The sequence below is a fragment of the Coregonus lavaretus genome, assembly GCF_964263955.1.
Source record: "Coregonus lavaretus genome assembly, chromosome: 37".
In the NCBI taxonomy this organism is placed as follows: Eukaryota; Metazoa; Chordata; class Actinopteri; order Salmoniformes; family Salmonidae; genus Coregonus; species Coregonus lavaretus.
This window is the reverse complement of record NC_140024.1, coordinates 19,490,070-19,551,017: the sequence shown is the minus strand read 5'-3', so window position 1 is coordinate 19,551,017 and position 60,948 is coordinate 19,490,070. Positions and strand designations below refer to the sequence as shown.

Here is a 60,948-nt window from a genome sequence, read left to right as displayed (position 1 = left end):
TTGACATTCGTTTTTCTGGATTTTTTCTATGTTATTCTGTCTCTCACTGTTCAAATAAACCTACCATTAAAATTATAGACTGATCATGTCTTTGTCAGTGGGCAAACGTACAAAATCAGCAGGGGATCAAATACTTTTTTCCCTCACTGTATCTGTTCTGTTAGACCTTCTATTTCCTTTGTTAGTGTGTACTCTTTTGACTTAGGGAGCATATTGTTACTATATAATCAGAAGGTATTTATCTACAGTTATACAGTGGGGAGAACAAGTATTTTATATATTTATAATTTTATTTTAGTATATTATATACCACTGCAGGTTGGTGGCACCTTAATTGGGGAGGACAGGCTCATGGATTAAGTGGAATGGTATCAAATACATCAAACACATGGTTTCCATGGTTTGTGGCATCCTACGACGGTGCCATGTTGAAAGTCACTGAGCTCTTCAGTAAGGCCATTCTACTGCCAATGTTTGTTTATGGAGGTTGTATGGCTGTGTGCTCGATTTTATACACCCGTTACTGACGGGTGTATAAAATCGAGCACACAGCCATGCAACCTCCATAAACAAACATTGGCAGTAGAATGGCCTTACTGAAGAGCTCAGTGACTTTCAACATGGCACCGTCGTAGGATGCCACCTTTCCAACAAGTCAGTTCATAAAATTTCTGCCCTGCTAGAGCTGCCCCGGTCAACTGTAAGTGCTGTTTTGGTGTAAAACTCGCCGCCATTGGACTCTGGAGCAGTGGAATCGCGTTCTCTGAAGTGGCTGAAATAACCGAATCCACTAATTTGAAGGGGTGTCCACATACTTTTGTATATTAAGTGTATGTTAATGAGCCAGTAACAACAATACCATGCACCCACTAGTGGACAAAAGGTTTTTGGACTCCAAAGCTATGGTACGGTACTGTATTCTGTGGGGTGGAATTACAGTAGCATTAGAAATACAGCAGTTCTTTCCCTGCCCACAACATTTTCCCACAATGCACCATAATTTACAGTATGCTGCAGTTGATAATACCCCAAAATGACCTTATAATTTACAGTTTTCCATTACAGTGTACAGTACAGGGAGTGGTTGAGGAGTTTGGCCAAAGAAGTCATGAATATTTACAGTTGCTAGGTAGATAATTGTATGAACAGGGAAGTGACATTGCAGTGGAAGATAGTCTTGCTTTCTGCAAATGTAAAGGTTTTTCACTTGGATCCCATCACCTCAGTGTTAATGGATGTTACATAGGTGTGCTTTCAGGGGAGAAATCACCAGTGACGTTTCTATTATTGTGACATCTCTAGAGATGCCATGCTCTCAGGCTGCCTTTTATCCAGTGTCGGCCTCACTTAGCAGGGCAGGAGAGCTGTCCCTCACAGAGAGGTATAGTGCTAACACCTTTCTGTTTTAAAAGCTAAATGGGGAGTATGAAAGGGGAGGGGGGGGGTTAAAAAGCAGGAGAGCTGAGTGAACAAGAGGCGGGGTCCGCTAGGTTTGACTAATTGTGTTTTAAAGTGGGTCTTGGAGCACACAATGGGGAATGGGATGGTTTTTAGCTCCCCTGTGAAGCGCCAGAGGATGAGAAAGTTGTCAGATTTGTAGGTCAGGCTGCAGGGGTTGGTGTTAGGCAGACTCAGAGCAGCAGAAGTGATGGTGTCTTACTAGTCTTTGCCACAACTCTGTCAGCATTACAACAATGGGAGGAGTCATATCCCCCCTTCTAATAGTGTCACTTTTAGCTGTTGTATTTTAAGACCATTACAACATGATCCTCCTCTCTACTACTGTATATGGATTGTCTTTCCAGCCATGAAGTTAGTTTTGTTTCCTTGCAGTGTGCCATTCCTTCTCTTCTGCAATACTGTGATTAGATCTTAATTGATTTCATAGTTTTAGAGGGAATCGCAGGAGTGTTTCCTACTCCCATCTGGTGCTCATCAGAGCCTGACCCGGTTTTGGTGTGCTACGTGAGCATGTGTGGCTCCAGAGGGACCTGTCCCCTCCTTGTGCTGATACAGGGATGTAGAAGGAGGTCACCAGCAGCCCACCACAACCCAGCCCACCACAGCCCAGCTCACCACAGCCCATCCCATCCCAGCCTGCTCCACTCCCGTTTGCAGTGCTTACAATTCCCTCCAACATTGTAGGTCATTCGGCCTCTCCTTCCATTTTGGGAAGGGCTTCCGGGGATATTTTGCCCTAGAAAAAAAATAATTATTGTATCTCCCTAATTCCCAATTATTATGCACAGGCTTATTTAAGAAAAAGGATTATGTTTTTTTGTGTGTGTGTTAGATGGGATGGATTTGAATTTGACACTCCTCTCCTTCTGTTCTGTGAGGAGTCCTGCACACGGATGAACCTGACGAGGAGAGGAGAGCTCAGCACGCAGGCTGTCATGTAAGCCATATTCTCTGGGGCCACCTCTCGGTGCACGCCGCTTCCTGCCGCAGGTAAAAGCGTCAGTGTGAGTGCTGCTGTGCTCTGTGTAAGTGTCAGGCTGTGCTGTCCTCTCCCTCCCACAGCGAGAGCAGCTCTGCTGGTTACCAGCTCCACCGTTCACTAGAGGACACATTATCCCAGCGCTGACATGGAGAAGGTAAGGCGTTCATTCTATTAACATTCCTATGACACGGCTGACACAGATTAGCTCAACTCTCTTTTTTCCCCACAAGCAGATTTTCTTTTCTACTATTGTTTGTGCCTCTGTGTGTAGAGGCAATTGCAGAAATAGAACGACTGTATATGCATAGACTTATTATTTGCTGTCTTAGCCCGAGGGTTTTCAGACTCTCTCAACTCTTTGATGTGCTTCAGTGTATTTCTAACAAAGTGAATATGAATATTTTTCCAAATAACTCTGAGGGGTTCATGTTAACTGTTAGCTGTAATGTGGTGAGGGTGAAAAGATACACAATGTGTTCTAAAAGAAGAAAGGATAATACTGTGCAATTGGCATGACTTCAGTAGGACCTGTTTTGTTATATTGTTGCAGCTGTATTTTGATATGTGATTTCAGTACATTTGATTTGAAAGTGCACTTCATTCTGTGCTACTAGTTGACTTTAAGCTCCATTAAAAGGGAAATGAATCAGCTGGTTGAGCAGCTTGTGTCTGTGAGTCTCAACATGGCTTCATTTTGAGGAACTTGATCGAATGCATCTGACATTCTCTGGGAATAGCTCAGAATGTGTGAGCATCGACACAAATAACAGCTCTGAGGAGTGTGATGTAGCCCAAAGTACAGAGGGAGGTAACACAAATATTTCTGACATATGTCACCCCATCTTTATATCAGACGACCTTGCTGTTTTGTGTGTGTGCGTGCTTGGTGTGTGTGTGTGTGCGTGCTTGGCGCGTGTCAATACATGACAGGTCTTCTCTGTGTGTGGCAGCGTTGCTCAGAGTGCCCAGAGCCCAGGCTAGCCCAGAGCCTGTGTACATTCTGCAACAAGTGGCTGTGCTACCAGTGCACAGACATGCACCAGCACCAGAGAGCCACCCCTCAGTGCTCAGACCTGCACCAACACCAGAAGCCCACTACCCAATGTGCCGACCTGCACCAGAGGGACCAGATGGCCCCCAGCTCCTTGCCTCCACCCGAACCAGGCAAGCATCCCTCTCTCCCAGATAGGTTCCCCGATCCCTCACTGCCTCTCCAGTCTCCACATCCGGGTGTCTCTGGCAGGTTGTGTGAGGATGGGCTTCATTTCCCCGGGGTCATCATCAGACCTGTTTGGTTTCTTTGTTTCAACTTTTTCCCATGTTTGTTTGTTAATCATGTCTCAGTAGGAAGGATTGTGATGAATTATGCATGTAGCCTGTAATGGTTGGCAGTATAGTAATGGTTCCTGCAGATCCTTATATTGTATTACAATTCCTTTTATCATGTGGCCCACATTCAGAGAATGAACACTCAGAGAATTATACTATTTTTGTAGCAACAGTGTGGTATTATTTGTGGATGCAGAAAATTACGTTTCTAGGTCTCTGCTCTTGGATGCTAAAAGGTGAAATCATACTGTAACTCTGTGATCACGTCTCACCTCTATTGTCATCTCTAAGTGTTGCTGTGTTAGTGTGTTAGTGTTTTGGTTTTGTGTTTTCGTGAGAACAACAGTTTGAAAGTGTTGTGGGTGAGAAAGCGCTGCTCTGCAGGCAGGATGTGGTCACTCAGCTCTGAGCACTGGGGCTGTGCTACGCAGTGTACAATAGGCCTTGTGGAGAGCATTGTGCAAAAGGCACTGCTCATTGGACTGGTGTGTCCAGCAGAGTGCAGTAGGGTTGCGTTCAGCAGATAGCTATGTTCAGCTGAGACTTTAGTAAGGCTCTGTGGGCCTGTGTGCAGCAGTTTGCAGTATGAACTGTGATGTGCTTGTTATGTTATAGGGTTGTGTTGAGCGCTTTACTGTTCTGTTGAGTCAGTGTTTAATTGACTGTACTAACTAGGGCCATGCTTAGCAGTGTGTGTGTGTGTGTGTGTGTGTGTGTGTGTGTGTGTGTGTGTGTGTGTGTGTGTGTGTGTGTGTGTGTGTGCAGCAGCAGTACTGTGTATTGTTGGGGGCTGTGTTTACTCATTATGACCCTGTGGTCTATCTATCACGTTGTGATCTGTTTCCTGCCCCTTGTGGTGTGTGTGTGCGTTTGTGTGTGTGTGTGTGCATTTGTGCCTGCGTGTGTGTCTGTGACTGTGGGATAACATTCTGCATCACCCCAGAGTATAGACATAGGACCAACTTGAATGTGTACAGTAGATAGCCATCTAGACATCCACCCAGTCTTCTCAGTCAACCCCTCATAGCAATGCTTAGGCCTACTCCGAGTGTAATGCACACTGTTTCATGACACAATAATTACCCAAGAGGGAAAATCAACACCAGCATCAGGATAAAATAGTCATTATTGTTCTTAAAAGTCAATTAAAGGCTTCAGTCAATTTGGGTCCAGTTTTGAAGTAAATAAACATATGCCACATGGTGATTACTTGGACTCCGTCCCAAATGATACCCTATTCCTACATAGTGCACTACTTTTGGCCAGAGCCCTATAGGGAACAGGTGCTATTTGGGACACAACCTTAGTGTGAGGAAGTGATAACCTTGGGCAGGAAGTCTCATATGTGCTGCATAAGAATCTCATTTACAGCTATTTATACAGATCATTTGCATAAGAGTAGGAACTCTCATTATATTGCAAATCAAATGACTAATGCTGCATTTATTTTTAAAACATGGCCGTTTATGCATGCACACATGAAAGTAATTTGTTCTCCAGCAGCATTTGTTACTGTCTACATCCTGCGGTGTGAAGGTTTTGTTTGATTCTTCAAAAGCCAACGAACAAAGTTATTAATCTAGATTGGCACTGGTCTTTCATTTCTCCGATCAAATACTTTCTCTCTCTGCCCTATTTTCCATCTGTTTACCCATTCTTCAAGCCCAGAAATATTTACTAGATTTAAAGGATGCCATATTTCCCCAACCTAAAATAGTTTTGGAATGATGATGATACTGAATGACTCATCAAATACATGTTACTTGAGGCCAATATCAGATTCAATGTATTTTTCAACTCTAAAATAGAGTAGAGTGAGATTGCAGATAATTTTTTAACTAAATGAAACAAAACTAAACAGGAAACATTCAGCGAAATAGTAGTTTATCTTGTAGCTTGATATAAAAATAGAATAAAACGTTGATATACATAAACTGTGCTCTGCCAGACAGTAATGTTATACAGTTGCCTTTTAGTAGGCCACTTTTGTTTGCATGAGATATCTTTGTGAATTTCTTTGCTTGTACAGCACCAATTCCTCCCAACACCTTTTACTGTACGTGTGAATTGCTTGTTTAGTCCTTCTCTGTGGTAATGCTATGTTTCTCTCCCCCCTCCCCCTCTCTGCCCGCTAGGCCCTGGGTCGTGTGGCCGCCCCCTCCTCATGTGCCACTCTCACAGACAGGAGCCCTTGGAGCTCTTCTGCGAGTCTTGTGACCTCATGTGCTGCAGCAGCTGTCACCTGTCCGCCCACAAGAACCACAGGTCAGTCCATAGACACGGCACAAGGGCATTACAGTGAGGGGCTAACAGCAGGTTAAAAACCTCCTGCATTGTGTCTGGTGCATAACTTCAGCCTGCCTAATTCTAATTCAGTTCATATGATACGTTGCCCTGTAGCCTGTGATTTTGCAGTGCATTAGTGGTCCCAAAAGCCCCTAACGTCATGCAGTAACTAGCCCTCAAGGAGATGCTTTAAATGAAACGGTGTAAAGTGGGGAGGATAAGGGGGTTTCTATTGTATTATTTGACCCACTGTGATGGCTGTTTGTCCTCAGGTTGGTGCACATTGGTAAGGCCCTGCAGGACCAACAGTGGCAGTTTGAGAGCCTGGTGGCTCAGCTGGAGGAGAGGAGGTCTGCAGTGGAGAGCACAGCCAAACAGATAGAGGACAGGTAAGCTCCGCTTGTACAATACAGACAGATGTGGAGAATGATCAAGTGTATACGCTGATCTCATAAAGCAAGTGTAAAGCCAACAGCTGGTGGTCTCAGAAACTTGGCTAGAATTTACCAGAGCAATGTTGATGACATGTATATGTCCTCTCAAAGATCATATACAAAACACTCTCCAACTCTGAATGAAATACCCATCTAACATTTGTAAAGCATCCAAGTGCAATAAAGCACTCATACACCACAATCCCTCAACTGTTTTGGTTTCTCTGTCAGTAATCAGAATGTCATTTTCTCTGTGCTCCTCTCAGGCTGCACGGTGTAAAGATCACGCAGAGGAAGGCTGAGAACCAGATTAAAATGGCAAAGATGATTATGATGAATGAGCTGAACAAACGGGCCAACCTATTAATAGAGCAACTGGAGGTAATGACTTTCCCCCTTTCTCTCTCTCTCTCTCTCTCTCTCTCTCTCTCTCTCTCTCTCTCTCTCTCTCTCTCTCTCTCTCTCTCTCTCTCGCTCTCTCTCTCTCTCTCTCTCTCTCTCTCTCTCTCTCTCTCTCTCCCTCTCTCTCCCTCCCTCCCTCCCTCCCTCCCTCCCTCCCCTCAGTCTCAATGTTTCCGGGGGCATTCATCTCCAGTGTCTAGCTGACCATGAATGTACATGTTCCCAATCAGGAGCGCGCCCAACATTATCTAATCAGCCCTGACCGCTCGCGATGGAGAGGCAATAATGATCTGTCAAAAAAGCAGGGATCTTAAGAATGAAATCCGGCGAAAAACTAGCCATTGATTAGCCCCTCTCTCTCCATCTGTACTACGCGCTCTCCATGCCAGCAATTACACATGAGCATGTTTCTGTCTGCCTCTGTGTGTGTGTGTGTATTTGTGTGTGTAGAAGATCTCTGAGGACTTCCAGCGGCGTCTGGAGGACCAGCTGCAGGGGGCGATAGAGATGTGCAGCCAGCTGGACCACGTGCAGAACTTCATCAGCTGGGCAACGGCCCACCACCTCAAGAACCCACTGCTCTTCAGCAGGGAGCTGGTAGGTCTGAAGGGACAGAGGGGTGGGCGTGCAGGTCAAACACAAGGCCATTCTTTTTCCGCTTGTAAAATGCAAGGCCATTTTTTTGGAGTTGATTATGGAAAAAAGGTCATTTTGGCTTATAGGACACCTCTCCTCCTTTAGATTTCTCTCCAGATGCAGCGCCTGCTTGAACCCCCGCTCCACTCAGACGCCTGGCTCCCGGTGAAGATCAAGTTCAACTGGGATGCCAGCTACTGGACTAAGCAGATCTCAACTTTGGGTAAACTAAGGCTTAAATGACTTGGCTGCAATAGCTTGGCTGCAGTGACTGGTTGTAAACTGGTTGTATGTATTTACTGAAAGTGTTGCATTTAATGCCGTCCTACTGGAGACCAGTCCTTGTTCCTAAACTACAAGTATCTCTGTTGTTCTAGGTCAGCTCACTGCCGAGGGGGGAAATCGCTCCTACTCTGAGGGCGTGGCCTTCCCCAGCATCCTGAGGCCCCAGCCTATCACCTGCTTGTCCCTGCCATCTGTGTGCCATGGAGGGCGGGAGCAGGGCTGTGCCTTCCAGGCCTGCTATCAGCCCCAGATGTGCTGCCTCCACTGCATACCCCCACAGCCAGCTGTGCAGCTGGACAAGACCCAGCGGGAACCCAACCCCTACTCTGCCAGGTGTGCCCAGTCCACCCTCAGCTCTCCTTCCCTGGCCCTGCACCAGAGTCAGCTGCTGAGGTGCAGGGGCCCTGACAGTCCTCCAGGTCCACCAGCCGTGGTGCCGTCCTCCATGCAGCGTCCCCAGCAGCCAGCACATCTCCCGGCTGCTGACCCAGGCCTGCTCAGCTCCAGCTTCAACAGTGGAGGTCTTGGACTCCAGCCCCCAGCCACAGCCCTCTACCAGCCTCAGATTCAGCCGCTTCCTGACACTCTTGCACAGCCAGCAACAGACGGGGCCAGGGAAGGCCAGGGCCAACAGGCCAGCAGAGAGAGAGAGCAGACTCCTGGGCAGCCAGCTGTGGACAGAGAGGTGTTGACAGAGCAGATCCAGGAGGGGGGCAGGGAGAAGACCTATGCACAGACAGTGGTGGACAGAGAGGTGCTGACAGAAGGGATCCAACAGGAGAGGAGAGCGCAGACGCACACCCAGCAGCAGCAGCAACAACAGCAGCAACAGCAGCAGCTCCTGGCTCCCCTAGAGGCTGAGCTGACAGTGGAGCAGCAGGGGGAAGAGCAGCAGGAGGCCAGGACTACACAGCCATCCAGAGACTGCAGAGATGGCAGGGTGAGTTGACCAGAGCACACGATAATTAACATTGTTTCTTCGCATCAGAGATGCTTAAACCATATCAACTTAGTAAAGCTGTCCATGTTTGCTCAGCGATAGTGCACTTTTGGAAGGAGAACAGTTTTTGGCCCCAGTTGGAGTTCCCCCATTGTTGTCTGTTGACCAGAGAGCTGTATAGGTACCACAACCTCATTTGGCTTTCATTCTATTAACTCCCCAGTGATGACACATGTCCCTCCTCATTCTCTATGGCCTTATAGACCTCACCACACACTCTGAGCTTAGAGGTGTCAAAACACACGCTCTTGCTCACAAACACCTCTCAGACTCACAGTAACACACATGCCTCAGCTCTGCCTCGCTTCTGGCCATGCACACATACACTCACACACAAACCACAGGTCACACACCTGTCCTGAGGAGAATAGTGCAAGGTACAGCCATTGTTTCACTTCAGTTGTGCATTATGGCAGAATAAAAAGCCAATGGGTTGAGGGAAGGCTGGATACAGTAAATTGGTTTCATGGTGTTATAATTGAAGCTCGAAGCACATTGTACCGCAGGGAGCTTTGCATGATTGCAAGTCTTAAACCCAGGCTGACAGCAGTATTTCCTGTCTCAATATCTACATACAGCGGATATTGAAATAATGCTGGCAATAACTTTGTTTACGCTAAATGTTCAGTCACAGTGGTTGACAGCTGCCCTGAAAACAGATGGTGCTACAGAAACCTGAGTGGCTTCCGTTTTGAAGAAGGGACGATGCTTAAGAAAGAGCCACACTAACACAATCAAAGCACCAGCTATGCTGAAATATATAAAAAAACATTTATTGCAGCATTGCAGTAAAGTTAAAAAAAGATGATACTGTTTATTATTAGTACCCTTGGTACCAGCGATTGAGCAACCGAATGATCACCGATCAAAAATGTTCCTCCTGCATGATTACAACAACAGAGGCACATTATTTCCGCCTTGCCAAGACACAGTGAGTGAAAGTGAAAAGAAAAAGCGCTTGGGCGCAGCCACATACGTACTTAACCTGGTAATAATGAGACACTTGGGGAATTGGTGGAGCTGGCAGGTTGATTTCAGCTCTGGGTACCCTTCTCTCAGATACATCCCTGTCTTCTGTCTCTCTCCCTCGTCCTCTAGAAGAGGATTATAGCTCCTTTCTCTGCATTTAGACTCCTTCACACCTCTCCTCGGGGCGCGGATCAGGTAAGTGTTTTAATCGTGTGGTAATTATGAGCACATGCTCCGTGTCAGCTGGCCTAAATCTCCATGGTGTATCATCTGGCCTACATCTCATTGGTGTGTGGCGCACTGTGAAAAATAGTGTGGAGGAGAGGTGAGAGGAAGAGGAGGGGTGCTGAAAACACAGGCTAGTGCTGGAGCTTAGTCAGGCATATGGCAGCATTAGCACAGGGACACAGTTGCTGGGGGCTTTTTGGAAAACAGGCATTAGTGAAATGGTGATGAGAGGAGAAGGCCAATGGAGGAGAGACAGAAAGAGTCTAATCTGTGATGTGCTAATGCCGCTGATTCAAAGGAGCCTAGCTAACGCACTTCTGACGGTGGATTTACATACGATAATTGGTGTTGTAACTAAACCCTTCATTATCAGTAGAATAACGGTGTTGTGAGCAGTTGTGTGGGCCATCTCTCGCTGAAATGAATGGGCTTTGTAGCGATTGTGTTGTTTTTAATCAGACAGGCAGGGCTCACAGAATGGATTCTGAGTGGTGTCCTTAGTGCGTGCGTGTGAGACTGAAGGTTGTTCCGCCTCACACCTCCCACCACCGCACTGTCTCTCTGTTGCTATGACATGAATAGATGCACCTGTGTTGTATGATGCTCAGTCAGCAAGAGTACAGTGTGCTGAGGCGGTCTGCCTTTGTGTTTCTGTGTCCTGACAGAGATCCACTTCACTGGAGATGTCTGTGACGGCCCATGGGTTCAGTGTTGATGCTCAGAGCAGCAGGCCCAACTCACTGCGTGGGAGGAAGAGTCGATCCCAGAGCATCCCACCAGAACTGGCAGGCCCCTCCACAGACAGGCCCCTGGGGGCCACCCACAGCCTAGCAACAGCAACAGCAGCCATGGAACGGGGATGCAGGGCAGACCAGGTAACCCATTAACCCATTAATGAACAGAGACCTGCTGCCATAGAGATCCTATAATTCATGTAATTCTATGCCTACTGCTACCAAGGAGAGTGCAGGTAAAAGGTTATGGCCGACTTGAGAAAAGCAATTATCAATAAATGACTGGCATCTATTATAAAATGTTCAACGGACAATTAATGGACACTTATAGTCATGCATATTCTCTTCAACTTTCATTATTACATGTCAGCTTCTTAAGTCTGTCTAGCTGTTAATGCTGTTCTGATCAGGCTTTTATAAGAGACATGCCATTATACAGTTCCATTAGGGACATTACAGTATAGCTACAAAGAAAATAACATTGTAAAAGAAAACAATATTCCAAATACTGTATCTATTACAATATGTCAGATGAAAAAGTTATTTTAAGGCAGTCTCAGCAGTTTGGGATTAGATTTTAAAGAGATACATATGTGGTAGAGAGGTTTGGCTCTCAGACTTAAAACCTTGTTCTTGTTACACACATGGCACTGTAAATTCTTTGCAGAGGGTAAAACACATTACCAAAAAACAGAACTGATACAGCAATGAGTCCATTTGCTTTTATTGCAAACAAATTGGACACAGCTGCTAGTGTTGCTGTTTAAAGGTAAATGTATCTGATTACAGATGTATTCTTTTAATTGCATTCCAACAAAATTACCTTTTTGGGTCAATCAGATTCCAAGTTTTTGGCGGCAACACCTTTTCTTGTTGTTGTCTCTGTAGTTGACTTTGTAGCATGATGTAGTACAATACCCATAATGCTTTGTAACGATATCTGGTTTATCTTACTAAACACATTCCTAAAGCTAACACTAAGGTGTCCCGTCTCCTTATTTTGACAGACTTTGGATGTAAAATATGGTTGGTGTCTGTGCTTGATAAAGTAGTTGATGTTGATGATGACTGATTCCCTCCCTCAGCATGGTTGTATGGATCTCAGGCGGAGGAGGCTGTCTTCTGATGGAGTGATACGATCTGTGGCCTCCTGGGAGAGATCCTTAGCCACTCCTCCCTCCAGAGGCCAGCCCAGCCTGCGCCTGTCACCTTTGACCATCTACAAGACAGAGCCAGGTAGTGAGCCACTTAACTTCCAAATGTTATACATTTATTATTTATTTATGTATTATTATACAATATAATTTACATTTCTCACATTATTTATTCATTTACGTATGCACTTTACACTGCAATTCAGATCTAGCTGCCAATATTGTACACCATGGCAATAATAAACTACACCTTACTATAGATATATATATATATATATAAATATATATACAGTACCAGTCAAAAGTTTGGACACACCTATTCATTCAAGGGTTTTTCTTAATTTTTTGCTATTTTCTACATTGTAGAATAATAGTGAAGACATCAAAACTATGAAATAACACATATAAAATCATGTAGTAACCAAAAAAGTGTTAAAAAAATCTAAATATATTTTAGATTTTAGATTCTTCAAAGTAGCCACCCTTTGCCTTGATGACAGCTTTGCACACTCTTGGCATTCTCTCAGCCAGCTTCACCTGAAATGCTTTTCCAACAGTCTTGAAGGAGTTCCCACATATGCTGAGCACTTGTTGGCTGCTTTTCCTTCACTCATCCCAAACATCTCATGTGGTTAGAGGTCGGGTGATTGTGGAGGCCAGGTCATCTGATGCAGCACTCCATCACTCTCCTTCTTGGTAAAATAGCCCTTACACAGCCTGGAGGTGTGTTGGGTCATTGTCCTGTTGAAAAACAAATGATAGTCCCACTAAGCCCAAACCAGATGGGATGGCGTATCGCTGCAGAATGCTGTGGTAGACATGCTGGTTAAGTGTGCCTTGAATTCTAAATAAATCACAGACAGTGTCACCAGCAAAGCACACCCACACCATCACACCTCCTCCTTCATGCTTCACGGTGGGAAGACACGGCGGTTGTAACCAAACATTTCAAATTTGGACTCCAGACCAAAGGACAGATTTCCACTGGTCTAATGTCCATTGCTCATGTTTCTTGGGCCAAGCAAGTCTCTTCTTCTTATTGGTGTCCTTTAGTAGTGGTTTCTTTGCAGCAATTTGACCATGAAGGCCTGATTCACGCAGTTTCCTCTGAACAGTTGACGTTGAGATGTGTCTGTTACTTGAACTATGTGAAGCATTTATTTGGGCTGCAATTTCTGAGGCTGGCAACTCTAATGAACTTATCCTCTGCAGCAGAGGTAACTCTGGGTCTTCCTTTCCTGTGCCGGCCCTCATGAGAGCCAGTTTCATCATAGCGCTTGATGATTTTTGCGACTGCACTTGAAGAAACTTTCAAAGTTCCGGATTGACTGACCTTGATGTCTTAAAGTAATGATGGACTGTCGTTTCTCTTTGCTTATTTGAGCTGTTGTTGCCATAATATGGACTTGGTCTTTTACTAAATAGGGCTTCTGTATACCACCCCTACCTTGTCACAACACAACTGATTGGCTCAAACGCATTAAGAAGGAAAGAAATTCCACAAATTAACTTTTAACAAGGCACACCTGTTAATTGAAATGCATTCCAGGTGACTACCTCATGAAGCTGGTTGAGAGAATGCCAAGAGTGTGCAAAGCTGTCATCAAGGCAAAGGGTGGCAACTTTGAAGAATCTAAAAGAAAAAATATATTTTGATTTTTAAACACTTTTTTGGTTACTACATGATTCCATATGTGTTATTTCATAGTTTTGATGTCTTCACTATTATTCTATTACCCTTTAATGAATAGGTGTGTCCAAACCTTTGACTGGTACTATATATATATATATATATATAAATGTAGATAAATATTTTCTGATTATGTAGTAACAATATGCTCTCATATGAACACTGAGAGATGAATACAGTATCATCATCACTAATATCTAAATTCTGCTTTCACGTCAGCTAAATGGATTCATCAAATGATTATTCTTTCCCCTGTTTACCAGATTATGTCTATGCATATGATGAGACTGGGCATGACGTCAAAGGAAAATACAGAATACCAAGAAAGACTCGAGACAACAGGTACATTCTATTTAAACATCACACTAATCTTCAAAAAAGAAGTTGAAGTCAAAAGGGAAAAAGCTAAAGTTATGTTGCGTCATCACTTCCCTCTTGATACATCAGTGACAGAGAGGTTCAGAAGGAACCTGGGAGTTCCAGTTCCAAGGTTCCAGTGGTGTGTTTGGAAAGGCTGAAGATCCTGGTGTCCCGGATCCCACCACAGGGGCGGCGACAGAGTGACCCTCTGCCAGGCACTGCGACAGAAAGGACCGGACCTGTTCCACAGAGGGGATGGAAGGACAAGATGACTGAGGTAAGCTCCACTAAAACACTGTGAGCTCTCTTCTCTTCCAGAAAGTCTATGATGTCAGATTATACTAGTTTCATAACCACAATAAACATTATGTCTGAACTACTTTTGTTCACCAGCTGGCTCTTATAAGCGGCAGCAATTAGCCCGGAGAAGAGGCTAGGTCTGAACTAAATTGCAATGTGTTTCAGATCAGGGTATAATACTACTGGCATGTTTTACATTTCAAACTCTGTACTTTGTCTACAGGGAATATCAAAAGAAGCCGAGGTCTCAACGGTCAACCCATCTCTGGAGAAACAATACTCAGAGAGACACACAATCAATCTATCTCTCCCACCTCCAGTAATCAATGATTGGCCTGAGCATGGAAGACACAGTCCTCACAAAGAGCTCACACTGCAAGTACCCGCCACTGATCTTATATCACCTCCACCTTTCTCTGCACCTGACCTTGACTCTGACTCAGATCCCAGGTCAATCTCAGAAGCTGTTTCTGACCCTGAACTGGACTCGGACCCACAACAAGAATCGGATCCTCAGCAAGAGTCTGACCCACAACCAGAATCTGACCCTCAAGCTGAGTCTGCATCGGAGGCTGATCTGGAATCAGTTGCTGATGAGGAATCTCCTGATGAGGCTGCTACAGAATCTGAACCTAGTGTGGAATCTGAACCTAGTGTAGAATCAGAACCTAGTGTGGAATCAGAACCTAGTGTGGAATCAGAACCTAGTGTGGAATCAGAACCTAGAGTGGAATCAGAAGGTGGTGAAGAATCAGAGAATGGTTTAGAATCAGAGAATGGTGAAGACCTGGATGCTGATGCGGAATCGGAGGCTGATATGGAATCGGACCTCCAACCTGATCCTGACTCAGATCCCCGTTTTCCATCTGAAACACGTCCGGGATTAGATTCAGACCTGGAATCAGACTGTGCACAACCCCCTGAATCACTAGGGTCTGCAGAATCTGGACCAGATCTGGAATCGGAGCCAGACTCAGCCCCTGACCCAACCTCTATCAGTCCTGACCCAGCCTCTCTAAGTCCTGACCCAGGAGTGGAGTCCTCTCCAGCCCAGAGGGCCCTGCCTGCAGACCCTGGTCCACAGAGGCATTGTGAAGGAGCCGAGCAGGCCCTGCCTGGTGCAGAGACCATGGAGATGGAGAGTGAAGACTTCTGTGCCGTGTGTCTGATCGGAGGAGACCTTCTGTGCTGTGACAGCTGTCCCAAAGTCTTCCACCTGTCCTGCCATGTGCCCTCTCTCCTCAGCTTCCCCACGTAAGTCCTCTCACCACCATAAGTCATAGACTGGGTCCCAAATGGCATCCGATTCCCTATATAGTGCATTACTTTTGACCAGGGCTCATAGGGCTCTGGTCAAAAGTAGTGCACTATACAGAGAATAGGGTGCCATTTGGGACACCGCCTCACTTCTCTCATCCATCAGTCCTGTCTACACTACTGCTCTGTGGTTGAGGATAACCAATGTCTGCCTCTATGTCCTCTCCCACTTCAGGGGTGACTGGGTGTGTACCTTCTGCAGAGATATCCAGCAGCCAGAGGTGGAGTATGACTGTGAGAACCAGAGGCTGGCTGTAGAACGTTCAGGAAAGCCACTGCCTCATGGGCTCTCTGCTTGTGACCAGAGAGTAAGTATTATTCTTCATTATGAAAATTGAAATGAAATATCTTCAAGTCTCAACTGACACTGGACTCAAAATATTACCGGTAATGACCAGTCAGTAGTGTCAAGGAGGGCTCAATGTCTTCTGTATGTGTGGTTTCACACCTACTAGTTACAGTAAGTGTTATTTATCATAAGCAATCAATGTTGTTCCCTCTCTGTAGAAATGTGAGAGGTTGACTCTGTTGATCTGCAGCAACATGCTAAGTGCTCCCTTCCATGAGCCAGTCAGTCCACTGGTGAGTGATCCCCATCTTATTCTTAATCAGCATGTTAGTATTCACACTACTCCACAAAAACACAGTGATCTGGTTTAATAAAATGTGATTTGTGTGTGTTTTGAAACCTAGGCTCGCCACTACTACCAGATAATCAAAAGGCCCATGGATCTGTCTGTGATCAGGGCCAAACTCAGTAAGAGGAGCACTCACCACTACTATTCACCTGAGGAGTTTGTGGCTGATGTCTCCCTCATGTTCAGGAACTGTGCAAAGTTCAATTATGTAAGTGATATAGATTAATAATAATATGTTAGTGATAGAGGTTAAACTTTATATATTGACCACTCTTTCAGTGCTATATTACAAAGGCATATTTTATTGTATCATTTACATTTTGAAATGTCCCACAATGCAATAATAAGTACTGATCCAGGTCACAGTAGTAAAACCTGAGATGAGCTGTGTTTAATGTCTGGTTTCACTGTCTGGTCTGTCCTCCAGCCGGACTCAGAGGTGGCCCAGGCAGGTCGCAGCCTGGAGACATTTTTCAGCTCCAGACTCAGGGAGGTGTTCCCAGACAGGGCCTTCCCTGTAGCCGAGGAGGACTCTGACAGCGATGAATACGACGAGGTGTACAGAGCAGCCGAGGGCGGCTTCCCCTGGCCAGAGAAGAGAGAGCAGTGCCACAGGAAGAGGAAGAGGAGGCACTCTCTCAACTGGAGGAAGCATAACTTCTAGTTGGGGGCAGTGGGGCAGAGCCTACACTGGCTATTATGAAGGACAGTATGACATGATATTGCACTGGACGTTTCCATCCAAGAGAGGAAGCTGAGTTTTTATGAAGGGATTGTATGTACATATTTACATTTTGAGAATTGTACTTGTTCATTATAAATGTTACCTGCTCTTAATTTGACCTGATATTTGTGTCAAATATTATTGTATAACTATAATCTGACATACATCTTTATACTTATTATGCCTTTATAAACTGTGTTTCTGGTATTTGTTTTTTGTTTCAGATATATTTGTAGATTCTACCTATATTTGTAGATTCTCCATCATATATACAGCAAAACATATAAGGTCAGTATTGATAAATGGTAAACATATTTATAAATGTTAAACTCTACATTATCTTGTTTTATATATTAATATTGATTGTTTTTAGTGGCTGAATGATTGCAGGCAGTTAGTAAATACAGACTATTAATGTTAATATTTCTGTCTTTCATTTTATATATATATATATAATATGTCTCTCTGTCCTATATGCACTTATAGTACAGTATAGAATGTTATGTACGGCCTCCCTTTTTTTACAGTAATGATTTGAGTGACTGACAGAGGGCGCTCTATCTTCAGCAGCAATGACAGAGCACAAAGGAAAAGGTTACGTTCATATTGAACCAAGGGGGCTATTCAAAGAAGATTAAGATAAATATAAAAAAGAAAATATCTTTATTTGAAATTGCCACAATAGTATTGCAAGGCACGTATGCTTTAGATTTGCATTGATTAAATCCTAATGAAATTATACTTCATTAGTATAAGGCCAGTATTAATAATGATTATTTCTCAGGCTTAATGGGAGTGTGAGGTATTTGATCCAGTGTGAATAAGCAGAAAGAGCTGGAGAAGTTAAGAGAGACTTAAGAGGAATGTTATGTTATTTGAACTTTATGTGGTTTCTAGGTAGAATGTACATGTTCGTTTTTCATTTATGTAAAATGGCTGCTGCAATAAGGTAGAGCTGGCTGTATTTTTTTAAAGGTTGCTGCAAAATAACAGCTGAAATTAACTGTCGGATCAAGTTAAGTTTGCCATTTGAATAAACAAACAGACTTAATAAGATTGTAGGTATTGTTTCTCAGTAGTATTTAATTTGGACTTTTCAATATGGAATATCTCTGCTTCCATCTCTAATATTGAATCCTAAAAGCTACAAAGACCCTCTCAGAGGTTGTTGGTATCAATAAATGTCAATTTAAAAGAGAACAGTTGAAGAGAAAAGTGCTGTATTTGAAACAGTCCTGACTATTCTTCTACGGTTCCTTTTGATTCCTCATTTCTATTCTGTTTGAAGTTATTTTATGGGGTTATGGAAATAATAAATGTCTATCTTTAACCGACAAATGCATGTTTTGTATCAACATTTCTTGCCAGTTACTACCTAAAATATATGTATTAAGCTTAAAGGTATGCTGAGTCATTTCTGGAGTTTTTTGGGGCTTTGACAGAATGGGGTTGTGATTAGTTGCCGACAGTCAAGTGTCAGTCAGCGTCCCACCTCTTCTCCATATGGGCGGTGCTGCTGTGGACTTGACAAGATGCAGGATGCGTTGCCTACTGGAGACATGGAGCCAGAGCATCAGTGTGTATTAGTGCAGAAGACTTCCCAGGATTGTGAGTTTGTTCAAATATTTAATTTACATGAAGACATTAAGGAAAATAATCTCCTAAAATAACCACATTTATGTTGATGTAAGCTCTTTCACAACTTCTTTCATCTTCCTTTATTTACGGCAGCTAGCCATATCCAAGATAGATAACATGCCTTACTAAATATTTCATGGAGATAAAAAAGTGTTTCAAAGTTGTAGTGCCTACCATGCAACTTTCCTCAAAGCCCTGATTCTCTGTTTGTCTAATACTTTTCCTACCTAAAAGCCATTTTCTCTTAATGAGTTAGAACATTATAAGTTGCCTGGAACCCTTTAAATCTTTCACTTTGAGTGTAATCTTCCATTTAAGGTGATTCACAGGGTCCTTATGGTTGCTTATGGTCGAGGGCAGTGAATGATGTATGATTAATCGCGGCTCCCTTTGAAAACCACCGGCTAGCACCGACCAATTTTCTAATTCAATTATCCTCGAAAGTCTTGATTGAACCATCATGCAGACATTAAAGCATTCCACACTGAAATGTTTCACTAAAGGCACAAGAATAACAGAGCAGCCTGGTGTATTTGTGCTGGATGCAGGGCCGGCTCTAGCCTTTTGGGGGCCCTAAGCAAAATGTTGTTGGCTTTACAGCTAATTTCCTGCAATTCTACACATTTTGAAATAGGGTGGAGATTTTGTTTATTTTCTTTTAGGCTAATTTCCTGCAATTCTACATATTTTGCCATGATTTATACCACGTTAATATGATATCTGAGTGAGAGTGACTAACAAAATCAATTGGGGCCCCGTGGGCATGTGCCCTGTGTGCCCGGTCGGTAATTCGACCATGATTAAGATAAGATATACTTTATTAGTCCATGCAATATGGACATTTGATTACTGCTTTTATCCAACCTGAAATTACAAGAGAAAAACTGCTGATGCACAACCAAATTCTGAAATTGCACCTTGTGTATTCTACTATTCTAACTCTCAACAGTAACTTGAAACCCCGACTGAGTTCCTAAAACTATTTATATCGCTTATGTCGCTTATACCTAGGGCTTGCCCTGGCTGGACTGTAATGAGGACTGTGAGTGGTAAGCAGTGAGAAGTGGTGCTGTCTTGACTGTGGGCTAGCTAGCAGCAGACTGGTGGGTCTTCACGTCACAGAGAGAGGAGTGGTCTTTTGGACAGCTCAGACATTTCCATCATTGACCGTAAGTCATTTTCTCTGGAGATGCAATCATGGCAGCCTATTAATAATGATAGGATCATCTTAATGTGGGGGAGTCTGGAAAAGACTTTAGCAGAGTTGTGAGCCATGGAAGTCACAAGAAGTAACAAGATAATAAAACACACTGTAGTCTTTGCAAAAAAATCTAATATTATACTAACCACCATATTTAAGTATTAACTAAAGAATTCGATCTATGCTCCTTTCATACTCTCTCTAACCATACTTTTGAAAATGTTAATCAAGGAAAAGCATGATGGATTTAATGGATTTGCATGTCCAATGAATGTCCTTTTTGTTGGACTCTCAATCCATGTAGTTAGGCCAAAGAAGGGTCTTTCAAAAGTTTAGAAATCCTAAGCCCCAAATGCTAATGAAAAGTGCAAACTATAAATATAATTTCAGCAAGGCACGAACTGAGGAGCATTTTTAACACGCCAATTTTAGCACCTAGAGGCAGACCAGCAGTGATTAATTTGTATCAAAAGACCTCTCACATATATTCCTGTGAAAAAATGGACTGGATCAAGAGTGAATTCCTTGCCCCTCCAAGCAGATACAGTTCTCCCTTCATGAAAGGAACCAAGCTGGGTTACTTGTTCCATCCCAAGAGATGATATCATCTTTCCTTCCTGAGAGAGAGAAACACACATTTGCTCTCAGTCAATCTTATTATTCCAGTGAATCCTGCCCCACCACCCCACGGATGCGTTCCAAATGGCATCCTATTTCCTACATAGTGTACTACTTTTGACCAGAGCCATACAAGCCATGGTCAAAAGAAGTGCACTTTACAGGGAATTGGGTGCGATTTGGGATGCACACTCTCACTCCACTAGACTCATTCTGGTTCATCTCTACAGACAGTATCCTGATGAGTCTTAAATCAGATCAGAGTGCGGTCTGGTAGAATTCCCTCAATACCTGCAGGATTAAGACGCTGATTGTCTGCCTGCTGTCCTGACAATGCTGGAGGGAGATGCTGCTCCCAGGAGGTTCTCCTGAAGACAGACATGATGTAATCACTCTGCCTGCAGCATTTAAACATCTCTTTACCCTGGAGATGCTGCTCTGCTGCTGGCCCCTGTCTCATGTCAAGAGCACACATCATTTATTTCTTAACATTACCAATAAGGGATACCATTTTTGCAGGACTAGTGGTGTTTTTTCCCAGTTTTTCTGCTTGTAAAAATAATGTGATTACTGCTCAACTTTAGGAGAATGGTGTAGTTCATAAAAGTTCCAAACCTTATGAATGACCTCCTCACTTTATTTGGTATTGTGATGCCTGTTTTTGAATAGCCACACGTATGGGAGCAGGGATATATTTTAGTAGGTAAATCGTTCTCTGGAAAGCAGCATTGCTTTTAAGGGGAGCCCCAGTCAATCAGTGGTAAGTGTTTTGTATGTGGTGAAGTCAGATGTTATTGTTGAATAACAATAGTTCGACCCCCTCAATGCATTCGGGGTAAAAGTCCCAAGTGGCAGTTTGAGATCAGTTCATGGCTGTTTCTTGAGAGAAGTTGGTATGAACAGCGGTTGTCTGTCTGACAACATGAGAGGTTTCCGGCTGTAGGTTGAAAGTCTCCTATGACTGTGGGTTGATACACTTCCACAAGTCTAGAGCCATTTGTGTATGGTATGGCCCAAACTGCGGTCCAGGGACTGTGGGTCTGAAAGACTGAGAAATAATACACTAAACAATGTTTCTGAGGGACAATCGTCTTCATTTGCATGTTTTCAAGAGTACCACTCTCTTGTTGTTATCTCATGAGAGCTCTTAGATAATAGCTGGTACAGTATCTGATATCTTATGTGAAAACATGGCCTACTAAGTGATAAGGGCGTTGTTGTTACCTGTTTTTACTCCATCCACCATTATAGGCATTCCCCCCAGCTGTTCTGATCTATGTCTTGTCTTCTACCTGATTCTACCTGATCCTCCTCTAATAAAGGCAGTTGCATAACACAGCATCATATCTTCCAGTCTAGCTGTTTATTGTCACTCTCACACCATAAAGTGCTAGCTTCATTGATTGTCATAATGTGATGTTGACTGTCTGCATTGAATTTGTCCAATGTGTCTTTTTCCTGTACAGTGTTCAGTCTTGTCTCCCCGCTGTGCTTCCCTCAGTGAAGCGTATTGATTTGATTGTGAAACATCAGTTCAGTTCTACTCGTGGAACAATTAGGCAACAATGTGCTGCATTTTTGGTCCTGGGCACATTTTAAGCCTTTTATTCCTGAGGTCTGCGACCTTTCAGTCAACAGACGTAAAATGAAACATAACAGGATAATTATGGGACACCCCTGTGAACTTTAGTGAACAATGACAGGGGTAGACATGGAAAAAAACAGCCAGTGTAAAAAAAAATAAAAAATGAAAGGACTTTTTGACTAGTGAAGCAGTCCATGAAATTGAAGTTTTGAGAATTGAATGACTTCCTTCTTTCTTTTTGAACTGTGGGGGGAAAAAGGGAAAGTGGATTGTTGTACCTCCCTTTCAAAGGTACTGAACCCTGCAATCAAACCATGCCTCATACGTTGGACATATGTTGGCATTTAATGCTGTGCAGTTAGAGCTTATGTGTTAGCGATGGTAATTGGAAGGTATCAGCAGTATTAACTGTTTCTGGTCTCCCTAAAGCCCTGTCCATCCCCACAGCACTGCAGATGTTCAGCAGCTTACATAGTGTGTACCCAGAGGCCAAGGACAAACCCTAGATAGGTGGGACTGTAGGCCGGTACAGTGAATGTGAAAGAGCCATATAGAAAGCATCAAGCTTTTGTCTTTTTAGATATCTGCATTGTAAATTGCGGTCAAATATATGACAATTTCTGCCATGTCCTGAGGGGGGAAAACAATAAATAAAAGAAAGTAATCAAATTATCTGGAAAACACATTAACTTTGTTAAGTTTTATTGAGTGCCATTTCTCCCTGTAGCTACTATTGATGTTTTAACTGAAAAGGATCGAGAGAGATTCTAAAGGTATTCAGTGTTGGGGTGACCACCGCGCAATCCAACTTGGCACTCTCCTCATTGGGTGGGAGGGGACATGAAACACTGTGTATGTTTTCCTTTTTTTTCCATAGGCATATCTGTTGTGGCTGAGCAGTTCTTACAAGCACAGTTCTAATCCTGGTACTGCCTATCGTACATGACAGCAGCAAGAAAGAGAGCTCAGGTAGACCTTCTCTGCAGCTCACCCCCAGTCTGCAGACATGAATGACATCAAGTTGGCTGTGCTGGGCAGTGAGGGAGCAGGGAAATCAGGTAAGTGCCTGAATGAATAATGTATGTGTTTGCATCATTAAGTATTGCTGTAACTGTCTAGTTTCTTGTATTTGACTGTAGAGGCTTGCAAGGTCTCCTAAATTAACAAAACAATTGAACTGCTTATTTCTATGCTTTGCATACGAAAGTGTAATTTCCCTCACTGTAAACAGTGGAACATTCTACAGTGTAGCCGTGACCAGGGGGAAATGATCGATAGAGATCTCTGCATGAGCTCCAAGCACAATGTTTTTAGATCATAACTCTGGAAGAGGAACGATGATGCTTGATTTACGTAAGGCTTTGGAGAGAGGAAATTAAGATTGATGGTTGGAACATGCGTCTAATTGATGAGGAATTATTTTTCTTGTAAAGCAGGGGAAAGTGTGATCCCTCAGGCTAACTGGAACATGTTCAACCAAGGTCTCTTGAGAGAGAGAAATTATACTGTGGTATAAACTAATAATAATAGATGCAGGAGAAAGCCCACTGCAGTGTTCAATCCACATGGAGGGGAGAGTGGAGGAGAAGTGAAGAATAGGAAGACACCATGACTGAACAACCCTATTTTAGCCTACCAAACAAATGTTCAGGGTTCCAATACTAACACCAAAGTATCCAAGCCTAAATTCAACTGTTTGTTTATGTTTTTGTTTCCTCTATATTAATAAGCCTGTCTCACCCATGTCACATTTCTCCCTCTCCAGCTGTTCTGGTAAGGTTCCTGACAAAACGTTTCATTGGAGAGTATGCTTCCAACGCCAGTGAGTACACAGATTTCTCACCCATATTTAATGTAGGGTAGTAACGTTTTTGCAATGTGATATACAGTTGAAGTCAGAAGTTTATATACACTTAGGTTGGAGTCATTAAAACTCGTTTTTCAACCACTCCACAAATGTATTGTTAACTAACTATAGTTTGGCAAGTCGGTTAGGACATCTACTTTGTGCATGAAACAAGTAATTTTTCCAACAATTGTTTACAGACAGATTATTTCACTTATAATTCACTGTATCACAATTCCAGTGGGTCAGAAGTTTACATACACTAAGTTGACTGTGCCTTTAAACAGCTTGGAACATTCCAGAAAATGATGTCATGGCTTTAGAAGCTTCTGATAGGCTAATTGACATCATTTGAGTCAATTGGAGGTGTACAGTGGGGGAAAAAAGTATTTAGTCAGCCACCAATTGTGCAAGTTCTCCCACTTAAAAAGATGAGAGAGGCCTGTAATTTTCATCATAGGTACACGTCAACTATGACAGACAAATCGAGATTTTTTTTCTCCAGAAAATCACATTGTACGATTTTTAATGAATTTATTTGCAAATTATGGTGGAAAATAAGTATTTGGTCACCTACAAACAAGCAAGATTTCTGGCTCTCACAGACCTGTAACTTCTTCTTTAAGAGGCTCCTCTGTCCTCCACTCGTTACCTGTATTAATGGCACCTGTTTGAACTTGTTATCAGTATAAAAGACACCTGTCCACAACCTCAAACAGTCACACTCCAAACTCCACTATGGCCAAGACCAAAGAGCTGTCAAAGGACACCAGAAACAAAATTGTAGACCTGCACCAGGCTGGGAAGAATCTGCAATAGGTAAGCAGCTTGGTTTGAAGAAATCAACTGTGGGAGCAATTATTAGGAAATGGAAGACATACAAGACCACTGATAATCTCCCTCGATCTGGGGCTCCACGCAAGATCTCACCCCGTGGGGTCAAAATGATCACAAGAACGGTGAGAAAAAATCCCAGAACCACACGGGGGGACCTAGTGAATGACCTGCAGAGAGCTGGGACCAAAGTAACAAAGCCTACCATCAGTAACACACTACGCCGCCAGGGACTCAAATCCTGCAGTGCCAGACGTGTCCCCCTGCTTAAGCCAGTACATGTCCAGGCCCGTCTGAAGTTTGCTAGAGTGCATTTGGATGATCCAGAAGAGGATTGGGAGAATGTCATATTGTCCGATGAAACCAAAATAGAACTTTTTGGTAAAAACTCAACTCGTCGTGTTTGGAGGACAAAGAATGCTGAGTTGCATCCAAAGAACACCATACCTACTGTGAAGCATGGGGGTGGAAACATCATGCTTTGGGGCTGTTTTTCTGCAAAGGGACCAGGACGACTGATCTGTGTAAAGGAAAGAATGAATGGGGCAATGTATCGTGAGATTTTGAGTGAAAACCTCCTTCCATGAGCAAGGGCATTGAAGATGAAACGTGGCTGGGTCTTTCAGCATGACAATGATCCCAAACACACCGCCCGGGCAACGAAGGAGTGGCTTCGTAAGAAGCATTTCAAGGTCCTGGAGTGGCCTAGCCAGTCTCCAGATCTCAACCCCATAGAAAATCTTTGGAGGGAGTTGAAAGTCCATGTTGCCCAGCGACAGCCCCAAAACATCACTGCTCTAGAGGAGATCTGCATGGAGGAATGGGCCAAAATACCAGCAACAGTGTGTGAAAACCTTGTGAAGACTTACAGAAAACGTTTGACCTGTGTCATTGCCAACAAAGGGTATATAACAAAGTATTGAGAAACTTTTGTTATTGACCAAATACTTATTTTCCACCATAACTTGCAAATAAATTCATAAAAAATCCTACAATGTGATTTTCTGCATTTTTTTTCTCATTTTGTCTGTCATAGTTGACGTGTACCTATGATGAAAATTACAGGCTTCTCTCATCTTTTTAAGTGGGAGAACTTGCACAATTGGTGGCTGACTAAATACTTTTTTTCCCCACTGTACCTGTGGATGTATTTCAAGGCCTACCTTCAAACCCAGTGCCTCTGCTTGACATCATGGGAAAATCTAAAGAAATCATCCTAGACCTCAGAAAAGGTACCACGTTCATCTGTACAAACAATAGTACGCAAGTATAAACACCATGGGACCACGCAGCCATCATACCGCTCAGGAAGGAGACGAACGTACTTTGGTGCAAAAAGTGCAAATCAATCCCAGAACAACAGCAAAGGACCTTGTGAAGATGCTGGAGGAAACGGGTACAAAAGTATCTATATCCACAGTAAAACGAGTCCTATATCGACATAACCTGAAAGGCCGCTCAGCAAGGAGGAAGCCACTGCTCCATAAAAAAGCCAGACTATGGTTAGCAACCGCACATCCCAACCGTGAAGCACGGGGGTGGCAGCATCATGCTGTGGGGGTGCTTTGCTGCAGGAGTGACTGGTGCACTTCACAAAATAGATGGCATCATGAGGAAGGGAAATTATGTGGATATATTGAAGCAACATCTCGAGACATTAGTCAGAAAGTTAAAGCTTAGTCGCAAATGGGTCTTCCAAATGGACAATGACCCCAAGCATACTTCCAAAGTTGTGGCAAAATGGCTTAAGGACAACAAAGTCAAGGTATTGGAGTGGCCATCACAAAGCCCTGACCTCAATCCTATAGAAAATGTGTGGGCAGAACTGAAAAAGTGTGTGCGAGCAAGGAGGCCTACAAACCTGACTTAGTTACACCAGCTCTGTCAGGAGGAATGGGCCAAAATTCATCCAACTTATTGTGGGAAGCTTGTGGAAGGCTACCCGAAACGTTTGACCCAAGTCAAACAATTTAAAGGCAATGCTACCAAATACTAATTGAGTGTATGTAAACTTCTGACCCACTGGGAATGTGATGAAAGAAATACAAGCTTAAATAAATCATTCTCTCTACTATTATTCTGACATTTCACATTCTTAAAATAAAGTGGTGATCCTAACTGACCTAAGACAGGGAATTTGTACTAGGATTAAATGTCAAGAATTGTGAAAAACTGAGTTTAAATGTATTTGGCTAAGGTGTATGTAAACTTCCGACTTCAACTGTAGATACGCTCTCAGGACATACAAATGCAATCTGCTGTGTTCACAGTTACAGTCTGTTGCTACTAGCTGTACACCAATGTCATCAACTTAGCGAGTACAACGTTTTATTACTTTATTACCCCTGGGAGTCTGACATTTATTGAAACACACATACTGCACAGTACAAGATCCACCAGGAAGTTAAGTATAGTTCACACAGGCATTTGAGTTGTGAGTGAATTTTAAGTAATCATATACTGATTGGACTATTCAAATGATTCTTCAAGTTCACATACGTGTGTTAACACGTTTTGGTTTAATGTGATATGCTTTACCGAGGGTAACTTATAATTTCTGCATGAAGTCATTGCCATGTTGACTTTTTCCCATTAGTCATCGCTTGTCTAGTACGCTGGAAAATGGCTGCATTTTATGTTACAGTTTACACAGGGGTATATGATTTCAGACCGTTCCCTTAAATTAGTTAACTCAGTCTACTTTATCAGAACAATCATGGCCTGGATGTTTGAGGCTTACAGTAATCATTATTTAATGGGAGAAGTCTGTACATTACTATTTACATCAAACTACATGTATCCACTTATATCTGTTTTTATGAGACAGATTTGAACTATAGCACATGTTTCCTATTACAATAAGTATGCTTTGAACTTGTTGTGTTGCAGACTCCTTATACCGTAAAAGGCTCTCCATCGAAGGAAGACTGTTGCACTTGGAAGTCTTTGACCCGTGTTCACAGGTATCTGATCTGTCCCCTGCATATATTCATATCCTTTTAGCTCATGCCTAACATAGTAGTGTCTAATGTCATGGGAATTAGACTGTATGTTGTGTTCTGATGTGTTTTATGATATTCCCCTGTAGCTCAGAACACACTGTACACAATGATTAGCCCTTGGAAAGCTGAGACAGGCAGCACTAGAACATATTGACTGCTTACGGCAGTCGCATATGGTACCCTTTATTCCCCAAACGTTGAGTTTATTATGATTCCCCCAGGCTCAGGTAACAGGATGTGCATTGTCTTCATCTATTCTCTTTTTAGGGTCTGTGTGAGTGGTACTGTACAGCAGGGGTTCCCAAACTTTTTCACTCAGGGCCCCCCTTTCAGCATTGGGGAACATCCCGCGCCCCCCCTGCACACGTGCACACTTGCCACATCTATTTCTATGGGCACAAGCACTGTTCATGACACAAACTGTTCACACCCCTCTTGTTGGTGGAGAGAATTTTGCAGGTTTAAAGCTTATTTCCTGCAATTCTACACATTTTATCATGGGGTGCAACATTTCTTTGGCAGTTTTAAAGCACATTTTCTTGCAATTCTATATATTTTGCCATGTCTAATGTGTATTCATGTGATATTTGAGTGACAAAAATATTACGACAATATCTATGGGTTAGAAAACCCGTTCTGACAAAATAGCTCTCTAAGGTATGCAATGACTAACATGACAAGAGGAACTGATGATGCACTACCCAATTTCGAAATTGCACCTTGTGCATTCTAATATTACAACTTTCAAGAGTAAGTTTAAAGCCGGACTGAGTTCGCCCCTACCGACCCTGGGGCGCGCCCCACAGTTTGGGAACCACTGCTACAGTACATGCCTTTCTCTGGTCTATCTCCTGTTTTATGTAACAAAAGAAGTCATGCAAAGGCACTGTTGACATGTCTTGGACTTGTCCCCAATCCCCCTTTGTACTGTAAATATTGGACTATAAATTGTGCCTTCCTGTATTATACTTATGCTCAAATGTTTATTCTGTTCTACTCAGCCATTTGTTTTATGTTCGTATTCTTATCTTTTATTATTTATTATTGTTGAGAAGGAACCTGTATGTATGTAAGCATTTAATTGGACGGTGTATACCATTTGTATCCCGTACATACGACTAATAAAACTTGAAACTATCATTTCTAAGGGTCAGTGCTATCCAGTATCCTTTGGACATCCCTACCCTAAACCCTAACCCTAACCTTAACCTTAACCTTAACCCCTACCCTTACCCATAACCCTTACCTAACCCTAACCTTAACCATTTTAAATGTAAACTTAAATGGCGTAGGGGACGTCCCAAGGATCCAGATAGCATGGACCAATTTGAAAGCACCTGTGGCAAGTCTTTTTCAAGTTGACAAGATGACGCCGACAGACACTGTTGCCCCGTTTCTGTTATGGCAGGTGCAGGGAAATGCTTTGTATAAGCATTTCTCTGCACCTGCCATAACGCCTGCAAATCTGTGTACGCGACCAATAAACTTTGATTTGATTTAAACACATGCTTATACTCAACAGCTTCATCTACCATTACTTTTCTTATATTCCAAAGATAGTTCTCTGAGGGGTGAGGCTACCTAATAAAATGGACCTCCATTAAATAGCTTAAAGGTTTTGCACAGTCACCCTATTTCCCATGTAAAATAGCCTTTGAGTGACCAAAACATCATTCATAATTTTTTTTCTATTAGTTTCCGTAAGTCAGGTAGGATGTGTGAGGATGTGTTTGTGACCTGTTGTCCACCCCCCTGTCCCCTGCCCTGTCAGAGTGGAGAGAGCAGATGTATCCTGGAGGAGCCGGTGGAGTGGGCTGATGGATTTATCGTGGTGTACAGCATCAGCGACCGAACGTCCTTCCTCAACGCACAAAACATCCTATGTCAGATCAAAGATGCCCGCGGAGAGAGCTACAAGGGGTGAGTGACTGTGACCTCCAACCCAGGGCCTGATGCCTACTGGAGGAAATAGATTAGGCTTTGATGAATTAATGATTCCCATTCCTGGACTGATGTTTAGGCTATCAGGGTAAGGATCAGTGAGGCACACACCAGTTTAAGTGGCAGATTCCAACATGATTTTACCATTGTTGTACCATAGAGAAAATAGAAGGCAGCTGTCTGTGATAGAAGTGTAGGCTTTTCCTTCTTGATAAACATGTTTTGTAGGATTTACAACCTCATGGCTCGCCTTAGTTAATTATATGAGTAAATTATTTATCATGCTCAATAGAATTCGTCCCGGAATGGCTTGTATCCAATTTTCTCAGAGGCGTTAATTAAAACATGATTAAATACTAGAGGAACTATTGGGATTCCACTGGACATTTGTTACAGGACTTTAGGTGAAAGTAGTTTGCAGCCAGTCGACGGACGCTGTGTGGAAGCGTGAGCTGGGACAGCTTGAGATGATAAAGACTCTTACATATGGCTCACAAAATGACATGGGTGATCAGGCCTAATTTGTGTAGCAGGATTTTACTTCAACTGGGTCCTGATGTTTTGACACGTCATGAAATAGATGTGAAGCAGAAGTCACCCTCACTGTATATCAAAAGAGCACTGTGGGCGAGGGTCTCTCTGCATTATATAAACTCTCCGATACTTCAGTGAAGTCACCACTTGGCCTACTTGGTTCGTTTTCCTTTGATACTGTGGGCTGCTTCAATAAACATTTCAGTAGTTTAAACAGCCTTACTAATTCAGATGAAATTCGTGATGAATCAGCAGAAACACATATTTTGATGAACTTTAAGGAAAGTTTAAGGGACGTTTTTGACCCTGCTGTGCTTGTTTGGGACAGGGAGATGGACAAGATGGACATCCCAATCTGCCTGGTGGGGAACAAGCAGGACCTGTGCCACGCCCGTCAGGTGTTTGAGGAGGAGGGCCGTGCCTTGGCTCAGGAGCACAGATGCCACTTCCAGGAGGTGTCTGCAGCAGAGGACTACCTGGAGATATCCAACCTCTTCACCAAGCTCATCCGCCACGTCATGGAGCACCTGAAGTACCGGGCCGACCGCCGCCGCTACAGTGGCTCTAAATCCATGGCCAAGCTCATCAACAATGTCTTCGGCAAGAGGAGGAAGTCTGTCTGAAAGTGGGGGTGCTCATGTGGACGTTGATGGGATGTTTGATTGGGACGACTTGTGTTTATATAGACATGTGGATGCCTGGGTTGTTGATTCTGATGAACACCTCTTGTGATAGGGACAGGGACAGCTCTGTAAGTGTGAATGACACACTTCATAGTCAAAACTTTATCTGTATCCCCTGTTTACTGTTTATTATGTAACATCTACATATGTAGCAACGGCTGACCCTATTTAGTGTCATGTTTGTCATGTAATCAAACAATAATTCTCTTTTTTCAAGAAGTCACTTTGCCATTCAGATTTGCTTACGTTTTTATTTTTCCTTCTTGATATTCTAAATCCCATGTTGCCAGTAGAGGAGCCTTCAAGGCTTAAGTTCCTTTCCTAATTCCAAACCATTTCAAGGAAAATTACTTTCCAAAAGTTGTTTTATGGATCTAAGAGCACAACATATTTGAGTTTGCATCAAGGAATGTGCACCAATGTCTGAACTCACATTCCACCTCTCAGAGGGGGCAGTAATAAGGTGAGAATTACGGGTAAATTGCCTCACTAACAACATGTTATGGTGGACTTCACATAAATCTCTATTGAATTTCTGCTGTGGCAGTATTACATGGGCTGTTTATAATTTTAAGCTATAACAATGGGTAAAATTGCTTTTCCGTGAAAAGGAATGTAAGCAGCTAGTATATCCATTCCCTACATAGTAGTAAAGGAATGTGCAGCTATTTCCTTTGCATGTACATATTCTGTTGATTTCCTGTGTTCAATGTGTTTGCTGATGTATTACAACTTTGGATAGTACGAGCAAAAGTCTGTGATCGTGTTATGCATAAAAACAAACGTTTCTAGTTTAAAATTACCCACTGGGCACAGACGTCAATTCAACGTCTATTCCACGTTCGTTCAACGTAATTTCATTGAAATGACGTTGATTCAACCAGTGTGTACCCAGTGGCTGATTATGCCTGGTGTGGACCAACTTGTAATTAAATAGCTATTTGGGGGTATGAGTATTGTGTGAATTATTCAATGAACTAAATAATGTCCCATTTGTATTATGTGTTTTAAAGTCAATGATTCAGCTACACTCCAATAGTTTGTTCTGGTGAAACACATGGCTTTTTTAAATTCAATAATTTTGTTGAATAGTGATTTGAATATGAATCTAATGCAAAACACCCACAATTAGCATACCAGTCATTGCTTTGGAGTCATTACATAGTCATAGTGTTTTTTATTTTATTGTATTTTTTTAACTAGGCAAGTCAGTTAAGAACAAATTCTTATTTATAATGACAGCCTACACCGGCCAAACCCGGACGATGTCATTACAACTATGTTCCGACTGTTGGTAGGATAATGTGTATACAACCCAGCTCAGTCCTGCAAGGCTTAACTGCTGTGCTTGGATTTTGTTTGCATGTGATCAGCTATCTCATCTGGTGATTGTTATCTTTGCAAAGAGCAGAAACATTGATTTAACTCAGCTTGTAATGTCTTTAAATGTCTGTCAAATGTCTGTTTTTAGCATCTCTGTCCAAAATGTTATCCCCAAGTTTGAAATGCATTTTTAGTTTGGCTCAGTTCTTAATAAGGAATTTAATATCACAATGATGTTTTATGTCTTTTCCATTCTGTTGTATTTAGAAAATATGGTCATATGTTGATAGACAATAAAATTGCTAAAATATACTATTCAAGCATCACTCTTTCAAATGTGCAACCATAATTAATGTTTATAATGGACGGTCCAAGAACTGGCAAAATGCCCAAACAGTGGAAGCTATTAAAGTGGGGGACTCAAAGGAGCTCTGGAATCTAGTAACACTTACAATGTGTTTGAGGATCTTGCCTTTACTTTTAAGATGAATTAAACGTTGTGGCCATGCTACAGTAACAGGGATTGCAATTTGTAAAAAATAATGTTGCAACAATCCTCAGAAACTGTCAACTTGGCATTTAGGTAGGTCTAAAAATGTGTACTGCAAGGAGGTCCAAGGACCACTGTTTATCACATTTAAACTGTACCGTTCCCTCCTAAATCTGATAATTGGAAATATGAATTTTTAGAATGTTAAAAAAATTGAATATTAACATTAGGTACAAAATAATAATAAACATATTGACGCCAATAATGTTTATGTCACTTTTCTCCACTAGATGGAGACTAATCACCATGTAGGGGTCTAGGCCACCATGTGAAGTTTGCAGACGTTGTAAAGTACAGTGCTATTCAGTTTGATTTACCATAGTCATAGACTTGATTCTTATCTTCATAAAATGTGTGAGAATAAATAGGCTTAGTATTCAAAACATTCCAATGTATGACCATTTCTATACCTTAACAGCAATACATTAATTATGTATTTCTATAAGAATATACATTTTCTTTAGCAGAGCATTCAAATCAAATGTTGCTTAGTGTTGCTGTTGGTAGAGAATATGATATGACACCAGATTTTCATAGCGCTTTTTTGTCCCTGTTCAGTACCCGTAGTACACCACTTTCGCATCACACAAGAAAAGTTTGGGAAAGTGGCTCATGCGGTGCCACTTGATTCCTGCTTGCTAAAGAGACTGTAACGTTGGATGAATACAAGAACGGATCTCACCGTTACCCTCAACAAACAAACAAAAGGTAAATGCATGTTAATAGATTAATAGGATTTACATTTGTTAGTTATGCTTCAATGAAAAGTAGGTAGCTTGCATACTTCTTGCTGTTGCCATGGTAACACACGCTAAAGCAGCAGTGTGTTTTGTTTTGACTAGCCTTTGTGCAGTTTTTTGCTAATAACTAACGTTAGGTAATCTTCACTGATAATGTGTAATTATGTAACTATATATTGCGTTTTGTGGAGGTGGCTACATATCATTGAATTAATTCGAGATTAATGTTAATCGAGTTCAGGGATGGGGTCCGGAGTGCTTGGGGTCCGGAGTGGTGTCACACTTTTTCCTAGCAAATAGAGCTGATTAAACTAATTGTATTGTAAACGGAAGATCATGATTAGTTAATTTTTGGAGTCAGGTGTGTTAGCAGGTGCTGGGACAAAAGTGTGACACCAATCAGGCCCCCGAGGACTGGAGTTGCCCATCCCTGATCTAGTTAATGATTATTTTGAAGAGTCCTGTAAATTAGCTTGCTTATTGCTAGCGTTAGCTCAATTTCATCAGTGAACTGTGTGTTGAAAAAAAGTTACCTAACTAATAGGCCTAAATCTATTTTTCCAACATATTAAGTAGTTTTTTTTTGTATCTGTACTTTACTATTTATATTTTTGACAACTTTTACTTTTACTTCACTACATTCCTAAATAAAATTATGTACTTTTTAATCCATACATTTTCTCTGACACCCAAAAGTACTCGTTACATTTTGCAGGACAGGAAAATGGTCAAATTCACACACTTTTCAAGAGAACATCCCTGGTCATCCCTACTGCCTCTGATTTGGCAGACTCACTAAACACAAATGCTTCATTTGTAAATGATGTCTGAGTGTTGGAGTGCCGTGGCTATCTGTAGATAAAAAAACAAGAACATTGTGCCGTTTGGTTTGCTTAATAAAAGCAAATTGAAATTATTTATACTTTTACTTTTGATACTTCAGTATATTTTTGCAGTTAGATTGACTTTTTGATACTAAGTATATTTAAAACCAAATACATTTAGACTTTTACTCAACTAGTATTTTACTGGGTGACTTTTACTTGAGTAATTTACTATTACAGTATCTTTACTTTTACTCAAGTATGTAAAATGGGGTACTTTTTCCACCACTGTAAGTAGCAAACTGTAGCTATCTGACTTCATTTGCAGACAGAAAGCTGTTAAAAGGAATCCTTCAAACTCCATTCAATCAGTGCACTTCAGCTCAGAGTGCATTGAATGTTTTTAAACATCACACACATTAAAACACTACTATGCAGGTTCCATGCCAGATAATTATATTTAGCGGAACAGGTCATAGGAAGTTAATTGCTGCTTGTATGAGGTTTAAATAATTATGTGTTTCAAGCAGCTGGGTATTGGCTCCTCCTGCAATAATGCCTTTCTTGGTTAAGAATGTAATGTTCTTCTTTCATGGCTTTCTCTAATGTCACGTTTGAATAGGCTAGGCCCATAGAATTAGAAATTAGAATAGTAATGGTAATTTAATAGGATCTCTATGGCTAGGCCTATCAGTCTAAGATTCACTACAGCAGGCGGTGGGCCGAAAAGCGTGAAGTTGATTGATCCCTGTCGAGGGAGGAGCTGATTTTTTTGTATATGACAGTAAAATAGTCTTATGACTATAAAATGTGTTGGCACCTTAAATTCCTGCACAAATGTTCATAAAAAGTATATTTCAACACAGTCTGCTCAGGCAAATTTGCCAAACTGCTACATTTGGAACCAATCAGAACTCCCATACATACCCCTCGTGATGAAAGCAGCCAATGGCCTGCATCTATCTAAGATGTAAACACAGCCTCATGTGAACTCGAGCTGTTTTCTGTGTTTGAAGACTGAAATAAGATCAATATCTGTTTTCGAGTGCACTTGAAATATGCAGCATGCAATGTGAATTGTCTTGATCGTATGAAGAGGTAACTCCGTAGACCACTTAGCCAATGTATTGAAAGCTAGTCAATGTTAGTCTGACTAGCCTAGCCAGCTTCTGTAAATGTACATTTGCCGGCTCAGGAAGCTAGTGTTTCATTAGCTATCTGTCGGTGAATTCAAATTTTGAATCATGTTTTGGCATGGTTATATGTCTCATTTCAAGTAACTATCTGCAGGCGTAGCCCTTTACACTTGTACGGGTTGAAAATGGCAGATTTGGACACTGATAAGCGGCTAAATTGGAACGCAGTGGCTGTACGGTAACATGCTATACATGACTTCAGAGCTCAGGTTTTCCGCTTCACAGCTTTGTATGGGTTTTGACTGACAGCCGTTCTGTCTTGAGCACCGCGCGCGACAAGAAGTTGCCCCTATCCCTCCCACTAATTGGACAACTTTTGTAAATGTTTTGTTGTCTGAGTGAGGGAAATGCTGTAAATTACGAGGACTCTATTTACTTTGAAAGATGAGACGTTGAGGATTATAATAAATACTGGTTTGATGTCATACAAGCAAGCCAAACCCCCGCGAGTCCAAATGTGCACTTCACATTTCCATATCATAAAACTCATGTCATATACAGTGTCGATGTTTATGATCACTATGTTTGATGTACAGTTACAAGATGACATGGCGTTATACCTTGGTTGTTCTGAACAGAATAAGCCTATGTTTGCTGTATTGTGAAGGAAGTTTGCAGCGGATCACGCATCTAAATGCACTCATGACTCCACTCTATGCGCACCAAAATTACAATCTGCTTCTCTGAATTGCCTTGTAAAAGCCTAAAGTGTAAATCATAGTCTACAAATGCTGAGAGGCGATAGACCGGTGCCCATTGTGACATAGCTACAAGGCTCTGAGACCACCATCCACTGGAAATCTGGATCGCGCACCTCCCTCCCCACAATTCCCAACCAACGCGGCTCCGGTACGCGTCCTCCATTCATTTGAATGTGTTGACAGTTAGAGAAATTGTTTGAGCTGCACTGAGAATTCGCAAAGTATGAAAGCCAATGGTCCAATATTCTAGAACACTGCTGTGCATATGCGTATACGTTTTGGACTATGATAAACACAACACTGTAAGATCGTATTTTATAATTTAGATAGTCATGTTGGCAATACAACAAGCTTTCAAGTGATGCCTACCTGACCCAGGTTGCAATTTATAATGGACTCTTTTAGGATTGCGTAAACAACAATCCGTTTTTTTTGTCCACCCGCCTCTTGAGGATTGACCACAAGTTCTCAATAGGATTAAGGTCTGGGGAGTTTCCTGGCCATGGACCCAAAATATAGATGTTTTGTTCCCCGAGCCACTTAGTTATCACTTTTGCCTTATGGCAAGGTGCTCCATCATGCTGGAAAAGGCATTGTTCGTCACCAAACTGTTCTTGGATGGTTGGGAGAAGTTGCTCTCGGAGGATGTGTTGGTACCATTCTTTATTCATGGCTGTGTTCTTAGGCAAAATTGTGAGTGAGCCCACTCCCTTGGCTGAGAAGCAACCCCACACATGAATGGTCTCAGGATGCTTTACTGTTGGCATGACACAGGACTGATGGTAGCGCTCACCTTGTCTTCTCCGGACAAGCTTTTTTCCGGATGCCCCAAACAATCGGAAAGGGGATTCATCAGAGAAAATGACTTTACCCCAGTCCTCAGCAGTCCAATCCCTGTACCTTTTGCAGAATATCAGTCTGTCCCTGATGTTTTTCCTGGAGAGAAGTGGCTTCCTCGCTGCCCTTGACACCAGGCCATCCTCCAAAAGTCTTTGCCTCACTGTGCGTGCAGATGCACTCACACCTGCTTGCTGCCAATCCTGAGCAAGCTCTGCACTGGTGGTGCCCCGATCACGCAGCTGAATCAACTTTAGGAGACGGTCCTGGCGCTTGCTGGACTTTCTTGGGCGCCCTGAGGCCTTCTTCACAACAATTGAACCTCTCTCCTTGAAGTTCTTGATGATCCGATAAATGGTTGATTTAGGTGCAATCTTACTAGCAGCAATATCCTTGCCTGTGAAGCCCTTTTTTGTGCAAAGCAATGATGACGGCACATGTTTCCTTGCAGGTAACCATGGTTAACAGAGGAAGAACAATGATTTCAAGCACCACCCTCCTTTTAAAGCTACCAGTCTGTTATTCTAACTCAATCAGCATGACAGAGTGATCTCCAGCCTTGTCCTCGTCAACACTCTCACCTGTGTTAATGAGAGAATCACTGACATGATGTCAGCTGGTCCTTTTGTGGCAGGGCTGAAATGCAGTGGAAATGTTTTTTTTTGGCAAAGAGGGACTTTGCAATTAATTGCAATTCATCTGATCACTCTTCATAACATTCTGGAGTATATGCAAATTGCCATCATAAAAACTGAGGCAGCAGACTTTGTGAAAATTAATGTTTCTGTCATTCTCAACTTTTGACCACAACTGTACAAGTGAGCTTGCTTTAGTTACTCATCGGCACAGCTAGGAGAGCTCAAAAAAGCACCTTATAGTTGAAGACTCTTCTTTGAGTCATAAAAGTTAATTGAAATTACTTAGGAACTGTGCACACTTTGGAGAGGTGTGTGGCAACATGTAGATTTTGCACCTAACCCACATTTTCCAAGAATATTCTTATGGTACTGAATGGATCCAGAGTATTTTCAGATTTTGTTATTAACAAATGTGGCGAAAAGTACAGTAAATGTAAAATGCACATAAAATCATGTGTAATGTTTGGATTCAGTCTTGTCAGGTGAACTGTTGTGTCCTCACCTTTAGTCATCATTTTCCCATAATCTCCAAACTGTTCCCTTTAAATTGCTACCATGGTTATGCATATGCTGTCCATATTTCTTCTGTAAGAAACATTTCAATTTAGCCCTATCCAAATAGGCCAATTCCCATGAGTGTAAGGGTTAAAGAAACATTCAGTCATTTAATTTGCATATACCCAAAAAAGTATAGATAGAAAGATGTGTGTCATGTATGCTAGATTGGAGGTTTAAAAACTACAGCTGTATATGCATATTAGCCAACATGGCATATCCTACACATAACCTATACCTTGCAATATGATCTTCTCTAAAAACAGCTGGGCCAAATGTATACAATGTGCTCTGCAATAAGATGACCAGAGTTTGATTTCTAAACCATATGAGTTCTCAAATGTCAGCAGCTGCTCAATACCATGGTCGGCACGCATAATGTTGAATGCATTTTATATTAGGTATGTAGAATGATAAAGAGTCTGCAGGATTATAGAAAAAGCAGTTGGGGAAATTAATGTTTGAGTTTCAAATACTAAATGTCCAGTGAATATGAATAGATTTAGGTGGTTTAAATGATTACTTCCCTACTAACCTTCAAAGTGCCAAATTCTTGCCAATCCATTACTCTACTACTAAATATGACTGAGTGTGAACAAAGAACATCACATTTAGTGTTTCACCATTTGAGTACGGAGTCAAATAGCAAAGGTGTCTTAGGCAGTATTTGAAGTATCTGTCATCAACACATGCTTCAGTATCTCTTGCTTGATTGTAGGTGACCAAATACTTATTTTCCACCATAATTTGCAAATAAATTCATTAAAAATCCTACAATGTGATTTTCTGGATTGTTTTTTCTCAATTTGTCTGTCATAGTTGACGTGTACCTATGATGAAAATTACAGGCCTCTCTCATCTTTTTAAGTGGGAGAACTTGCACAATTGGTGGCTGACTAAATACTTTTTTCCCCCACTGTATTACAAATACTTGATAGCAGTTTGTCGGCCAGAGATCTTGCTTGAGCTGTCACCAGCTGTGTTTATGTATCTTAGGTACAGAGAACATGATTGGCAGACGTGATCAGCAGAGATGGTACCTGGATAGTAAGAGTTTTCTTTAATTTACAGTTTAGTACTTGGCAGCGTTTACCTGTCCAGCAAGCGAACATAAAAGTACGTATTTTGAAAACAATTGCAAGAATTAACATTGCCAACAAACGGACATGTGTTCAGATTAAATACGTAATATGTAAAAAAATAAAAACAGCTCCTCCCTCGCCGGATCATCTCCAAAACTAAAGCAGATCCGACGCTTCGGCCCACCGCCTACAGAGTCATACTGTATATAGAGAGTTGGGCCAATGGATGCGGTTTCTGTCTGAACGTTCAGCAAGCGCCACTTTCCATAGCCGCTGCTAAGTGACAATTGACGCTTCCGCATTGTGCTGTTTATTTCTGATAGTCTTCAAAACCTATGAACATGTGCATTGAAAGCATACTGAATATGCAATTTGTTGACAACACAGTATGGACTTCCCGAATGCTAATCAATAAAAATGTCTGTTAAATTCGCTGCTTTTGTTTTGCTTGTTTACAGCGGGTCATTTCATAGGGAATTGTCAGGGTCGCTCTCGTGTTGGTATATCACCAGTTTTCAGAATAAAGGCGCTAACATGTCGTCCGTTCTAAAACCTGGCCGAACTCTCTTAATATATGCCACTGGTGCTGTCCATAGGGTAAATCCATTTGAATTCAATGACTTTTGACAGCACCGTTTTGGTTTGAATGAAACCTTCCATTCATATTAGCCCAGTGTAGGAGTGCTCAGAAAGTGACATTTTGGACCTGAATGCCAAAACATTAAAAAGATAAAGGTACTCAAAGTTGACCCATTTTACATACCCCACCATACCATGAGACATGTCTTCATCACTGGAAAAGATAAACAGTTGAGATATGATATCATTTAAAAGCTTACAAACAGGGTTGTCAAACTATTTGATCATTTCTGGGAAAGAATGTTTCTTAATAAAAATAACCTTTTTAACCTTTTTAATGTCAATTATCTAAAAACACGTAAACTCCGATTTTTTTGCATATTCACATATGTTGTTGCTAAGCCCCTATTTTACATCATCTAAGGTTTTGGTGTTGCGCCTGCCATTGGTTGAGACACAACTTGCTCTTGAATACAGGGTGGGTGTGATGTTTTGGCTGATAAATGTGCTAAAATGGGAATACATTTGAAATTTCAACTTTCAAATGGTACCACAAAGATTGTTGGCGGTCCACACGTCAGAGAATGTTGACTTGAATGGGAATATGTTTAAAATGTTACTGTCAATTCTCCATAGGAAACCTATTGAAATCAAATAGATTTAGAATAGAAATGACCATTTAAGTTGACATTCGTCAGTGGGTGGACCGGCGGTCATGTTTGTGATAGTAATTAAAGTTAAAATTTAAATTACATTTACATTTCAATGGTGTACCAGCTCAATTGCAATGGTCTGAAGGAATAGGTCCATTCTATTAATTATATTTCTAATATTGTGTCACGATCGTTTATGGAAGATACGGACCAAGGCGCAGCGTGATAAGCGTACATTTTATTAAGTACTAAACTCACGACAAAACAACAAACAAACGAAACGTGAAGTCCTAGGTTACACAAAACAAACCTTAACGGAACAAGATCCCACACCGACTAGTGCCAAACAGGCTGCCTAAGTATGGTCCCCAATCAGAGACAACGAGATACAGCTGCCTCTGATTGGGAACCACCCTGGCCAACATAGAAAATATGACATAGAAACTCCACACCCTGGCTCAACATTTAAGAGTCCCCAGAGACAGGGCGTGACAGTACCCCCCCCCCCCCCAAAGGCGCGGACTGCGACCGCGCCACACAAACACAACAGGGTAGGGGCCGGGTGGGCATTCCGCCTCGGAGGTGGATCCGGCTCCGGGCGTGACCACCACTTTCTCTCCACCTCCCCGTTGCGCCCCTGGTCTGGTCTGGCACCGCTGACTGGAGCTGGACCCGACGACGGTGGATCGATCTGTACAGGCTCCGGACTGGAGCCGCTGGCCGGAGCTGGACTGGGCACCGGTGGAGCGAATTGCTCTGGCTCCGGAGTGGAGCAGCTGACCGGTGCCAGACCAGGCACCGGTGGAACAGGCACGGGCCGTGCCGGACTGGACACACACACCACTGGCTTGGTGCGGGGAGCAGGAGCGGGCCGGACCGGGCTGACGACGCGCACCACTGGCTTGGTGCGGGGAGCAGGAGCGGGCTGGACCGGGCTGACGACGCGCACCACTGGTTTGGTGCGGGGAGCAGGAACGGGCCGGACCGGGCTGACGACGCGCACCACTGGCTTGGTGCGGGGAGCAGGAACGGGCCGGACCGGGTTGACGACGCGCACCACTGGCTTGGTGCGGGGAGCAGGAACGGGCCGGACCGGGCTGACGACGCGCACCACTGGCTTGGTGCGGGGAGCAGGAACGGGCCGGACCGGGCTGACGACGCGCACCACTGGCTTGGTGCGGGGAGCAGGAACGGGCCGGACCGGGCTGGCGACGCGCACCACTGGCTTGGTGCGAGGGACAGGAACAGGCCGGGCTGGACTGGGAACACGCACCACTGGCTTGGTGCAAGGGACAGGAACAGGCCGGACCGGGCTGGCGACGCGCACCACTGGCTTGGTGTGAGGGACAGGAACAGGCCGGGCTGGACTGGGAACACACACCACTGGCTTGGTGCGGGGAGCAGGAACAGGCCGGGCTGGACTGGGAACACGCACCACTGGCTTGGTGCGGGGAGCCGGAACGGGCCGGGCCGGACTGTGGAGGCGGACTGGAGGTCTGGAGCGAAGAGCTGACACAACCCGTCCTGGCTGAATGCCTACTTCCACACAATACGTATGAGGCATCAGCACAGGACGTACGGGGCTGTGCACTTGTACTGGCGCTACAGCACGTGGCACTGGCGCAGGATATACGGGACCGAGGAGGCGTACTGGAGACCACGAGCGTTGAGCCGGCACACCCCGTCCTGGCTGAATGCCCATCTTTGCACGACACATGCGTGGTGCTAGCACAGGACGTACAGGACTGTGCCGGAACACTCGCGGCACAGTACGTGGCTCCGCATAACACGGAGCCTGCCCAGTCACACGCTTCCTAGCCTGAGTACGGGGAGTTGGCTCTGCTCTAACCCTAGGCTCCGCCAACCACCCTTTTAGCCCCCCAAAAAACATTTATTGGGGCTGTCTCTCGGGCTTCCTCCTCGGCCGGTACCCTCTGCGTTGCCGCTGCTCCTCTCTATAGCGCGCCTCCACAGTCTCCTCCCAAGGATGGCGATCCATTCCGGCCTGAATCTCCTCCCAAGTCCAGGATCCCTTCCCGTCCAGGATCTCCTCCCAGGTCCAGGCTGTCTGTTCCTGGACACGCTGCTTGGTCCTCTTTTGGTGGGATCTTCTGTCACGATCGTTTATGGAAGATACGGACCAAGGCGCAGCGTGATAAGCGTACATTTGATTAAGTACTAAACTCACGACAAAACAACAAACAAACGAAACGTGAAGTCCTAGGTTACACAAAACAAACCTTAACGGAACAAGATCCCACACCGACTAGTGCCAAACAGGCTGCCTAAGTATGGTCCCCAATCAGAGACAACGAGATACAGCTGCCTCTGATTGGGAACCACCCTGGCCAACATAGAAAATATGACATAGAAACTCCACACCCTGGCTCAACATTTAAGAGTCCCCAGAGCCAGGGCGTGACATATTGAAATGACACCTACCCTGTATTCAAGAGCATGTTGTGTTTCAACCAATGGCGGGCACAACACTAAACTCAGATGAAGTTGGGTCTAAGCTAAAAAAAATCGGAGTTTACGCATTTTTTGATAATTGACGTTAAATGCTTAAACATTACATGATTTTTTATAAAAAAACGTTTTCCAAGAAATAATACAATAGTTTGACAACCCTGTTTGTAAGCTTTTAAATGATGTCAAACTCAACCGTTTATATTTTCCAGTGATGAAGACATGGATGTCTCATGGTATGGTGGGGTATGCAAAATGGGTAAACTTTGAGTACCTTTATCTCCTGAATGTTTTGGCATTCAGGTCAAAAAAGTAACTTTCTGACCACTTCTTCCATGGGCAAACAGTATGGAAAGTTTTGTTTGAATCAAAAGGGATGCTGTCAAAAAAGTGATTGAATTCAAATGGATTTACATTTGACATTTTAGGGTATCTTGAGATATGTCAAGGAATTGCCTCCTCCTGATATAGTCTGGATACTGTACACATAATAATGATGATAATGATAGATAGACCTGGATGGCATTGTCAGATGATTTGCTGTGACTACAAACAGTCCAATATAACACGTTAAGTCTAGAGGACCGTCTGTGAAACAGGACAGCACATAGCCTAGTTCTTCTAACGTATGGTTTAATGAAATGCACCAACATGATATCAGACACCCTTTGATAAGATCACCATCCTTGCGGGTGAGTATATCCCCCCGAAGTCTTCAGAAAGCCAACTAATTCATTTCCATTTTGTTATCATCCTTTGATTCCTATTGCATTGATAGTTTGAGGCCTTCTGGCATCTTTTCTTGCTTAAGAATGATGAATGACTGAAGTTTAAACTTAGCTATTAGGCCTAGTTTGTGTTTTGCAAAGATTCCTTTGCAGTCTTTACATTCTGAGATGTTTCTCTTTGAGACGTCTTTTGAGAATCTGTGGCTTAATTTGGAAAATCTCCTTTTCAAGATGCCTTCTTTCGGTTCCTATAGCTTGCGATAGTGTTATACAGAGGTTAGCCAATATTGTGATTAAACCAATAAGAATTGCTTTTGAATTTGTTGAGCCTTATCTCCTAGCAACATGTAGAGTCCTCTGAGCATGCAAGGCAAATTGATATTTAGGTTCCCTTGAGTAAAACATGTGCCACTGGCCTGTGGAGACTTACAGTTGTTTGTCACTGGCCTACACACAATACCCTATAATGGCAAAGTGGAATAATGTTTTTTGAAATGTTTACAAATTAATAAAAAATGGAAAGCTGAAATGTGTTGAATCAATAAGTATTCAACCCTTTCAATAAGTGGTCAACAGTAAAAATGTGCTTAACAAGTCACATAAGTTGCATGGACTCAGTCACTCTGTGTGCAATAATAGTGTTTAACATGATTTTAGAATGACTATCTCATCTTTGTACCCCACACATACAATTATCTGTAAGGTCCTTCAGTCGAGCAGTGAATTTCAAACACAGATTCAACCACAAAGACCAGGGAGGTTTTCCAATGCCTTTCAAAGAAGGGCACCTATTGGTAGATAAAATAAATAAATAAAAAATAATAAAAAAAAGCAGACATTGAATATCCCTTTGAGCATGGTGAAGTTATTAATTACACTTTGGATGGTGTATCAACACACCCAGTCACTACAAAGATACAGGCATGCTTCCTAACTCAGTTGCCGGAGAGGAAGGCAACCGCTCAGGGATTTCACTTTGAGGCCAATGGTGACTTTAAAACAGTTACAGACTGGTGCGAATTACGGGGGAGCCGGGGGTGGGGGGTGGGGGGGGGTTCAGCTCCCCTGGATGAGACGTTAGCTCTCCTAAGTGCAATTTGGGGGTGGTCTGCAAATTTAACCATTCTCCTATTTGTTTAAAATGTAGTGGTAAATAGGTTTTACAGTGGTAAATATGAAAATAAAGCTTCCAAATGAAACAAACACACCCACCTTTCTGTCATGGTTTAAACCAATATATTTATATGTGCTTGGCACTGTCCACTAAGTACTGCTGGATTTCTGCCTTAGCTGAGCTCCTTTATGCATAGATTTTCCTTCGTACTTCCTAATTTTCGCCATTTGTTTTCCAATGCGTCCTTGATAAAAATACCCTATGCCTTTTATTCCAATGCATTAGATTTATCCATCGATTTATCATTGTTTGCTTTTGTCAGTCAGCTGTTTAGAGCGCTCATTGCGTTGTTTTTCAGGTCCCTGCGGGTACTGTTGTTCTCCGTGCCATCCGTGGCCAGAAGTAGTAGACCATTTATTTAGCTTTATTATTTTCTATCAATATTTGTTTTCAGCTGATGATGGTCAACAATATCACTAGCCTACAGCTAGACACCAATGCGCATCCAATCCAGCCAACAAAAAGGCTGGCTATACGTTACTGACAGTAGGCCTGTAAGGTGACTCTTTCGGTTAGAAGTTCAGTTAGAAGCATTCCATTTTGCAATGGCATAGGCCTACATTATTTTGGATTTGTGTGCCCATGAGAAATGTCTTCACAGCGAAACATAATGAAATGTTACGTAGGCATAGTTACACTTACAGTGCATTTTCCGAGATCTCCAAGATTCATGATTCGTACAGGGTTTAATTGTTAAATGCTTAATAATGACAAATAACACTGTCATTAATGTAACGAAAGAAAAGTGGTGTTTTATCAAATCAAATTTTATTTGTCACATACACGTGTTTAGCAGATGTTATTGCGGGTGTAGCGAAATGCTTGTGCTTCTAGCTCCGACAGTGCAGTAATATCTAACAAGTAATATCTAACAATTTCACAACATATACCCAATACACACAAATCTAAGCAAGGAATGGAATTTAAGAATATATACATACAGTGGGGAGAACAAGTATTTGATACACTGCCGATTTTGCAGGTTTTCCTACTTACAAAGCATGTAGAGGTCTGTAATTTTTATCATAGGTACACTTCAACTGTGAGAGACGGAATCTAAAACAAAAATCTAGAAAATCACATTGTATGATTTTTAAGTAATTAATTGGCATTTTATTGCATGACATAAGTATTTGATCACCTACCAACCAGTAAGAATTCCGGCTCTCACAGACCTGTTAGTTTTTCTTTAAGAAGCCCTCCTGTTCTCCACTCATTACCTGTATTAACTGCACCTGTTTGAACTCGTTACCTGTATAAAAGACACCTGTCCACACTCAATCAAACAGACTCCAACCTCTCCACAATGGCCAAGACCAGAGAGCTGTGTAAGGACATCAGGGATAAAATTGTAGACCTGCACAAGGCTGGGATGGGCTACAGGACAATAGGCAAGCAGCTTGGTGAGAAGGCATCAACTGTTGGCGCAATTATTAGAAAATGGAAGAAGTTCAAGATGACGGTCAATCACCCTCGGTCTGGGGCTCCATGCAAGATCTCACCTCGTGGGGCATCAATGATCATGAGGAAGGTGAGGGATCAGCCCAGAACTACACGGCAGGACCTGGTCAATGACCTGAAGAGAGCTGGGACCACAGTCTCAAAGAAAATCATTAGTAACACACTACGCCGTCATGGATTAAAATCCTGCAGCGCACGCAAGGTCCCCCTACTCAAGCCAGCGCATGTCCAGGCCCGTCTGAAGTTTGCCAATGACCATCTGGATGATCCAGAGGAGGAATGGGAGAAGGTCATGTGGTCTGATGAGACAAAAATAGAGCTTTTTGGTCTAAACCACTCGCCGTGTTTGGAGGAAGAAGAAGGATGAGTACAACCCCAAGAACACCATCCCAACCATGAAGCATGGAGGTGGAAACATCATTCTTTGGGGATGCATTTCTGCAAAGGGGACAGGACGACTGCACCGTATTGAGGGGAGGATGGATGGGGCCATGTATCGCGAGATCTTGGCCAACAACCTCCTTCCCTCAGTAAGAGCATTGAAGATGGGTCGTGGCTGGGTCTTCCAGCATGACAACGACCCGAAACACACAGCCAGGGCAAGTAAGGAGTGGCTCTGTAAGAAGCATCTCAAGGTCCTGGAGTGGCCTAGCCAGTCTCCAGACCTGAACCCAATAGAAAATCTTTGGAGGGAGCTGAAAGTCCGTATTGCTCAGCGACAGCCCCGAAGCCTGAAGGAACTGGAGAAGGTCTGTATGGAGGAGTGGGCCAAAATCCCTGCTGCAGTGTGTGCAAACCTGGTCAAGACCTACAGGAAACGTATGATCTCTGTAATTGCAAACAAAGGTTTCTGTACCAAATATTAAGTTCTGCTTTTCTGATGTATCAAATACTTATGTCATGCAATAAAATGCAAATGAATTACTTAAAAATCATACAATGTGATTTTCTAGATTTTTGTTTTAGATTCCGTCTCTCACAGTTGAAGTGTACCTATGATAAAAATTACAGACCTCTACATGCTTTGTAAGTAGGAAAACCTGCAAAATCGGCAGTGTATCAAATACTTGTTCTCCCCACTGTATATGGACAAGCAATGACAGAGCGGCATGGACTAAGATACAGTAGAATATTATAGAATACAGTATATACATATGAGATGAGTAGTGCAAGATATGTAAACATTATTAAAGTGACTAGTGTTCCATTTCTTAAAGTGGCCAGTGATTTCAATAGGCAGCAGCAGCCTCTAATGTGCTACTGATGGCTATTTAACAGTCTGATGGCCTTGAGATAGAAGCTATTTTTCATTATCTCGGTCCCAGCTTTGATGCACCTGTACTGACCTCGCCTTCTGGATGTTAGCGGGGTGAACATGCAGTGGCTCGGGTGGTTGATGTCCTTGATGATATTTTTGGCCTTCCTGTGACAACGGGTGCTGTAGGTGTCCTGGAGGGCAGGTAGTTTGCCCCCGGTAATGCTTTCGGCAGACCCCACGACCCTCTGGAGAGCCCTGCAGTTGCGGGCGGTGCAGTTGCCGTACCAGGCGGTGATACAGCCCGACAGGATACTCTCAATTGTGCATCTGTAAAAGTTTGTGAGGGTTTTAGGTGCCAAGCCACATTTCTTCAGCCTCCTGAGGTTGAAGTGGCTCTTTTGCGCCTTCTTCACCACACTGTCTGCATAGGTGGACGATTTCAGTTTGTCAGTGATGTGTACGCCAAGGAACTTGAAGGTTTCCACCTTCTCCACTGCGGTCCCGTCGATGTGGATAAGGGGGTGCACCCTCTGCTGTTTCCTGAAGTCCACGATCATCTCCTTTGTTTTGTTGATGTTGAGTGAGAGGTTATTTTCCTGGCACCACACTCCCAGAGTCCTCACCTCCTCCCTGTAGGCTGTCTCGTCATTGTTGGTGATGTCACACAATCTGTGAAGACTCCAAGCATTAACTGATGAACTAGGGTGTAAAACATGTTTTAATTCAACTCATGTATTATATTGAATGTAGGCTACCTGTTCTGCATATATTCATTTGTGTAAAATTGCCTCGGCTGAGAGGATAGACTACTGGCAGTGGTATAGGCCTAGTGGATGGTAAACACAAGTAAAATGCATTGTATAGGGACCGTCATTTTTATTTTTTATACCTCGACCGGCAATCAGAGTTTACCCACATCTTTTTTTACCACTACATCACTGGTAGGCCTCTTTGAATTTCATGGTAATATACATTGTAGCCTATTCTAGTAAGTTCACTGTGTGTGTGTGTGTGTGTGTTTTAGTTAGTGTGACCATCTCCTTTTTCCCGGGAGAGTTTCAGCCCCATTTCAATGTGTCCCGAACTTTCAGGCTACAAAAAAGGTCAATTTGTCAGCAAGACACATCAATGAATGTAGGCCTAATCAATGGCAATGGCTGAATGTCATTAGGCAACAGATGTCTATTTCTATTCACCAAATGGTGCGAGGATACATGCAGTTTGAATGCTGGAATTATTTTGGAGTGGACAAACATGCACAGGTTGCCAACTTTTTTAAGTGATTTGTTTGACAATCACATTAAAATATCATGACTGGTTGTGTTCATGCCACATTTAAAAGATAATTCATTTTTACAGTTTAAATGACGTCTTTATTATTAGGCCCATACTCTTTTTTTGGAGACCCCCGAATGTCATGATGTAATTCACACTGGTTACAGAGTTTAATGGCTGTGATAGGAGAACAATTAGGATGGATCAACAACATTGTAGTTACTCCACAATACTAACGTAATTGACAGAGTGACAAGAAGGAAATTACATTACATGCATCCTGTTTGCAACAAGGCACTGAAGTAATACTGTTAAAATGTGGCAAAGCAATTAACTATTTGTCCTGAATATAAAGTGTTAAGTTTGGGGCAAATCCAATACAACACATTACTGAGTACCACTCTCCATATTTTCAAGCATAGGGGTGACTGCATCATGTTATGGGTATGCTTGTAATCGGAATGCAGCTAAGCACAGGCAAAATCCTAGAGGAAAACCTGGTTCTGTCCCCTTTCCACCAGACACTGGGTGGTGAATTCACCTTTCAGCAGGACAATAACCTAAAACAAAAGGACAAATCTATACTGGAGTTGCTTACCAAGAAGACAGTGGCCGAGTTACAGTTTTAAATCTGCTTGAAAATCTATGGCAAGACTTGAAAATGGCTTGCTAGCAATGATCAACAACCAATTTGACAGAGCTTGAAGAATTTTGAAAAGAAAAATGGGCAAATATAGTAAAATCTCAGTCTCTTAGACTTACCCAGAAAGACTCACAGCTGTAATAGCTGCCAAAGGTGATTCTAACATGAATTGACTCAGGGGTGTATATATTTTATTGATTGATTTATTTTATTTTACCTTAATTTAACTAGGCAAGTCAGTTAAGAACAAATTCTTATTTACAATGACGGCCTGCACCGGCCAAACCCGGACGACGCTGGGCCAATTGTGCGCCGCCCTATGGGACTCCCAATCACGGCCGGTTGTGATACAGCCTGGAATCGAACCAGGGGGTCTGTAGTGACGCCTCAAGCACTGAGATGCAGTGCCTTAGACCGCTGCGCCACTCGGGAGCCCCAGTACTTAGGTAAATAAGATATTTCATTTTCAATACATTAGCTAAAATGTCTAAAAACATGTTTTCACTTTGTCATTATGGGGGATTGTGTGTGGATGGGTGAAGAAAAAAATCTATTGAATCAATTTTGAATTCAGGCTGTAACACAACAAAATGTGGAATAAGTCAAGAGGTATGAATACTTTCTGAAGGCACTGTATCAGACATGATCTGAGATACAAAAGGAATTATTGGAGGGCCCAGTAAGTGGCTTGTTTACAGGGTGCTACATACTTATGGCTGCAGAGGGGAGGAACTAAAGGCACCTTCAGTTTCTTTCAAGTGCCCATCAATTGAAGCTGTCAGGTAATTCAGTATGATGGATACGATTTTAAGCAGATATTGGATGTCTGAATGTTCAGCTTGGCAAAGACAGGACCATGGTTATTTCAGTTCAGACTGATTGCTCCTCCAGTCACAGTTCTCAACAATAAACACACTCGACACTCAGCACTGATACAGTACTGCACAAAGGCATACATTTTTAGAGGAAGTCAATTGTAACCAAGGAGAGCTTGTGGCCTAGTCAAGACTATTTTTTTATTAACCTAAAAAGCACATCGTTTGACAGTCTCATGGCATTGACAAAGAAAATTTGATTTGCTCATCAATCAGTTAAATCTGTCTAAATAATGTTATTCATTCCATAATTTTGTGAACTAGACTGCCTCAGTATTGTCATTCTAGACATGCAAAGCCTTCCCTCATCAGGTAATGTAATTCCATGCTTCATTAGTACTGTGAAGTTTATCATTTGTCATCAAAGCCAGCTGTCAATAAATAATTAAGTTGCAGATGAGGAGAATGAAATATATTTGCTGAAGGAAGGAAGATTGCTGTCTACATTTTAATTGCCTACACACATTTTGTGTGTGTGTGTGTGTGTGTGTGTGTGTGTGTTTGTGTGTTTACCCAAGGTTTTAATTTACTGTGGTGGCTACAAAGCAGCACCTGTTCATAGTCTGCCTACTTTTTAAGCTGTACTTTCACCGTCAACAAACATCATTATTTAACATATTTACACCTATAGAAGAACATATTTAGGCTAATGATTATATAGCAAATGGGCAGACAGTTCAGGCACTGCTCCCCTTTAATCTGAATGAAAATGATTAGTAGCCTAACTACAAACCTGCCATATTTTTTGGGACCAATGTCTTGTTTATTACAGTGTAATAATTGTGGAAGAATCAAAACTATAGATTTTATTTAGGCCTACACCTTTCTGTTGCCACACAGACCATGAAAGTGAGATGGCGGTGCATGTCGAAAACAGAAGAAAGAGATGGAGGGGTGGAGAGAGAGGAGAACTCTATCTGGTCCGGAATTATCTTTGTGTGTCCAGGCATCATTCCAATGTCACATTTCATTTGCATTCCAAGCTGAAACACTGCATCTCCCTTGCAGTCAACACTGCATCCACAAACAATCAGTAAATATACTATAATGGGGTTCTGACAGTTATGTTTGAGTGGATTGTAAAAGCAGAGGGATCGATTGATGACATTCTATCTGCCATAATTACTTTCTACTGAGATCTGGCAAGCATGAGGGAGCATATGGTTCCTGTCTGGTAGGATAGCCAACGTGTTAATGTATTCTACTGTATCTCTGTGTGTGAACCAAGCCTATGACGATGCTGTTTTAGAAGGTTGTGGAGGCCAACCTGTATTCACAGTCTGTTAGGCTAGTACACTAGTAAAAAGGTACACACAAAGCAGGATATCAATCACATCGGAAATGATGTAAGTTTGTTTCCCCAATTCAAAACCCCATTTCTAATAGGCTAACTTATAATATGTGCTCTTTGGTATTGCATCTTTATTACTCCTGTTTACATCTACACTACCGGTCAAAAGTTTTAGAACACCTACTCATTCAAGGGTTTTTCTTTATTTGTACAATTTTCTACATTGTAGAATAATAGTGAAGACATCAAAACTATGAAATAGCACATATGGAATCAGGTAGTAACCAAAAAAGCGTTCAACAAATCAAAATATGTTATATTTGAGATTCTTCAAATAGCCACCCTTTGCCTTGATGACAGCTTTGCACACTCTTGGCATTCTCTCAACCAGCTTCATGAGGTAGTCACCTGGAATGCATTTCAATTAACAGGTGTGCCTTGTTAAAAGTTAATTTGTGGAATTTATTTCCTTCTTAATGCGTTTGAGCCAATCAGTTGTGTTGTGACAAGGTAGGGGTGGTATACAGAAGATAGCCCTATTTGGTAAAAGACCAAGTCCATATTATGGCAAGAACAGCTCAAATAAGCAAAGAGAAACATCATTACTTTTAAGACATAAAGGTCAGTCAATCCGGAAAATTTCAAGAACTTTGAAAGTTTCTTCAAGTGCAGTCCCAAAAACCATCAAGCGCTATGATGAAACTGGCTCTCATGAGGACCGCCACAGGAATGGAAGACCCAGAGTTACCTCTGCTGCAGAGGATAAGTTCATTAGAGTTACCAGCCTCAGAAATTGCAGTCCAAATAAATGCTTCACAGAGTTCAAGTAACAGACACATCTCAACATCAACTGTTCAGAGGAGACTGTGTGAATCAGGCCTTCATTTTATTTATTTTTATTTTACCTTTATTTAACTAGGCAAGTCAGTTAAGAACAAATTCTTATTTACAATGACGGCCTACACCGGCCAAACCCGGACAACGCTTCATGGTCGAATTGCTGCAAAGAAACCACTACTAAAGGACACCAATAAGAAGAAGAGACTTGCTTGGGCCAAGAAAGACAAGCAATGGACATTAGACCAGTGGAAATCTGTCCTTTGTCTTTGTGAGACGCGGTATAGGTGAATGGATAATCTCCGCATGTTTATTTCCCACCGTAAATCATGGAGGAGGAGGTGTTATGGTGTGGGGGTGCTTTGCTGGTGACACTGTCTGGGATTTATTTAGAATTCAAGGCACACTTAACCAGCATGGCTACCACAGCATTCTGCAGCGATACGCCATCCCATCTGGTTTGGGCTTAGTGGGACTATCATTTGTTTTTCAACAGGACAATGATCCAACACACCTCCAGGCGGTGTAAGGGCTATTTTACCAAGAAGGAGAGTGATGGAGTGCAGCATCAGATGAGCTGGCCTCCACAATCCCCCGACCTGAACCCAATTGAGATGGTTTGGGATGAGTCGGACCGCAGAGTGGAGGAAAAGCAGCCAACAAGTGCTCAGCATATGTGGGAACTCCTTCAAGACTGTTGGAAATGCATTCCAGGTGAAGCTGGTTGTGAGAATGTCATCAAGGCAAAGGGTGGCTATTTGAAGAATCTCAAATATAACATATATTTTAATTTGTTTAACACTTTTTTTGGTTACTATATGATTCCATATGTGTTATTTCATAGTTTTGATGTCTTCACTATTATTCTACAAAGTAGAAAATAGTAAAAATAAAGAAAAACCCTTGAACGAGTAGGTGTTCTAAAACTTTTGACCGGTAGTGTGTATATTACCATAAGTATTTATATATTCCTACTACCAGTCACTTGTTATGTATAAACCCACTTCAACCAGTCCAGTACCCCTGCACATTGAATAAGGTACTTGCTCTAACCTGTATATACTTGCATTGTCGTGTTTCTTTAACTCACATCGTAGTTCTTGTGTGATTTAAATTTTTAAATTTTATTTTATTATCTAAAATATTATTATTATCACTGCATTGTTGGGAAAGAGCTCTCAAGGTAAGAATTTCAATGTACTGTTTTACACCTGTTGTATCCTGTGCACGTGGCGAATAATCTTAGAAACATGACATTTATTTGACATGTAAAAGAAATCAGTGATGATTAAATGTGTATTATAACAGTATAAGCCTATTTTTTTGTGTTCAGGTCTGATGGGCTGTGAGAAGCAGTAAACATGGAACACTTTGAGGCTGCTCCAGGTTGGTAAGTACAGTCTGCATTTCCTTGTTGTCATTCACATACATGCTAGGCCTATGCAATACATGGCACTTTTGCTGCCGCTGATTCAGTGCAGGAAGGCAGCTGTTAACGCAAAGATGTAGTTCGTCTAACCCAGATTTCTTTGCCTCTAAATATGTAATTTGGGGCTTCATAAGTGCCAATAGTGTTTCAGTGAGCTGTTGATTAGTTTTGAGTGCAGTCATGCCTCTTCTGCCTATACCATTTGTCATGCTAATTCACATTTTAATTAATGTCCGTCAAGCCCTATGGTTGAAGCAATATTCACAGGCTTGACTACCCCATTAGTTAGAGGCTTTAGTACTGAGTAATACATGTATATGGTTTGTTCAGGTTCTCAATTCCACAGCAAGCTCAGTAATTCGGATATTTTGGAAATGTTTAGAATCAAATTCAATTAAATGTAGGCCTATCTTTTATGGAGCTGTTATGGCAGCTCTTACTGATAGATCTAATGCATGTTCTCAATTTATCCAGTCTGTACGGTACATTGTGTTAAATCAGTCTGAAAGGTTTATTTTAGAATCCATTAAAGTAATATTGTTCTCATGAGACAATTAGCAGCTCACGCAAACATGATTGGGAGATTGGCTAAAACAAGAATATAATATTACTGTAAGGCACCCCTGGCTTAAAGCAATCCAAGACCTGTGGATCTGTAGTGACCCATTTTAAGGTCAGACGTCTCCCTGACCTGACCCTGATATCCCATTTCCTCCCCACTGGGCAGGCTGGTGGGCAGGCGCACCCTCCCTAAGGCACCTGCAGAGCAAGACGCCGGTCCCTCGCTGTGATACACTCATCACATGCCTCCCTCTCCCACAAATGAGCTGTGATTGAGATGATTGGGATTTCCAGAGGCTGTCACAATGGTTTTGATTAGCAAATAGACGGGTGGTAATGGGAGAGACAGGCCTGTTATGAGAACCCTGTCAGGGATAAGATAATGCGTCAGAGTGAAGAGGTTAAAGACACCGCTTCCCTGTTAATAATTAATTGGTGTCCGTGTGGCGGATCCACTCCAGCGCTCCAAGTCATCACTTGATAATTGCTTTACATTTAATTTGGCTTTGGAGAGCGTTTTTCAAGCTCAGTAAATTGTGCTTAGTGTTAATAATATGAACCCGTCTTCAGACACCGGTTTGGTCATAAACCAATGGTGACGAGACAGAAAGGTAGGCCAAGTGGTGTCTCCATTTCAAAGTAATTTATCTTAAACACTAATTTACACTTTGACAGTGGGAAATACATCTATGGTTATGTGTTCTGTGATTTAACAAAGAAGATAATTGTTATCATTATAAAAAGTTAATTTATGAATAATACATTTTTATAATTGTATCATAGTATGACTGATGATTAGGGGATTCATAATGTCTGTCATAATACTATTACTTTTACCTGGGATGGATAAAAAGAGTAGGTCTATTATTGTACACCACAGTAACTCACTTCTATCATTTATTAGAATGATACAATTTGAAATGAAAAGTCTGAATAGGCATCTTATTGCGTACTATAATGGGGAAACTGAATGAACCCTTTACTTTTTTCAATGTCAAGTATCTCACCTAAGCATTTCCCAACTTTAATCCCCTTAATAAAAAATAAGCTGCCAGGTGCTCTTTAGCATTTTGGGGTTCTGTGTTGAGGCAGCTTGCTCTGGTCTAAACAGTGGGGCAGAAAGAATCTGAGTTACCTTCAGTAGCAGAGCTGTCGCCACAGTGACAGTGTCAGGCCTCCTACTGAGGCGCCCTCCAACTGACTGGCTCCTAAGGTCATCTGAGTTAAACTGCCCAGGTGTATCTGTGTGCTCTGGTGTGCAATTAAGTGCTAGACAAAAGAGAACCAGCAGACGTCACGTCATACTCAGGCCCCGGAGGACAGGAGTTGCCCATCCCTGACCTATATAGTGATTAGGGCTGGCACAATTACTGTCTAACCGACAGTTATGGATGAAGACCATCATTCAAATAAAATAACCGTCATAACTGTTGACATTTATTTGATCCTTTTTGGTGTGTGGAACGAACAGCTGACTAAAGACGGGACGGCCGGGCATTCATTCGGTTGAGTCGGTTTCTGCGGTAACATGGATTCTTAACAATGTGATGGAACTTTGTTGCTCAAACAAGTCTTTGGTTGCCTAGGCAATGCCCCCCTCCCTGCAGCAGCAGCACATGCAGTCAGGAGCAGAGGAGAACACTATTGGAACGGTTATACGGGTGACCACGGTCATTTGGCTGACCAATAACCATAATAATGATGTGAAACAACAGTTAGACATCACATGAGCAAAATCCTATTTCTCTGCTGAAATAATCCTATAAAAATGTACATTGTTGTGTGATTGTTTGCTGTAGTGTGATTAGACTGTATGACTGGATGCACCCAGAAGGGGTAATTTCAGTCTGCCTTCCCTGTGTGTGTGTGTGTGTGTGTGTGTGTGTGTGTGTGTGGTTCACCCAGTTATAAAGCTCCTCATCTGTAGATGCCACCAGCAGATGTTTGTTGGAGCTGGCATGAAAATGGCCTCCCAGTGGAACACTCCCCGTGTGAGTAGTGCAGAGAGGAAGGTGCCCCACACCCGCATGGAGGATGAGGCTGACCTCCAGGTAGGTAGAGACCACATCCAGGTTTATCCCCAGCTCCCCCCCACCGCCATGGGGCACTAGTAACACCCTCTACCCCTCCCTGACCTCTATAGTGCCTCCATCTGCACCAGATTGCTCCTGATTTCGCCCCCTCTCTCGGGGCATCGGCTGCTCTCTTTGCCAAATCTGCAGCAGGCAGTGCTCAGCCTTGCATGCACAGAGATAATGATCAAGTTAATTAGACCTGAGATTGAATGAACTGCGGCAGCAACTTAATCATTTGTAACTTGATTAAAAATACTATATTCTGCAACTCCAGAGACCGGCAAACTTTCCTTTTTTGAGTGCTTGAAAATTAAGATCCACTTTAGGATTCAGGTCTTGAGATAATGTTGCAATAGAAGCAGGGAAATAAACCAGAGCTCGTATACTCAAACAAGCCCATAAGCTGAGGGTAAATTTGCTTGTGAATGGTTTTACTGAGTTGACAGAGCAGATGTGAGTTGCCTTTCTATTAATGGTTCCTCTGTTATCCCCATAGAAAATATACTCATTTGGGAGGAAATTAGGTCAAGGTAGCTTTGGGGTCGTCTGTGAAGCCACCCACAACGAGACAAGGAAGAAATGGGCTATTAAGAAGGTGAACAAAGAGAAGGTGAGTGCATTAGTGTTTCCCATGGGCAGCTTGTTGACTGCAGTGGTGAAAAGAGACACTCTAAAGTCAGTCTAATGGCTACTAGAACAGCCTCACACCTCAGTGCACTCACTCAGCTTCTTCCCTCCATGCAGGCTGGAAGTTCAGGTGTCAAACTGTTGGAACGGGAAGTGAGCATCCTGAAACGTGTGAACCATGCACACATAATACATCTAGAGGAAGTCTTTGAAACACAAAAGGTAAGGGATGCTTTCTTTAGAAGTAATCGTGTTAGTATCTCAGTAGTGTGCGTGCAGATGATTGCGTAAGCACCATGAATGAGAGAGAGGCCGGTCAGATCTATTTGTGGGGGCTATTATCAGTCTGTGTGCTGTGCTTTGTGTCCAGAGGATGTATCTGGTTACTGAGCTGTGTGAGGGAGGGGAGCTAAAGGAGCTCCTTCAGAAGAACACACGCTTCACAGAGGAGGAGACCAGGCACATCATCAGCAGCCTGGCTGAGGCCATCGTCTACCTGCATAAGAAGGGTGAAATGACTGTCTAAAGTTATAGGTTTCACATCGTTACAAGGATCTACATTTGAACATTTTACACAGTGAAACTTTATTTCAAGCAATAATGAAGGAAGGGTAAGAGGCAGAATATCAGACTATGCCTTCTTTGACCTTTTATGAAACATAACAAACTAATCTAGGTGCACTGATTAAATCATTCAAATATTAATGCAAACAGTACAGACAATGTGTTGTATGAGTAAATTGTGTGCGGAGACAATGTGCAAATTGGTGATATCACGGTCACATCGTACTCAAACGAGTCAAATTGCTTTGGCCTCATTGACGTGTGATAATCAGGGAGATGATACCACATTATGGCTCCCAGTCATTATAGAACCTGGCTTATTCTAATAATGAGATAATAATGAACAACTGCCAGGCAAAAATGGTAGCCCTTTTAATTGAGTCTGAGGGGTTTATTTGAAGATGCTCTGTTTTTTTCCCCCTCCTGATGGTGAAATCTCTAGTTAGAGGTAATTTAGGACGTTGCTTGGCAATGAGACACCATTACATGGGGCTAATGACTCATTTACAACGAGCTGGGGAGGAATACAGATTAATAGGTGTGTTTTCACACTAAGAGTCCCTCTGCGCTGTCGTGGCGCACTTCTATGGCGACTAATGATACCAGCGGGGATGTGGTGCTAAAGGTTAGCAGTGACTGTCACAGGTAGTGGCCTTAAAGGGCAATTCCACCACTTTTCAACCACATTTTCATTGTCTCCAGCACAATCCCAGTGTCTACATATGTGAAAACGGCGCATTACTACGTTTTGTAGAAAAATATATAAACACGCTGTTTTCAGATATGTAGACACTGGTTTGGTGCTGGAGATAATTAATATGAGGTAAAAAAGTGGAGGAATTGACCTTTAACCATATATAAGCAGCATGAACATTCATTACTTCTTGAACAGTAAATATGACAAATTGTTTAGTAAAGACATTGATATGATACATTTATTTTGCATAGAACGATTCATTTGGTCCCATGAAATGTTACTATGAATTTTGTGAACCATTTGTTCATTGTACTATTAGTTCTTCACCATGCCGTTGTTACTATATAAATACAGATGTTCATCCACTGTTTTACACCCCAGAGTATATTTTATTTCCAGTCCATATCTTCCTGACCTTCATCTACATTAACATTAGAGCAGAGTAAACTATATATTAGAGGTCAGCATGCTCCACCCCTCTCCCAAAATCACTTTGAACTTTAAGACTCCAGGGGAGAGAACTTCTCAAGAACTAATATGTGTGCAGAGACACTTTATTTTCCATCCCATCAAGTCAATCTAGCAGCAGCATCTAATCTAACCTTCAGAACTCTCTCAAATGTCTCCGAATCCTCCGCTCCATTCTGCACATCTCCTATAATGACCACTGATACTTTGTGGCTGACCATTTTTAAAAGGAGGCTGATATCTAGAGATTTGTCATAGGGATTGCTTTAATTTTGCAAGGCGCTCATAGTTACCCTGAGGATAAAGTAGCTGTTTTTGTCACAATCTCTGGGACTTCAGCTGTGGCAGAACCCCTCTCTTTCTCAGTGAATCAAACTCATTCCCAGGGGAATACTCGATGACATCCATGATTGATTAAGGTTGTGGAGATGTCACCTGTTGAAAACAAGGCAACACTAAACATGTCGTCCCCCACGAATGATGCAGGGATGTCATGTGTCCTACTTATATCAGTACACTTGTAAAAAACCTAAGCATTACGAAACTTCTATTAGAATCAAATAAGCCACACATAGCAAAAAAAGCCATTCCATTTCTTGTCACTAAATTTGACACTCTCATTGACCTCCATACAAAAACTCATCACTTTGTGAGACTTTCTTATTTATTTTTACGCCACCTGCTGGAGAAGACAGGCCCACTTATCCCTCTTGCTTCGCCTCTTCCTCTCTGGTGTGACTCACAAATGTCAGTTAATTACTATAGCTCCCGCTTTGGGCCAATCAGTGTCATTTTGTAAATGCCGGATCTATATGGTAAGACGCATCATTCACCCAAGTTTCGTCAAAATCGTCCAGTCTGAGATATCGTACGGACAGATGGACTGAGACAGATCCACAGTCCCTTCCCCGATTTCATCGTGGGGGGCAATTATTCATTGTAGATTTTGCCTTTAACTGCTTTTAACCATCATACTTGTCCTCTCTGCTAAAGACCTATTGAAAGCCATTATGGTTGGTTCTTCTCATAGTAAAGGTGGTGTTTCTTTTTCCTATTTCAGACATAGTGCACCGAGACCTGAAACTGGAGAACATTCTAGTGAAGAGTTATCACCATGGTATTGATAATGACATGATCAATATCAAGGTGAGACTGTGACACAAACTGGAAAACTTTCACTGCTGTTTCTCATCCAGCCAGTCTCTGCAGGGACTTAAGGACAGGCTCCTGGTGTGTTTTTTCTCCCACTCTCCCCCTAAATGGTTTTAAACGCTAACTCATTATGACAGACCCCCCTTTGGTTCCCCTTTATATCACGCCGTACAAAAGGGTGAATCAAGAGCATCTTTTAAGACAAATTACTGCCTGGGCCCAGCATGTTGTGTGCATTGACAGAGCGCCAGCTGAAGCAGATACCCGGAGTGCGGGCTCAAATAAGGCAGGGCGGCAGCATAAATCTCTCACACACACACACACACACACACACACACACACACACACACACACACACACACACACACACACACACACACACACACACACACACACACACACACACACACACACACACACACACACTGCTGAAAGACAGCGTTGTTCTGGCAACTATAAAAGGCTTTTATCTGTCAGGAGGAGGTCATCTCTCCTGGATATTTTCTCCTGTTGTATTTCTCCTGCCTACCATTATTTTCTACATGAGACCATACAGCATGTACAGCTCATATTTGTTATTCATCTAACATAGAGAGGCCCAATGTGTGGACTCCAGCTCTTCAAGTAAACCTTGTTTTGTCTGATAAATAACGCCAAGAAGAAAGGATTTGATATGAGATGGATACATGCTGTACGCCTACGTGTGTATCAGTGTCTGCTGTCTGTCTCTCTCCTCCCAGGTGACAGACTTTGGGTTGTCAGTGAAGAAAGGGGGTGTTGGTAGTGAGAACATGCTGAAAGCCACCTGTGGGACTCCTATCTACATGGGTAAGACTGACACATTCAGTTCCTACACACAAAGACCACATCATGTT

At 42.4% G+C, this 60,948-nt stretch overlaps 3 protein-coding genes across 3 annotated transcripts in view; all 3 read left to right on the top strand.

Annotated features, from left to right (window-relative positions):
* Positions 1-3,154: 3,154 nt before the first annotated feature.
* trim66 (tripartite motif containing 66) lies at positions 3,155-18,217 on the top strand (the record flags this gene model as incomplete). Its single annotated transcript, XM_084154692.1, is given in 17 exon segments — positions 3,155-3,313; positions 3,316-3,607; positions 5,908-6,037; positions 6,331-6,447; positions 6,759-6,873; positions 7,345-7,491; positions 7,636-7,753; positions 7,908-8,755; positions 10,678-10,887; positions 11,832-11,982; positions 13,854-13,932; positions 14,038-14,227; positions 14,474-15,504; positions 15,743-15,875; positions 16,075-16,149; positions 16,261-16,413; positions 16,633-18,217. Coding segments are annotated over 17 exon segments (4,185 nt in total). The 3' UTR covers positions 16,870-18,217.
* Positions 18,218-22,752: 4,535 nt separating this feature from the next.
* On the top strand, positions 22,753-31,759 carry rerglb (RERG/RAS-like b). The gene is made up of 5 exons (XM_084154689.1): positions 22,753-23,029; positions 23,737-23,793; positions 27,541-27,614; positions 29,425-29,573; positions 30,457-31,759. Exons 1-5 carry the CDS (start codon positions 22,978-22,980, stop codon positions 30,749-30,751), a joined length of 627 nt encoding a protein of 208 aa, XP_084010815.1. The 5' UTR covers positions 22,753-22,977; the 3' UTR covers positions 30,752-31,759.
* Positions 31,760-56,445: 24,686 nt separating this feature from the next.
* stk33 (serine/threonine kinase 33) overlaps positions 56,446-60,948 on the top strand; it is a gene marked incomplete at its 3' end in the record, with an annotated part of 12,822 nt that continues 8,319 nt past the window's right edge. The window contains exons 1-6 of the mRNA XM_084154092.1: positions 56,446-56,541; positions 57,062-57,175; positions 57,310-57,414; positions 57,563-57,701; positions 59,982-60,067; positions 60,814-60,901. Coding sequence (XP_084010218.1) covers positions 56,449-56,541; positions 57,062-57,175; positions 57,310-57,414; positions 57,563-57,701; positions 59,982-60,067; positions 60,814-60,901 — 625 coding nt within the window. The 5' untranslated portion in view covers positions 56,446-56,448. The remainder of the gene's footprint in view (positions 56,542-57,061; positions 57,176-57,309; positions 57,415-57,562; positions 57,702-59,981; positions 60,068-60,813; positions 60,902-60,948) is intronic.

Bases quoted from the DNA above. Each gene is read 5' to 3' on its own strand.
- rerglb (XM_084154689.1), top strand. From the start codon at position 22,978: ATGAATGACATCAAGTTGGCTGTGCTGGGCAGTGAGGGAGCAGGGAAA. The intron at 23,030-23,736 runs GTAAGTGCCTGA...CTCCCTCTCCAG, and splicing joins TGAGGGAGCAGGGAAATCAG to CTGTTCTGGTAAGGTTCCTG. The intron at 27,615-29,424 runs GTATCTGATCTG...CTGCCCTGTCAG, and splicing joins TCTTTGACCCGTGTTCACAG to AGTGGAGAGAGCAGATGTAT.